The sequence below is a fragment of the Theropithecus gelada genome, chromosome X, assembly GCF_003255815.1.
Source record: "Theropithecus gelada isolate Dixy chromosome X, Tgel_1.0, whole genome shotgun sequence".
Lineage (NCBI taxonomy): Eukaryota > Metazoa > Chordata > Mammalia > Primates > Cercopithecidae > Theropithecus > Theropithecus gelada.
The window spans coordinates 71,487,726-71,559,814 of NC_037689.1; positions in this window are offsets into that span (position 1 = coordinate 71,487,726).

Sequence of the window (72,089 nt, forward strand, 5' to 3'; positions counted from 1 at the left end):
ATATTTATTCCCTTTACCTACATTCACTAAAAGAATGCATTTATCTGTTTCATTTTTAATTAATTTTAAACATTTATTAGCACATCCTTCTCACAGGCAATAGTCGACTAATGATAATTGCTTTATAATCTGATGAGGCCAGCACTGTGGACAATTTTACAGCTATAGTGAAAATGGTAACAGCATCATCATTTTCCCCATTGTGGTCTAATTCCAATTCGTTTTAGATATTTTCTTTTGGGAAAATCAATCTGCCAATTAGTGAGTCTAATAGGGATATTTTAATGAAGAGCTTGAAGTTTTAAAGAAATAGATCAGCCCACATAATATTGGCACTACAAATCTTTCATTTACTGAGTTTAAAAGCTAATACTTTTAACGAAGCTTCAATTATATGCCAAAAACTTCTATGTCTCTGACATGGAAACCAAGCAAACTAATGAATTAAGATTTCACTTTAAATCAAAGTAAGGTATCCCTGCTTCTTTATATTTTGAGTAAAATAATTCATTCTTCTTCCAAATGGATGGCAAGCTCCTAAAATACATGAGTTCCTTTAGGTGCTGTGTGTCTGTGAGAACATTATATACCTGGGGCCCCTGTCTTTGTGTTACATGAATTTAGAATGAGAATGTCTGATAAAACTTTTAGTTCTTGAGAATCAAGTTTTATCATAATAGTGAAATCATCAGTGAGCATTGAAAGACAATAGGACTGAATATATAGGGACCCGGGTTCTAGCCCCAGTTTGGCCTCAAAACAAGAATGTTACTTTAGAAAACATGGTTTAACTTGTCTCTCATATTCTTCATCTACTAAAAATGTGAGGATCAAAAGGAAATTATTTGAAAATCTTGAAACACATGAATAAAAGTTATTTATATGAATAATTAAGATTATCTGTTACTTAAATGCAATTTTAACTTTAAAACTATTTTAATGCATATAATTGTACTGCCATACCATGCCAAAAATTATGATAGTGTCTTTTTATAAACAAGTTTATATTTGGTTATTTATGCACAAAATGCATAGATATAAAATATTATTCTTGCATAATTTGAACAACGAGTTTAGGCTCTAGACCCATCATACATTCTGAGGATGCTGTTTGTAATTTCATAGGTTGTCTTTGTATTCCAATGTTTTCTACAAAAATATTATAACTATAAATAATATGACAGATTGGCAATTTCTTACACAACTAAAGGTACAATTACCATATAATCCAGCAATCACGCTCCTTAATATTTACCCAAATGAGTTGAAAACTTACACCCACGCAAAAACCTGCACATGAATGTTTGTAGAAATTTTATCTGCACATGGAAGTTTATAGATACTATATTTATAATTGTCTGTCAAAACTTACGCACAACCAGGATGTCTTCAGTAGGTGAATGGGTAAAGAAACCGTGGTACATCCAGACAATGGAATGTTATTCAGCACTAAAAAGAACCTGTCAAGCCATGAAAAGACATGGGGGAAGCGGAAATGTATATTAATAAGTGAAAGAAGCCAACCTGAACAACTATATACTATACTATACCAATTATAAAACGTTATAATTATATAATTATAAGACATTTTAATTACTATGCTATTCCAATTATAAGGCATTCTGGAAAAGACAAAAAGACAGTGAAAAGATCAGTGGTTGCCAGGGGTTAGCAGGAAGAAGTAATGGATAGGAGCAGCACAGTGGACTTTTAGAGCAGTGAAACTACTCTGTATGACACTATAATAGTGGATACATTTGTCTAAATTCATAGAATTTACAACAGCGAGAGTGAATCCTAAGGTAAACTATGGACTTAGGGTGATAATAATGTGTCAAAATAGGTTTACCAATTCTAACAAATGTATCCCTCTGGCTTGGGATGTTGCCAGTGGGTGCTATTAGGCATGTGTGGGCACAGAAAATGTGTGGGAACTTCCTGTGCTTTCTATTCAGTTTTGCTGTTAACATAAAACTCCCCTAAAATAAAGTCTATTTAAAGCAAAACAAAATAAAACAGATTGAAAAAAAAAAAATGACTCTGTCAGCAGTATCTTAGAACAAATCAAACATGGGCTATTTATTCTGGCATTAATTTTTCAGTCCATTGGTTACTTCCATGCAGTAGTAAGCAGCATTGTGTTTGGAGAGGATAGCACACGTTTTTGCCAAGAAGCTAAAAAGTCTCCTACATCTACAATACATCTCTCTTTTCTAAGAAATGTAAAGCAAAGGGAGGAATATGCCAGTTAATTGTATTTTTGGTGGTTGTTATGGGTTGGATCATTGCCCCTGTCAAATTTATATTTTGAAGCCATAACTCCCAGTACTTCAAATTGTGACTGAATTTGGAGATAGGACCTTTAATTAGGTGACTAAGTTAAACGGAGGCTCTTAGGGTGACCCCTAATCTAGTATGACTGGAGTCCTTGTAAGAAGAGGAAATCTGAAAAAAAATGGAGACACCAGGGGCATGCACTTACATAAGGACCATGTAAAGCCAATAAAAAGGTGTTCATTTGCAAGCCAAAGAGAAAGGCCTCAGGAGAAACAAATCTTGGGAACACCTTGATCTTGGACGTCTAGGCTCCAGAACTGTTGGAAAATAAATTCTGGCTGTGTAAGCCACCCAGTCTGTGATGTTATGTCATGGGGGTCCTAGTAAGCTAATCCAGTGGTGTAGGAGGTATAAGACACAGATGGGTGCATGAAGAAGAATGCATTATTTCATTATCTAGAAAAGAGACAGTTCTGAGTTCTGGAGGGTTTCACTGCAGTTTAGAAAAAGAAAAGCTCACACAAACATGGCACTATTGCTACCAGAGTATGATTCCAAGTGGTGTTTTATTGAGATTTATTTACTTGGCTACCTTCAATGTTTGAAGAAAGCCCCAATCAACACTGAAGGAATACAATACGACTTAGTTCTCAGAAACTCAGGCAGTTAGCAGAGCTTTCCTGAGAGTAGTAACAGTTTTTTTTTAAAGTTTCTTATTTTTTGTTCCCTGTTGACTTTAATGTTATATAATTCTTAGGTTCTTTGGAAAGATGTTTTAAGCGAGTTGCTATAAGGCAGGTACGTTCCATGAAAATAAAATAACAGTAAGTTATAACAGTAAGTTATTATGATGATAACTAAATATTATCATAATCTCTACTTGCAGTTGGAAACACTGAGGCTTAGAGAGGCTAAGTGATTTTACTAAGGTTATGTAACTAATATGTGTCACAACCAGGGGTTTGAAACAAAGTCTGTCAGACGCTGAAGCCTGTGTTCTTTTTTTTTTTTTTTTTTTTTTTTTTTTTTGAGACGGAGTCTCGCTGTGGCGTGATCTCGGCTCACTGCAAGCTCCGCCTCCCGGGTTCACGCCATTCTCCCGCCTCAGCCTCCCAAGTAGCTGAGACTACAGGCGCCCGCCACCACGCCCGGCTAGTTTTTTTTTTTTTTGTATTTTTAGTAGAGACGGGGTTTCACCATGTTAGCCAGGATAGTCTCGATCTCCTGACCTCGTGATCCACCCGCCTCGGCCTCCCAGAGTGCTGGGATTACAGGCTTGAGCCACCGCGCCCGGCCGCCTGTGTTCTTAAACATCATGTCACACTGCCACACATTTTCTCTTTCTATGGTTGCCAGGTTTGGCAAGTAAAAATACAGAATATCTTGTATTTTGCCTGACAACTTTACCTTTGACAAGTAAGTTTAATGTTATAATATGTTTAGTTTGAATCACAAAAGGACTTAAAAATCAAGTTGCATTTGAGTTTTGGAAGTGGAAATTAACAGAACATTCATTATCCTTGGAGTACAGGGAAGGACTGATTAAGCTCGTGAGAGGTAGTTGAAAAATAGACAATGCTTGAAGATTTTGTTCCATCATGCTCTTTTCCACATCCCCAAGAGAGTCAAGGTTATCTTCATCCAGAAGTGGCACTTCTCTTTCTTTTTTCCCGGATTGACAAGTACGATATGGAGAGTATGACAGAATCACATAATAAACAATTTCTCATTTTGTACTAAGTGACTGTGACTACTGTACCACATAGTAGCTAGGTTACTATTTCTCCTCTTAACTGTGTAGGGAATTATATCAGATGATTATAGGTGTACTCTTCATTTTCATCATATGTAAAAGACGTATAGGGGACATCGACAATATCTTAGGTATTAATTAGACTCAATAAGGTATTAAGAAAACCCCAAGGCCCTGCCAGGCTTAAGGAATATAGCCGAGGATCATAGTGTAACAATGTATTTACTCATCTCTGTAGAACCAAGACATCATGGGACATTAAAGGTCCATAAACTTCTGAGGAGAATAAAAAGGAGATTTGGGAGACTTAAAGATGAGTTTATCGTCTCAGTGAACAGTCATTTTTCTGAGTAGTATATGGGGCCAAAGGTCAAGAAACTACAACAGGGAATAGGAAGATTGCTTTCACTGAACTTGGCTAGAGTTACATGTGCTCCTACTTTAGGGACTAGCAGATAAAGGAGACTATATCAAACAAGAATAATGATCCCTTCCTTCCAGGGTTATAAAGTGCTTGGTGTGTGTCTCTATAAAAATGGGAACTAGGCCTGGTACAGTGGCTCACGCCTGTAATGCCAGTACTGTGGGAGGCCGAGGTGGGAGGATCACGAGGCCAGGAGTTCGAGACCAGACTGACCAACATAGTGAAACCCTGTCTCTACTAAAAATACAAAAATTAGCCTGGTATGGTGGCATGCGCCTGTAGTCCCAGCTACTCGGGAGGCTGAAGAGGGAGAATCGCTTGAACCCAGGAGGCAGAGGTTGCAGTGAGCCCAGACCACTCCATTGCACTACAGCCTGGGTGACAGAATGAGACTCTGTCTCAAATAAATAAATAAATAAATAAATAAATAAATAGATAGATAGATAGATAGATAAAATAAAGGAACTAACATGAGACATAGAATAACTTAGGAACATTAGAGAGTTGTCATACCTAATGGCAGGTTGATCCTCAGCTAGGTGCATTAAAAAAGCCAACAATTAGCTGTTCATATCCTCTTATATCCTAGGTGGAGAACCATTATTTCATCATAAAGAATACTACTTATTAACAACACATATTCAGTAAGCATTTGGAGTACTAGTCATGGGGCATAGAGTGAATAAAAGGAGTAGAGTACTTTCAAAACTGAGGAGTTCAAGAGTTGATCTACAGTCTTAATTACCTAGGCAAAACTACACTTTTGATAAGAGTTTGCTCAATTCCAGTACTTTCTGTATTTTGCTTTCTAGATGCCTAGGACACTCACATATTAAAGACATCCAGGTTGACGCTCTGCTTGTCTCTTCCATCTTCCAGAATTTCCCTTCAGTCCTTCAACTTTGTACTCAGTTTTTAAAACTTTTATTTTTTTAATGCCAGAGCTAATTTTTAGAAGGAAAAAATTTGACATAAAAGAACAAGCAATTGATAACATCTTATTACGTAGCATGAACTTTCTGGAGGTATTTAAATTTTTAGAATATATTTGATTTTAGCATCAAGAAGTGAGTCCTTAATGGGAAAAAAATTAAATAATGTCGCACTACATTTAGGGATCAGATTGTTTTCTGGTGTATTTCATTCATGAGCAAGGCCATTCTTATTAATCATCATTGCATGTGTAAGACCTTTTGAATCCAGTGGCCAATACAGTACTTTTAAGAAAACAGTGGAAATAAATACTATGGGCATAAATTCCATGACCCTTGTTTGTCTGTCCACTGTAAATCCAGATAATGTCTATACCAATCATTCCCAAGTGTCAATTCTCATCTAAGTGCCAAAAGACCTATGTCACAGTAAAATGAGAAAAATGTGAACAATGAAGTGAGTAATAATGTAATAGTAAATAGATGTTTTCATTGAGATTATGTCTATATTACATTTTTTGGTGTTAAATAACCTTTGTTGTATCATGTCACAGTATCAGCATGTAGCACTAAAAATGTAATTGTGTGGCAGAATGAAAAGGTAGCAGCTCTGTGTTGGTCTAATAATCTTGTCTTGAAGTTGGACTCATCCGTGAAATTTCTACATCTGGGAATTGCTTTTCTTCACAAGTCTAAAGCAATTTGACAACTCTTGGAATTCCACAAGTGGTGGTAGTGGGTGGGGATGGGATGCTGAGTGGTAGAGAGTGGGCTGAAGAACCGGAGAAAGAGAGATTAGACAAACTTCTGAAACAGTCAACTGACTGAACTTTTGCCTCAAAAATGACTTTGGCTTCCCAACCACTAAAAGGGCCCTACAGTGTCTGTCTTTGGACTTCAGCCATGAAACACAGGTGCAGTTTTCATCCCTTTCTTGTACCATGCATTCTTTTATATTTTTTTGAGACGGAGTCTCGCTCTATCGCCCAGGCTGGAGTGCAGTGGCCGGATCTCAGCTCACTGCAGGCTCCGCCTCCTGGGTTCACGCCATTCTCCTGCCTCAGCCTCCTGCCTTGAGCCACCGCGCCCGGCCGTACCATGCATTCTAAAGGCTTGAACATGCTTGGACATTTTCTCCTTGAAAAGAAAAATAACCTGCCGGGCACGGTGGCTCACGCCTGTAATCCCAGCACTTTGGGAGCCGAGGTGGGTGGATCACGAGGTCAGGAGATGGAGACCATCCTGGCTAACATGGTGAAACCCTGTCTCTACTAAAAATACAAAAACAATTAGCCAGGCGTGGTGGCGGGCGCCTGTAGTCCCAGCTACTCAAAGCTGAGGTAGGAGAATGGCGTGACCCCGGGAGGCGGGGCTTGCAGCGAGCCGAGATCGCGCCACTGCACTCCAGCTTGGGTGACAAAGCGAGACTCCGTCTCAAAAAAAAAAAAAAAAAAAAAAAATCTGTCAAAACATAGGGTGGAAGACAGTAGGGGAAAAAAAAAACTGTGAGGAGAGGAAAGAGGCAGGGATGTTCTTGAGCTCTGTTCAAAGAGAATTGAGGGAAGAGTTCATTTGGCTTTGACAAAATTGAAATAATCTTCTCTATGTTCTTGAGATTCAGACCCTTAAAGTAACCACTCATTTTAATAAGAACTTTACTAGCCTAGTAAATAGCTATTGTTAGTGACTCACAGCTTCTGCTGAATTAGAAGTTGGAAAGAGTGCTGGTTTACAAACCTGAAGCGGATTACAGCAGGCTCACTGGCCCCTCTTAGAAAATTCACCTTTGGGTAGTTTTCCAGCAGGCACTACATGGGACAGAGTGGGAGGAAACATGTTGAAGCTATAGCCCACAGGGATGGTTCATGCCAGATGTCTGCTGTGAATTTCATGCTAAGCCTATCCACACAACTGTTTGTTTTTGGCAATCAATCTGGGTATTTACCTTCTTATGGTTTGGTGCTAAGCACTTGCCTGCAGTAAATGGGGGCAGGTAGGTACAGAGGCAGAATAGCTAACCTTTTATACAAGTATGTTTTCAGCGGTGGCAGAAAATAACCAATGACAAAAAAATATATACACATACATATGTGTACACATGCACGCACACACATATATTTTTATTCCTTTAATATCACCTTAATTTTTGTTGTTGTTGCCAGAGCCCTTTAACTTCAGAGTGAAATATTAGTCTTTGACTGCAAATCTCTTACAGGAAAGAAATCATATTTACACTAAGATGTAAATGACTAATAGCAGACTCCTTCCTCAAAATAGCTTTCTAGTAGGCTAAAGCGACTGAGACACTAAAAAGAGAAAGGGTTTAGTCTCAGAGGAGGGGAAAAAGTAAAGGAGGGGCTAAAAAAGTTGTAGTACGCAACCTCTAGCTATTTGACAAGGGCCAGCTTAGTGATCAAAATGTGATTTAGTGTTATTCGATAATAAAAAGAATCCGGCCAATAAACATAGAATATCATGACATATAAAAATGAGCTGTCTTCAACTTATTATTAGCAATCCTGTAATCTAAAATGATGTTATTTATTTGTTTATCTACTTACCACCTGGTCCCAGAAATAATTTCTCAGGAATAACAATTCTAAATCCACTTCACATTTGTATTACCCCTTGCAGTTTACAAAGTTTTTTTTACAATTTATTCTCTCATTTAAAATGACTGATAATGTCACATTGCCAAAAAGTAAATGGAATTTTCTTGAAAAGTAATCAAATAAAATGAATATTTTCTCTGAGACTACCTCTTAATCAAGCAGTTTGTACAGTGTCCTTTCCTTTGAAATACTTACATGCTTTCTGAACTCTTGTCTGTGGTTTTAACCTGCAATCATAGACAATAAACCTCTTATTAAACTCGCTTGCAGCTAATATCAATTTATCCTCAAGCATCAGATGCCAGATGTTTATGGTGAGAAGAAAATTAATGGCCTAAATAATGAATCAATTGAGGAGCAGTGGCCATAATCCATCTGTTCTTTAAGCCAAGGCCCTGAGTCAGGCTGGCTTCTGGCTACACTGAATATTAATTAGTTGAAGAGTTAAACGGAAGACTCAAAACCATTGTTGTAAGATGCCTCCGGGCCGCCCCCAAGCCACTCTTTCTATAGGCTGGGCTTTGTACAAGGAATGAATAGGCAAACAAAACGCAGGGGACAAGGAGAGAGCTGTATAGGACTGGTAATTTGGATTGACTAATCCTTATGTGTCAGAGGAGAATGACTAAATACAGACAATCAGAGTCCAAGCCAACCCTACTCTATTTGGATGAAATCATATTCCCTAAACACATAATCCATTTTGATGACAGTTGAATTATTTATTTATTGAGTTTTATACTTTTTGTCATTGTTTTCCTGATTCTTTCAGCATTCCCTCCAAATCGACACTGATATTTTACACTGTGATTTGATGGGTTTTGTGAGGAATCAGTTTGTATCAGATAAATTTCTTTTATATACAAAAATTATCTGGTGACTTGAGGCTTCAGCCTATATGTCTTCTTGCTTTTTACTTCCATTTATTCTGAATTCTTGAAAGGCGAGCTGTAGGGGAAGCAATGAATAACCTAATCAACCACCTTTTTGGATGATGATATGTGAACTGATGCTTTCCTTTTAAAATCCCAGAACTAACTTATTTCATAGGTTTTAAAAGGATGACACAAAGTGGCTTTGATACTTCTATTTATATCTTCAGGCTAGATAGATGATGGAAAGTAGTTAGCTAGCTAGCTAGCTAGACATAAATATAGAGAGAAAGCAGAATCTGTATAAGTTGATCTGAACCTCTGTTTCTTCAGCTTTCTTAAAATTTCTGGGGAATGGTTGGAATGGTGGTGCTGAGCATACTGGATTTTTTTTTTTTTTTTTGTAACTAATGCATTTTTTACTCATTCTTAATTTTGCTCTGCAACTAAGGAGGTAGAAAAGATAGAGGAAATTAGAAAAATTCCAACCAAGAGTGATAGTGTAGGCCAAAATTGCCAAAGAATAAGAGGTGCTAGAAACTATTTTGCTTTGATGGAGCCATTGGTCCCAGAAGCATGGACACAAAGTCAGTGATTGAGGGCACTGCCTGGATACAATGCCCAAAACATAACAAACAGCAAGCCAAAGGTCTTGACTATTAGGAGAGCTATGTAAGTTACTGTGTATATCTCTTGATATATTTCCATGAAAATGATATCCCTAGGCTCATGTCTATAAGTAGGTGGGCATATGAATGCTATTCTGTAAGTGACAGCCAAGTTAAGGAGGCACATACCTTATTTTTTAGGTCAGTGTTCAAGTCATCTCAAGTTAGCAAGAATTTGAGCTCCTCTTTTATCTACAAGCTGTTGGCAATCTGTGCTGGTTCAGAGGGATTGTTTTAAACAGGACCACCAGGCTTGCATATAAATAAGTCAGCAGCCAGTTATGCCTCTGAAATATTATTTGTTTTTGGTGGGGCACAAATAACAACTGTGCAACCCATATCTCATCATTTTAGAACTTAATTTCCTCCACTTTCCTATATCCCCTGGAAAGGTTCCTGCTTAGTAACCAATAACCCCTTATGATTAAGTACTGAAATAATAGGAATTAATTGAGAAGCAGCTAGAAAGAAGAGAGACATGGATGAGAGAAGAGGGAGGAAGACCCTTTCTGTAAGAAATAGACATTTAAATGGGAGGCTAGGCAGGGATCAGTGACTCGCGTCGGTTATCCTAGCATTTTGGGAGGCCGAGGAGGGCAGATCACTTGAGGTCAGGAGTGCAAGACCAGTCTGGCCAACACGGTGAAACTCCTTCTGTACCAGAAAATACACACACACACACACACACATTAGCTGGGCGTGGCAGAATGTGCCTGTAATCCCAGCTACTCAAGAGGCTGAGGCACGAGAATTGCTTGAACCCAGGAGTCGGAGGTTGCAGTGAGCCGAGCTCATGCCCCTGGACTCCAACCTGGGTGACAGAGTAAGACCCTGTCTTGAAAAAATAAATAAATAAATGAGAGACTAATAGCTTTAAAAAACACTGTTTTTTTTTCCTTTATTATTCAGTCTTGCCCTAAAGGAGCACTATATCTCTAATCTGTACCCCCATCCTCTGCCAAACTCAGAGAAGTAAGGTCCTAGAGGGAGTAACTCTCCTTCTGAGCCCGGATCAGCCTGGCTGGAACACTGTTAATAAATCATCAGTGTCTCCTGGACTGTGTAAAGGAAATGAATGTCCTTTGCTCCCCCTTTGTTTCTTGCCATTGCGCAAAAATTGCCTGGATCCCAGCTAAAATGAAACTATTTCCCTTAACACATTCCACTGCACACCTGTGTGCATGTACATGTGCATTTGCTCAGGATTTTGAATGCCAGGGAGTCTTGGGAAACTATCTGGGAGAAACTGGACCACATTCCCTTGGCCCAAGTAGTGTTCCTAAAATAAGTCCACTCTACTCTCTACCTAAGGGTACAGGAATGGGGAGCCACCACTCTCTATACACAAGAGTTCTATCACCAGATAAAATAAACACACTCTTTAGCACCCGATTTCACTTATTTAATTACCATTAGTACTTAAAACATGTTTCTGTTTAAAAGACTTCTAAAATATCAGAAGCCTTGGTCACTATTTAAACTGGCTGCACTATTTTTCAGGTTTGCTAAGTGAGAGGACAGAGAAAGGGAAATAATTTTTAAATGTTGCTAAGTAGAAGAACCAGAGTCCTGGAGTTATTTAGAGAGGTATAAAGCATAGTGAGATTCTAAAAGGTGAGCCTAACTTCCCGAGTAGGCTGAGACTGGCACCGTGGCTGGCACCGTGGCTGCTCAATCAGGGCAGCTCTGCAATTGAAGCTTATCGTGACCACTTCCTTATGAAATAAAAAGCTGCCTATTTTGAAATGCTAGTGTAACATTTTATTAGAGAAATGTAATAAATCATTTTTTGATGGTCAGGTGAGGGAATAGCCAGAGAGTCTGTTTTGATCACAATCACCTTCATCTCAGATGTCATAATTGAGACTTTACTTTGAATCTGTAAATGTTTTTGTTTAGGTTATAAAATGAGTCTCAACAATGGCAACAATGGACAGAGTGACTTTTCTTTCTTAAAATCCACTCAAAAGGGTTAAAGTGAAATGTTCTACAAAAGCTGCTTTCAATCTTCATATTTTGCATGTATTGTATCTGTTATTCTAAGAAAGATAATAAATATGTTGCATTTATTGTATGTATTATCCTAAGAAAGATTATGACAAATTTGCTTATGTTTGAGCCTAAAAAATAAAACAAAATGGCAGTTGGAAAAAAAAAAATGAAACCAAACAAAACCCGCTTCATCTAAAGAGACTTTTTTGTTGTTGTTGAGTGACTTCTGTGTTCATTCTTTACATGCATTTCACACTTTCAAAAACTCAATTAGTATATTTCTCCCTTTTTAATCCTTTGTGCAAATTATCTTTTTAATACTAATTCTAATGCTTTCGGTGAGAGACTTTCTGATCTGTATCCCCATCTTTAAATGAGAGACTACCCCATCTCAGGTAGTCTCTCATTTAAATTTTAATACATTATTCTCAATCATTTTGGTTTTTAAAGTGAACAAGCTTCAGTTTCCTCAGTTTATGCTGTGGATTTATTTTTGAGATTTATATTGGGTTGTTATCTAATAAACTGGTCGTGAAGACGTAGATTGCCATCTTCCACCTTTCTGCTCTGCACCATGAGAAACAAGCAGATGAGAACACAGTGCCCATCAGGATTTCTCAATCACTCTGACTTGACGGCTCTTATTCAGAAATCACATTTTCCTTTAGAATTTCTCTATATTTCAGTAAACTGTAATGATTGAGTGATCTGACTATTAAAAGGCAGGCTGTGAGTTTAATCAGAAACTATTTTAAAAATAAACACCAGTTAAATTGGCATCTTTTGGATCAAATCTGTGAGCACGTTTTCCTCTTGATCAGGTCTATAATTTACCAGCCTGTTTTTGCTTTGCAAAAATCACACTGGAGTATAAATTTATGGTGAAAGAAATGTGAGAAAGAATTGAAGTCCTAGTAGCTCTTTTTGGCTTTTGTACATTGTACATTTTTTTTTCTTTTCCACAGGATTTTGCTTATTTGAAATGCATTGTAAATGTAAATAATGTTGCAGAAATGAAAATATTTTTGGTACCAATAACAAAAATTAAAGTGGAATTATAAATAGAAAACAAAATAAACACAATTGTATTAGGGGAACATATTCAAGCAAACATCACAGAAGTCTATTTTCAAAAATCATATAATTAGATTTTCCACTTTTTATTCCCACCGCTGCTTCAGGTATTCTTGAATATGAGTTAGCCTCCTGTAATAATCTGAGTCTAACCAGCCTAGGGAATAAAAAGAAAAACAAAGGTGCTTATATACATACATTAACTATTTCAGACCTCAAGATCATCAAAAGGGCACTAAGGAGCCCTTTTGATTTTACTCTTTCCTCTCTCCTCTTCAAAAGACCAGAGGTTTTTTGTTTTGTTTTGTTTTTGTTTTTTTGGTTTTTTTCCCCCTCACAAAAGAGTCCTATTCTCTTTCCTCTAGGCACCACTTCTCAGATGTTTCAACCGCTGCCATTGTTTCCCTGGGAGTTGGTTATTATTGAACAGAACATAATGAAGCTAGAATTTCTATGTCTACTTCCTTCTGAGGGGGCCTAATCACTTGCCCCACCTCACAGTGAATATCCCTGTGAGAGAAGTATGGTTACATTCAGTCGGCTGACAGAGAAAGGGAGGCACAGAGAAGTAGTTAGTGATAGGGCTCAGAATATGACCCTAGGCTCCTAATCCCTTAGCCTGGGCCCTTTTGTTAAATTACATTGCCAAGTCACAACATTTCTGGAATTTATTTTTCCTTCCTCTAAATGTAAAGTTTCCTGCTAAAACTGAAACTCATCGCCAGCCTTAAGCGTTTATGGAGGCATTGAATTTTCATATTGCTGATGTCAGTGACAATGTTTCCCCAGTCTTTCAAGGTTAACAACCTCAGAAACTGTTTGGTTCAGTCCTCTCTGTGGCCAGCCAGCACCTCCTCCTTCCCTGCTCTAGTCTCACTCCACAGCACTACTAAACACTGAAATTGGTTGATTTTTCTTTCCCAGTGTTTGCACACTGACCGCCATCGTAATTCTGGTGCCTCCGATTGCAATTGCCTCCTAAATTGCTCTATGCTTCTAGACTCCTTCCTGTTCTAATGCAGTACTACAAACAGGTCAAGAAATTGCATCTTTCTGAAGCACCATTTTGAAAATATCCTTTGTTTAAAAACTTTACATCCTTTTTTACCTACAAGATAAAATTCAAACTTCTCATCAACTATTCATAGCCTACTTTTACAACACTGAAACTACACAACAACCACTCATCGCATATAACTAATTATTGTAGTTTTGTAAAAACATTTAGTAGTGTTTTTGGTTCTTCAGTATCAGAGACTATGCTGTCTTCAACGTTGCCTTTCATACAGCACCTAACGTAGTGACATGTACATTGGAGATGTTCAAGTATTTTAGAAAGAATAAATGGAAGAATAACTAAAAATTTGCATTTCCACTTAAAATCTATCTGCCTCACTATTCGCAAAATTGTGAATTAAAATGGTCAATTTTTAAAGGTTCAATTAGTGCATGATAATGAAAGAAAATTAACATATGATAATACCCAGATCTGCAATTATAAAATAACTTTTGTTCTTCACACTAAAATATTGTAGAACATTCATGAAGTTCAGATAAGTACCAATACAAAGAAGTACATAAATGTACTCAGTGTTAACATTTTGGTGTCTAACATTCTAAATTTTCTTTTCCTTCTAATAGCAGGCAGTAACTTTGAGAGGAAAAGGCTCAGAAATCTCTTTTGTTTTAAGTGGAAGAAACAATCTCCCTTTATGAATTTACTATTTGGTTATACTTTTTAGTAGAGTGAAGGTCTCTGTGTTTGCAACTAGAAATAAAGTGAACACATTTTGTTACCTTTACATATAAATCCATCCACTACTCTGTGTCACTAAAATAAATTAGATCTTTAGAGGAGAAAAGACAGCAAGTTGTATTTTCCCTACTTCTCATGCAAAAGGTATATAAATATAAAACATTTCCTCCACTTTCGTTCCTCTAAGGAAAAGAAAAATAATCTCAAATTTCATTTAAAGATTGGCTTTGGCAGTTTTCTCAGAGTTTCTTCCAATGGACAGTAGCATTTGTATTATGTTGTTATTCCCTTTCTAAAAAGAAAGAAGTTAAATTTTTCCATGTGGGAAGAATTGCAACTCTTACTGAACTAAAATAAGGATAATTTTATGTTTCAAATATTTCTTTAGTATTACTTTGGTTCAACATTCTTCTTCGACTTTGTCTCTTTGAGTTAGAAATCAGCGCAGTACTTTGTTATCTCAAGCAAGTAAGAATGTTTTCACTCCTAAGCAATGCTACAGCACACTTGTCAGAAAACTGCCATACAAGGGAAAGGGCACTGGGCTTGGAAATAAGTCGTTCTTCTGCCTTTAGCCATATGAAAATATTTCTTCATTTTTATTTTTCTCCTGTTTCAGATATAGATATATAACAACTTTATTCTCACCCAAAGTTCCAATATAAAAAGTTAGTATAAATTTACCCTGTTTATTAAGCATCTTCTTATTTGTCTCACATTGAACTTCACATTAGTGTTATGTTCCTTTGAGCCTATAAAAAATAATTTTCTTGGTAAAATAAGCAGTAATGCAGATCAATGACACAGCTATAATTCCAAGGTTATTGCTGCCACAGGTGAAACAAACAAACAAACAAAAAACACCATGGCTTACAATATTTCCATGTCTCCTACTATCAAATTATAGGTTTGTCTTCAGTGAGGAGGTACACATTGTATTTATTGACAACTGCTAAAATATATTTAGATTTGTCAAAGACTTTGAATCTCATATATGACATAAAAGGCAAGCATTTTCTCAGTGCAATGGTATGAAGGCTCATTTGCAAATAGTGTGTGTGTGTTGGGGAGTTCTTCCCTTTGAAATTCAAGACTTTTTTTTTCACTTGAATAATAAGGAAAATAATATTACTATAAAAGGAGACAGAAGATGAATGGAAAGAAAGATTTTGTGTTAAGAGTTCAATTGCAAAAGGAGACTAATTCTTTTCATACACTAGAAAATTGTTGTATTAAATATTATTTTAAAGAAATCTCCCTTTTAACATGAAATTAGGCTTGGATGATATTATATTGAGATATGGGATTCAAGTGTAATGTTTAAACATTCCATACTCATTGAAGCTTTTCTCTAAAATCCCACATTATATCAACAATTAAAAATTGAATTTATGTCCTTTCAACTATCAGCCCTCCCTGAAATTTTTGTTAAAACACTACAAATTAAAATTTACGATTAACTCAGATTTGTATTCAAACAAAACCAAGAGGAACTGAGGCAATGTTCTTACAAGCTTCACACTTTCTGAACCACAATGTGTAAAGGAGTGAGAACAAACACATACATTAAAATGCATGTTACGCAAACATATTCATACTTCATGAACACACATATGGCTAATGGAATAAATTCTTCCTTCTTGTAGTCTAACTCTAAAACCCTTTTAAAAACTGAGTTTTCAGTGCAATAATGAGTCTGGTTCCTTCACGTTGGATGACCTTGTTGGTCTATAACCATAATAAATAATGGTATGTGGCCGATTTTGGAAGGTCTTTGAGATAGAGACCAAATGCTAAGATTCCTTTTCCTGATATTTAATATAAAGGGTATAGGTGTCAAATTCCTATTCTCATGGAAAGTAGCATACATGCTGTGGGAAGGAAGCTTTGAAGTTATCAGAAACTTTTTTAATCTATATGATCTGGAGCAAAGTAGAGCTGTCTGTTTGTATTACTCAGGGTACTTAGCTGCTCTGTTGCCCTTGTGGGTCAAACTTTAGTGTAAATAACTTTATCCTGAAGCAAGTATTTGGATGTGCCCCACGTCTGTCAGTGAAGCATTTGGATCCAATCTAAACACAAGCCTGAAACAGGGTAGCTACAGCACACATGAAACTTACCAAATTCCCCTACTTTGAAAGCCTGTTTTTGTTTTGAAATACATATGTGAGGGGAAAAAGTGGATATTTGACATTTCAGTCTCTGTGTTGTTTTTCTTTTCTTTGATCTGACAAGTGACCAGAAATATTCGGATGTTACTTGTCCCCATAGATGAAAACAAAGGCATTACACAGTAAAATGGACTGCATGGTAGGATTATTTCTTTCTCTCTCTCTCCCTCTCTCTCTCTCTCTCACACACACACACACACACACCCCTGAAATGTGGACCAGTCTTATAGTCTACATGCCTTGCAGTAATATTTGGCAAGGAGAGGACTTGGGGTGGGGGGGATTAAACAAAATGATTTTAAGAACCTGAAAGTCCAAAACACTGCTAATTATTTTTATTTTATTATTTTTGTCAGGTAATTAAGTCATCTATATTCTACTTTCAGAGCCTTCCACTTATCTTCTCTAGTTTGGTGTGCTCATTGATGTTGTGAAGTGTGGTTTTTGGAAATAATACTGCTGCCGTATTTGGGAAACTGATGAACATTTAAAAATCACGGTTCAAAAAATATTTTTAATGGCAAGGAGGCCTCACTTGAGAGATAATCAAAATTGCTTTTTTTAGCGGGCAAGTATGTTGTTTTATGAGAAAGAGACATATAAGTATATAGAAGCTGATATTCAGGATTTATGTTCCCATATACTCACCAAGTAGCTACTAAAATTTTTTAGAGTTAAGAATTTAGTCTCCATCTTAAAACCCAAGACCCACTAAAGTAAGAATCAGTGCTCTAAGTGATGTCCCTGAGTCATTGAATTGGTTCAGAAATAGTTATTTTAAAAGTCAGTCACTACTTATTAATCCTATAGAATATATTTTTGTCAATCTGCTCATCTCCTTATGTGCATTATGCAATTTAGTATACCTATAAGTAAGTATAAATTACCTGATCAAGTAAGCAACACAACAAGCATTTTACTTAGGAATGTCTGGCTTTAAATCTTGACTCTTAAATACTACTCTATAGTGATATAGATATCTAATGCATTCTATGACATATGAAGTATATACACCAGACTAGACATTTTAATATGAAGCTGAGACAACACTTAGAAAACCTTGAGCATGCTACCTGACACATAGTAAGCAATCTTTAAATGTTAATATCTCACTACTAAATCTCTTAAGTATTTAAAAACTGATTTTATTTTAAAAGAAAAAATGGAAACAGTACCTAACAATACACATGAATGACCATTAATAATTAGTTCTCTTTTAAAAAGTGTGTATAATGAGGGCAAAAACCATAAATGAATAAAATATTTCATAATACAGAATTTAAATGAATAGTTCAAGAGAACAATAAAGATGTGATAAAGCAGTACACATAGCACCTTATACAGACAACAATGTCTCTACAAAACAGTATTTTAATGTAGAACAATTCAAAAGCATTTAGGGTATAAGTGAAATTTGAAATTATCTTGAATGTGGGGTAGAATCTGCATAAGGAATAGGAGGGAGAGATTCTTTTTTTTTTTTTTTTTTTGGAGACGGACTCTTGCTTTGTTGCCCAGGCTGGAGTGCAGTGGCCAGATCTCAGCTCACTGCAAGCTCCGCCTGCCGGGTTCACTCCATTCTCCTGCCTCAGCCTCCCCAGTAGCTGGGACTACAGGCGCCCGCCACCTCGCCCGGCTAGTTTTTTGTATTTTTTAGTAGAGACGGGGTTTCACCGTGTTAGCCAGGATGGTCTCGATCTCCTGACCTCGTGATCCACCCGTCTCGGCCTCCCAAAGTGCTGGGATTACAGGCTTGAGCCACCGCGCCCGGCCCGAGGGAGAGATTCTTGATGGACAGAATTGCATGAACAAAGGGAGGGTGGCTGAGTTGTTAAGAACACTAAACTATGATTTTTACATTTCAGCATTTTGCATTATTTGAGAAAAACTGATGACCCATTTATAGCAGATTATAGTAACACTTGACTCAGCACACTCTTTAGCTTATTTAAGAGATCAGGTGCTATAGTACAACAAACATCCATGTCAGGGTCAGAAGATCTTTTCCTAGGTGTTTTACATAAACAGCATAATATTCTATTTAGAATCCAAAATGTTTGACTTCTAATTGTCAATAGGTGGATGCTTTTTACCTTCAAATTCAAAACCCACAGAGAAAAATAATGATGATACCTCTTTAAAAACGTAATCTACTGGGCTATGAGTATGTATGCTTATTGGGTGTATGGCACATATATTGAGCTTAAGAGGGAAAGAGTGTGGAAGAGCAGTGGGAAAAAGAGCAGATGATTTGAAATGATGGGCCACTTTTATTTATAACAAAGATTACTTTATGGAAGCTATTGAACAATCAGGAAGAATCAGAGAACAAGTAGCAGAGAAGCAGCTATTTAACTGTATCCCCAAACACAAGCATAGCATGTGAGTTAATAACTACAGTTATCTGTATGGTCAATGCCCTCAGAAACAAAGCTTTCCTATATATCAATCACTCTTGCAAACCACTGTAGTGCTGTTAGGTCCTTTAGGTAAATTACTGTAAAGATTCCAGGCCTTAGAGAAATTGTAATTAATAGGGTGTCATTAATCTCCTTATTCACACCTGGAACTCAACTACAGCAATACTTCTTCTTTTATCCTCGATTCCGTGGTATGTTGTGCATGTACCACTAAGAATGTCAGCATGATGAAATCTTAGATATTCCAGCACATTTTTGTCATTATCAACAGGTGTGGGACTCACCTGGATGAATACCCCATAAGTGGTGAAGCAGCTTTGAGGTCACAAAGTTGATTACCCAGGTGAATTCCCAGCTTCCTTTATTATAGACCATCTGCTCTTTATCTCCTAAAATAGTGGCTGAACTGCATTTTGTAATCCAATAAGGAGATTGGATTAAGTCAGACTCCCTATCTTAAAAAATTAGATTTAGGTTTTAAAAGGTAGTGGTTATTAAAAAACAAATAAAAACTTAAAAACTTATTTGGTTTTTGGTTCAGTGCTGGAAACCATCATTCTCAGCAAACTATAGCAAGAACAGAAAACCAAACACCGCATGTTCTCACTCATAGGTGGGAATTGAACAATGAGATCACTTGGACAAAGGAAGGGGAACATCACACACCGGGGCCTATTGTAGAGGGGGTGGGAAGGGATAGCATTGGGAGATATACCTAATGTAAATGACGAGTTAATGGGTGCAGCACACCAACATGTCACATGTATACATATGTAACAAACCTGCACGTTGTGCACATGTACCCTAGAACTTAAAGTATAATAATAAAAAAAAACTTATTTGGTTTTTGGTTCAATAGTTCCTATAAATAATCCGTAAATAGATTATTTATAGATAAATAATCGGTAAATAGATTATTTATAGATAAATAATCCATAGATTATAGATAAATAAAATGTTTATCTATAATGCCATTTTAATCATTGCAATTACTACAGTTAAGAGTGTAATTGTAACAGAATTATGGTACTGTGATTAACACTGCATGCTAGGGAAACATTTGACTATGGTCTCAAGATTTCCTCTGAAATATACTAAAGTTATTTCCAAAAGAGGGCTAAATTGTTTGATTGTGAGAGGAACTAAAATATAAACTAGTTGCAACGTAGTTACCCCAAAGGAAGCTACAAAGTCCAAACACAGCGCTTACTTTCTGTGGTGGTTTTCTTCCAATACAGTACAACTTTAGACTGAAAAATCGTACATATAGTTAATACAAATGAATAACAAAAAAAAAATCAAATTAACTGCAAATATCCAGAGATATCAAACCCTATCGGGAGAACCCGCTCCCGACGTTTAACATGGGTTCTTTTCTATTTCCCAAGTGTCTCGGCTGGGTTGAGAAATAAAGGAAAATAGCACAAGAGAGAGAAATTTAAAGCTGGGTGTCCGGGGGAGACATCACATGTCGGCAGGATCCGTGATGTTCCCTGAGCGGTAAAACCAGCAAGTTTTTATTAGCGATTTTCAAAAGGGGAGGGAGTGCACGAATAGGGTGTGGGTCACAGAGATCACATACTTCACAAGGTAATAAAATATCGCAAAAAAAAAAAAAAAAAAAAAAAAAAAATGGAGGCAAGGCGAGATAACAGGACCACCTGATGAGGTAAAATTAAAATTGGTAATGAAGTTTCGGGCACGCATTGTCTTTGATAACATCTTATCAGAAAACAGGGTTTGAGAGCAGGTAACCTGTCTGACCACAATTTATTAGGTGGGAATTTTCCCATCCTAGTAAGCCTGGGAGCACTATAGGAGACCCGGGCTTATTTCATCTCATCGGCTTCCACCATAAAAGACCGGATTCCTTAAAAAGGGGCTGTCTATAGGCCTACCTTCAGGGCGCATTCTCTTTCTCAGGGATGTTCCTTGTTGAGAAAAACAATTCAGCGATATTTCTCCTATTTGCTTATGAAAGAGGAGGAATATAGCTCCCTCCCGCTCACCCGGTGGCCAGTTCAAAGTTACCTCTCTTGTTCCCTGAACATCGCTGTTATCCTGTTCTTTTTTTAAGATGCCCAGATTTCTTTTTTTTTTTTTTTAATTTATTTATTATTATTATACTTTAAGTTGTAGGGTACATGTGCATAACGTGCAGGTTTGTTACATATGTATACTTGTGCCATGTTGGTCTACTGCACCCATCAACTCATCATTTACATCAGGTATAACTCCCAATGCAATCCCTCCCCCCTCCCCCCTCCCCATGATAGGCCCCGGTGTGTGATGTTCCCCTTCCTGAGTCCAAGTGATCTCATTGTTCAGTTCCCACCTATGAGTGAGAACATGCGGTGTTTGGTTTTCTGTTCTTGTGANTTTGCTGCCGTTGCTTTTGGTGTTTTAGACATGAAGTCTTTGCCCATGCCTATGTCCTGAATGGTACTACCTAGGTTTTCCTNTGAAGAAACTCATTGGTAGCTTGATGGGGATGGCATTGAATCTATAAATTACCTTGGGCAGTATGGCCATTTTCACGATATTGATTCTTCCTATCCATGAGCATGGTATGTTCTTCCATTTGTTTGTGTCCTCTTTTATTTCACTGAGCAGTGGTTTGTAGTTCTCCTTGAAGAGGTCCTTTACATCCCTTGTCAGTTGGATTCCTAGGTATTTTATTCTCTTTGAAGCAATTGTGAATGGAAGTTCATTCATGATTTGAGATGCCCAGATTTCATACTATTCAAACACACATGCTCTACAAACAATTTGTGCAGTTGACACAATCGCAGGGTCCTGAGGCGATATTCATCCTCCTCAGCTAACAAAGAAGATGACGGGATTAAGAGATTAAAGTAAAGACAGGCATAGGAAAACACAGGGGTATTCATTGGGGAAGTGATAAGTGTCCATGAAATCTTCACAATTTATGTTCAGAGATTACAGTAAAGACAGGTGTAAGAAATTATAAAAGTATTAATTTGGAGAGCTAATAAATGTCCATGAAATCTTCACAATTTATGTTCTTCGGCCGCGGCTTCAGCCAGTCCCTCTGATCCGGGTCCCTGACTTCCTGCAACAAAACCCTTTTATTTTTAGTAGTAGTGTTTGTAGTTTTTGTTTACTTTATTTGGGAAGTGGTGGTGACTTAAGATTGAATGGAACCATTAAAGCCCCTCTGAGTTGTTATGAAACTAACAATAATACCTTGCCAATACAAAAATAACTCCTTTCACTTGTTTCCATAGGGAGACTAGCTTGACTATTTTTAGCCTCACTTGGTATTACTGACTATAGACCTTATAATTTTGAATATGTTGAATGTTTTTAATATGGATTTCCCCAAAGTCCTCTCATTTGACAATACTTGAATTTTTTAGATTGAAAAGATGCAAACAGTTTATACAATGGCCAAGAGTAGAGGGACTTTAATTATAGACCTCAATCCAAATATCAGTAAAACTTACCATTCCTTACATGAATAACAAAATTTTCAGATGTTTGCAGGCAAATCAATTCATATAAGACTAATAGAGCCTTCTATGAGAGCAAATAATTATTTTCTTTTAAATATGGTCAATGTGGATCAATAGGTTAGAAAAATACGTTATCCTAAATCCTCAATGTTTTTTTTTTTTTTTTGAGACGGAGTCTCGCTCTGTCACCCAGGCTGGAGTACAGTGGCCGGATCTCAGCTCACTGCAAGCTCTGTCTCCCAGGTTTATGCCATTCTCCTGCCTCAGCCTCCCGAGTAGCTGGGACTACAGGCGCCCGCCACCTCACCCGGCTAGTTTTTTTGTATTTTTAGTAGAGACGGGGTTTCACCGTGTTAGCCAGGATGGTCTCGAACTCCTGACCTCGTGATCCGCCCGTCTCGGCCTCCCAAAGTGCTGGGATTACAGGCTTGAGCCACCGCGCCCGGCCCCAATCCTCAATGTTTTATTCAACAGTGTTTGTATCTAGGAATATAATAATTTACTCCTGAGTTCATTTTCTTTAAACTATTTATTGCTTCAAGCAGCAGATTGAAAAGTGAAATAAACATCATTATAGCTTGTGAATGTATAAAACTTAATGACTTTAAGAGCATTAAGTTCACCTCTTGAATGCTTTACTGCTTAGAAATTTCTTCTGCCAGATACACCAAATCATCTCTCTCAAGTTCAAAGTTCCACAGATCTCTAGGGCAGGGGCAAAATGCTGCCAATCTCTATGCTAAAGCATAGCAAGAGTGACCTTTGCTCCAGTTCCCAAGAAGTTACTCATTTCCACCTGAGGCTACATCTGTCTGGCTATGTCTGTCCACATCAGTATCAATATTTTGGTCAAAACCATTCAATAACTCTCCAGAAAATTCCAAACTTTCCCACATCTTCCTATCTTTTTCTGAGCCCTCCAAACTGTTGCAGCCTCTGCCCATTACCCATTTCCAAAGATGCATGTTTTGGGGGTATCTTTATAGCAGTTCTCCATTACCTCAGTACCAGTTTACTGTAATAGTCCACTTTCACATTGCTGCTAGTATAAAGATCTGCCCGGGGCTGGGAAAAAAAGTTTTTCTCTTTTCTTTTCTTTTCTTTTTTTTTTTTTTTTTCTTTTTTTATTTTTTGAGACGGAAGTCTCGCTCTTTCGCCCAGGCTGGACTGCAGTGGTGCTATCTCGGCTCACTGCAAGCTCCATCTCCCAGGTTCACGCCATTCTCCTGCCTCAGCATCCCGAGTAGTTGGGACTACGGGCGCCTGCCACCGTGCCTGGCTAATTTTTTATATTTTTAGTAGAGACGGGGTTTCACCGTGTCAGCCAGGATGGTCTCGATCTCCTGACCTCCTGATCCTCCCTCCTCGGCCTCCCAAAGTGCTGGGGTTACAGGTGTGAGCCACTGCGCCCGGCGAAAAAAGGTTTCTTCTGTTGTTGTTTGTTTGATTTTTGAGACGGAGTCTCGCTTTTGTTTACTTTATTTGGGAAGAGGTGGTGATGCACACATGCACATACATATGTAGTCCACAATGAAGAAAACTCTCTTCTTGTATTTTCATACGTGTTCTTTAATTTAAAACTAGTGAATTGGAGATTGCATATGTAAGCCATTTACAGAGGCAAGAGAACATTCTGTGCCCAATTAGCACAACAAATTCAGTAGTGAAAGGCTTTTCATATTCTACAGTTGGGTTAACATTGTGGGAGGCAGAATTTGGAGAAGGGTAGGGAAAGGCTATGAAAAGGATATTCCTTTTTAATTAAATCATTGAAAATCTGCTTTAAATTCCACACAGAAACCCAAAATGAATATAGATTTCTCATAGTAGTTGTCCAATGATGAGAAATAAAACAACCTGAAGAATCGTGAAATAGCGAAATTACATTTCATTTACTTCAGGCTGATTTCTCTATTTGTACTCCATGCTACTTCAAGCAGGCCCTATTTATAAAAACAACCAGGCCCGGTGCGGTGGCTCAAGCCTGTAATCCCAGCACTTTGGGAGGCCGAGATGGGCGGATCACGAGGTCAGGAGATCGAGACCATGCTGGCTAACACGGTGAAACCCCGTCTCTACTAAAAAATACAAAAAATTAGCCGGGCGAGGTGGTGGGCGCCTGTAGTCCCAGCTACTTGGGAGGCTGAGGCAGGAGAATGGCGTGAACCCAGGAGGCGGAGCTTGCAGTGAGTTGAGATCCGGCCACTGCACTCCAGCCTGGGCGACAGAGCGAGACTCCGTCTCAAAAAAAAAAAAAAAAACAAAACAAAACAAACAAACAAAAAAAAACAACAACCAAACAATTCATATATGAAAACTGAGTTAGATGCTGTCTATTCTTTTTATGAAAAATATTGTTTAATTTTCTAGTCTTTTGCATCTCAATATACATACTTTACACACACACACAAAACACTTGTGTGTACATTTGCTTATCTACAATAGAGACTTTTGACCTGGGAAACTTAGAGATACAAATTTAGGAGCAATTGACTGCTGAAGATCTGTTAGCTAGGATGACAAAGCATCTCTGAATTTATAATATGGGTCAATAGAAAAATGAAAATCGATTTAATAAAATAATACCTTCACTTTGTATCACACTTTTCTCCCTTTATAAAGCACTTGTACAGAATCCTGATAACAGCTTTAAGAGGTTGGTTTTGATTTTAAATTAATAAAATTACAAAACAGAAAGGGTCCTGTGTTTTTATCTTATCTCTTTACATTACAGATAAAAAAAAAATGCTGAGAAGTTGGGTTGCAAACCTTAGACCAAAATAATATAATGGAAGAAGTAAAGATTGTGATTAGAGAATAGTAAATCTGAGGTCCAGCTCGGCTACTCTTAAACTGTGTAAACTTTCATGAGCAAATCATTTTACTTCTGTGAGTCTCAGTCTTATATTTTTAAAAATATGGAGCACGGTACCTAATTTGTTTAGTTATTGTGTAGATTAAGTAAAATTATATTCAGAAAGCACCTACACACTATTTGGTACATAGTTAGATACTCAACTAAAGATAGTTGTATTTCTGCAGGGCATTCTGCAATGCACACACATATATGTCTTCAGGAATATATTTACTACCTAAGGCAAGGTGTAATGTTACACAGAGAAGAAAGTGTTTGGCAAATCCTTTTTAAACGTTGAAAATAAGGCTGGATGTGGTGACTCATGCCTGTAATCCCAGCGCTTTGGGAGGCCGAGGCAGGTGGATCACGGGGTCAGAAGATGGAGATCATCCTTGCTAACACAGTGAAACCCCGTCTCTACTAAAAATACAAAAAAAAAAAAAAAAAAAAAAGAATAGCCAGTCATGGTGGTGGGTGCCTGTAGTCCCAGCTACTTGGGAAGCTGAAGCAGGAGAATGGCATGAACCTGGGAGGCAGAGCTTGCAGTGAGCCGATAGGCACTCCAGCCTGGGCGAAAGAGCGAGACTCTGTCTCAAAAAAGAAAAGAAAAAAAAAAGTTGATAATAAAACTGGAATTATATTCTGCTAGTTTCCATATATTTTAGAATAAGCCACCAAGTGGAGGATCAAAACAAAAACAGAAACAGCATTGAAACAAGATTTGTCTATATGCATTGATATATATTGTCTGTACATGTTGGCCTAGGTGATATGACTCTTGAGGTAGGAGGATGCATCTTTTTTCTACCATGTATTATTTTACCCTACTTATCAGAAATTCCATTGTTTATTTTTGATACTTAGCATATCTTCAAGTTTAATTGTAATTAAAATATAATTACAACTGTTTCTACTTACTCTATAGTTTATTGCAGAACTGTGAAATAACATGAAGAAGAAAATAAAGAAGATTCACTAACCTATCACCCAGAGAAAAACAAGCCTAATATTTTCACTTATTTTCTTAGTAATTCATTTCCCATGAGCATGTCTATGTATTAGAATTGTAATATGTTGAGTGACTTTTACCAGGATCTTTTCAATTTTCATATTGTGATAATTTTTACACCATATATTTATGTATTTGAAAACATAATTTCGGTGGCTACCTACTAGTTCTATGATATGGACATTTCACAATATATTTTAACTACATTTAATTACTACAAAGTCAGTTTAATTACTCTTAGTGCAGCTATCAACAAGATCTTACTTTTCTGAAATAGCAACTCTCTTGTCAATGGGAATAGCCTGTTTTCTTCTAGTGAAGTAAAGGGTCTTGATATCATAACCTAGGCAGGTGGCAAACAGTATATTGGTAGCTAAAGTACATTAAAATAATTGTAAATTTGAAGTCTTCGGACAGGGCTTACTCACATTTTATCACAATCCTCTATTACAACACTATCATTTTACTACTGTTTTAGTAGTAGAGTGTTGTGATAGAGGATTGTGGAATTATACTACTATAAAATTATAAAACACAATTTTATCACAACACTCTATCATTTTACTACTTGTTAGCTTACTTTACTTCCTTGGCACTGAAGGGATTTGTTATGACTTTTCATAGAGATGTAAGACTGATAAAATATGTAATTCTTTATTTAAATACATTTCTACTTTACTAGTCTATGAAATCTTTAAAAACAAGGACCACAGCAAAATCCGTCTCTGTGTGTTGTATAATGTCTCTGATCAAGACTGAATCCCAGGAATGATAGAAACAGGACTGATGTTCGTCATCATCCCAGAGACACAGCTAGTTAAAAGCTAACATTTTGCCTAAGTTGTAGCCACAGACCTTTCTAAACTGATTTGTAATGTTCTTGCTTGCATTCCACTGAGCTAAGTCAGAAAACAACACGGATCCTGCCCTTCTTCTACGTACCCTGTTCTGGGTTTAGTGATGGAAAAAAATGTAAAAACAGGAAAGTTACAATGCTACAAAAGGAACAGACAGGAATCCTTGTCTGTGATAAAACCTAAAGTATTTAGGGATAAAGAGTGCCTTCCTGTTCGCTCTATAACCAGGACACATAGGTAACCATCGGGTAAGTTTTATTATAAATAAGGTTGATCCTTATCAAGAATAAAACGACCCTTCTAAATCTACAAAGCAAAAATTCAACTCTTCTCTGCAGTGTATAAACCTATATCTGTTAATAGCTTTGTTTTAGCCATCGCTTGAGGCCAGGAGTTTGAGACCAGTCTTGGCAACACAGTAATACCCCACCTCTATGAAAATAAAATAAAATAATTAGCCTGTTGTGGTGGTATGTGCCTGCAATCCTAGCTGCTCAGGAGGCTGAGGCAGGAGGATCTCTTGAGTCTAGGAGTTTGAGGCTGCAATGATCTATGACGATGCCACTGCACTCCAGCCTGAGTAACGGAGTGAGACCGTTTTTACAACAAAACTAAACTAAACTAGACAAAAAACAATAATAAACAATTGACACGTTTCTGGAATGGAATTGACGGGGAAGGTAGGGGTGCAGTTATTATATAGCTGTTTTTGAGCAGACTCTTTTCCCTTTTTTTTTTTTTTTTTTTTTTTTTTTGAGATGGAGTCTCGCCCTGCCGCCCAGGCTGGAGTGCAATGGCGCGATCTCGGCTCACTGCAACGTCTGCCTCCTGGGTTCAAACGATTTTCCTGCCTCAGCCTCCTGACTAGCTGTGATTACAGGCGCCTGCCACCATGCCCAGCTAATTTTTGTATTTTTAGTAGAGACGGGATTTCACCATGTTGGCCGGGCAGGTCTCCAACTCCTGACCTCGTGATCCACCCGCTTTGGCCTCCCAATGTGCTGGAATTACAGGTGTGAGCCACCGCGCCCTGTGTCTTTTCCCTTTAGATTGCCAGCAAAGCCAGCTGTACTCAGGCCAAGCGGGGAAGCACACAGATGACCAGGTTGTCTTTTAGGCATTGCCATCACTGACTTTGTCACACTTGCGTTTTGCTGACTTCTCTGCAATAGCAGAAATTATCTGGAGACATCTAGACACCCTATTTTTACTAGTAGATTCCTCCATTTTTTTATTATTTATTTATTTATTTATTTATTTATTTATTTATTTATTTAGAGACAGAGTCTCTCTCTGTTCCCCAGGCTGGAGAGCAGTGGCGCGATCTCGGCTCACTGCAAGCTCCGCCTCCCGGATTCACGCCATTCTCCTGCCTCAGCCTCCCAAGTAGCTGGGACTACAGGCGCCCACCACCATGCCCAGCTAATTTTTTTGTATTTTTAGTAGAGACGGGGTTTCACCGTGTTAGCCAGGATGATCTCGATCTTCTGACCTCGTGATCTGCCCACCTCAGCCTCCCAAAGTGCTGGGTTTCAGGGATGAGCCACCGCCCCCGGCCTAGATTCCTCTATAGCACTCATTCATGGCCTGCATCACTGAATTGGTATGTGTCCCCAAGCTAGGATCTCTTTGAAAGCAAATCAAGCTATTCATAAGAAAAAGCATTGTCAAATGTATAATTCCATGGAAGTAGAAGTGAGGAATTAACTTTCTACATGCATTGTTCTTGTCTCCTTGCTTAGATGTAACCTCCATAAGAGTAACAACTCTATCTGTTATTTCTGGTATTATCTCCATCCCTAAACCCAAGACAAGGTATATGGTAGTAGTACAGTTAATCCATGTTGTTTGACTGACTTTGCTCAGTGAAATGCAAGCAAAACATAACAAATGAGTTTAGAGAGGTCTGTATCTCCAAGTCAAACAAAATACCAATTTATAACTAGCTGTGTTTCCAAGCTAATGAGAAACATTCAAACTATTTCTGCAATTTCTTGGATTCAGTCCTGTTTACAGGCATTAAATAACATTCTGAATCCCAATGCAGTTTCATGTCTTACTTTTGAATTACAATTTTTCCCTATAACTGGTCCTGTTTTGAAAGGCCCAAACATTATCAGAAAGATATATTTCTGAACAGTACAAGGCAATGGTTCTGACCGCCATCCCACCAAAACCAAAATTGAAGTGGACATTTAATTCTTAAATTCCTCTTCTGTCTGATACAACACACCCATGGAGGAAGGCTAATCAGAACTCAGAGAGGTCAGGGGGTAGTGCTTATCAGCATCAGAGGTACATGGCAAACAGGTATTTGTCAGCTCGCCCAAATCAGAGCTCCAAAGAGTGTGGTTCTGAAGAAAGAAAACAGATACAGAGCTGAAGTCAGCACCTTCTGGAAGAACTCTGCAATCCTAGTTGTTCCATAGGAAATACATTTTATTAAACAAATAAAATGTACTTTAACAATGAACTCGGAGGTGAGAAAGAAAAGAGGGTCTTTGGGAAGTCTCTTAGAAAAGTATTTGGACATGATCTAACTAGAATGATTTCCAACATAATTGAGTACCAATTATATGCCAAGTACTATAGAGATATGATAGTAAAGATGGACTCATTTTTCTCCATTAATTTTAATGGATCATAATGACAAATACAGAAATTCCAAATTAGCATTCTGTTTTTTTTCCTTCAGATAAGTCACAAGGGGCGGACAGTTGAGTGATAAGTGTAATCCAAATAATCATTGCAGACACCAGTGGAAGAGATCATTAGGAGTAACACCTTTATCTCAGTGACGTTCAAATTGTACTGTCTACTCTGTATAAAAGTTATCACTCTAAAGATATTTTTATCAGCTAACTACTATGGCATAACAAAACATTTCAAAACTTAGTGTTTTAAAACAAAAATGAGTGATTTTTTACAACTCTACAGATTGGCTAGGTAGCTCTGCTGATAAGGGCCAGGACTGAGTGATTTCAACTGGATTTTGTCATGCGTCTGTAGTCACCTTGCAGGTCACTTTGAACCTTGCCCTGGATTAATAGCACTGTTTTTTAGAGTTTCTCAATCTCTATCAGACTAGCCTGGGGGTGTTTTCATACAGAGTCAGGTTTATGCAAAGCCTATGGAAGCCTAGGATCTGAACTGGTACATTTTTATTTCTCTTTCATTTTGTTGACCAAAGAAAGTCACAAAACCAGTCCAGATTTAATGAGTGTGGTGGAATTCCATCACTTGAAGAAAATGAGACAAAATTACCTGCCAAGAGCATAGACAAAGAGAGGGCTGGAGAAGTAGGCTCTTTTATTTGGCAATCAATCTATCTCAATATTAGATTAAGACACTCTTAAAAGCAAAACCTCAGATTACTTTTTCCCTGATGTCATCCAGGAGGAAAAGGAACACCTCATTTAGAATGTTCTTGAAAGCAGTTAACCCAATTGCAATCTTATTATATTCCTCATCATTCAGAATTTAGAGTCAGAGCTGTTCTATGGTACAGTTCCATACCAATGTTTCCCAAATACAAAGGTGATTTTGATTAGCACATTGCAGATTTATTTGGAGAATAGCGACATCAGCAAGATGGCAGAATAAAAGCTTCCAGGACTTGTTTCTTCACAAAGCCACCAAATGAGCAACCAGTCATGCACTAAAATATCTTCATAAAGCTAAGGAAATCAGATGAGGGATTATAGCACTTGTTTAGAGTATAAAAGTATGAAAATATGCATTGAAGAGCATAGAAAAAGTAGTTTCACATTACCTGTGCCACCCCTCCCTGAAATCCACATAGCACAATGCAGACAGAGATATCTTCTTCATTGGGGAAGAAGAGTGAAATGAGCACACAACTTCATCAAAGACCCCAGCATAGGCCAGCCTCCATTGTCCCATACTTTAGGCCAGTCTTTATGGACCCAGGCTAACCCTCATGGACTCAAACTCTAGGCCCACCCCAATTTCAAACCAATGGATCTAAGTGTAAGACAAGCCCATGAATGAAGACAATGTCAGTTCAGCCTCCACGGACCCAGGCTTTAAGATGTCCCCCATGGATCCATGATCCAGGCCAACATTTGCAGATTCAGGCTCTAGGCCCACATTTGTGCACCAAGACTTCAGGCCTGCTCACACAAACCAAAGCCCCAGGCCTACTACACGGCACTCAAGCACCAGACTGGGTCCTGTGGACCAGGTAATGAATCTGCCCAAGAGTTGACCCAGGCCAGTCTACCTGGGTCAACGGGATATTTTTTTGTATTTTTAGTAGAGATGGGAACTCTACTAATTGACCCTCCCAGAATCTCTGGATGGGCTGACTTGTGAAGGGATTTTTTTCTGCCAAAGTTAGTTTGCTAATATGAGAAGAGGTACCTACTTCTTCAAATGTGCAGACATCAAGACAAAGCTATAAAAATTACCAAAAAAGTCAGAGAAACATGACACAACCAAAGGGATAAAATAAAGCACTGGTAACTTACCCTAAAGTAATGAAGATCAAAAGATTTTCTGACAAATAATTCAATATAAGCATCTTAACAGTGTTCAATGAGATACAAGAGAACATGGATAGACAACTAAACAGTAAAAAAAATAAAATGTGAAGTTTTACAAATAGCTAGAAACCGTAAAAATAGACACACAGAAATTCCGGAGCTGAGGAACACAATGAACTAAAATATTTTATAGAGAACCTCAATAGGAAACTTAGTCAGGTAGAGGAAAGAATCAATGAACTCAAAGATATATTACTTGAACAAACTAAGTCAGATGAACAAAAATAAAAAAAAGAATTAAAAAAGTGAAAAACTTTTTGGGACATATGGAACACCATAATGCAAACCGACATATACATTATAGAAGTCTCAGAAGGGGGAGGAAAAAAGATAGGACATTAGCTTACTTTTAATAAAATTACAGAAAATTTACCAAATCTGGAGAGGGCAAAAAAGAATATACAGATCCATGAAGTGCAAAGAACTCTAAGTAGATTAATCATAAATATATCTTCACCAAAAATCATTATAATAAAATTCTCAAAAGTAAAAGACAAAGAGAAAATTTGAAAGCATCAAGAAAACAGTAACTTATCCCATACAAGAAAATCCTCATAAGACAAAAAACAGAAAATTTCAGCGGATAACTGTGCTAGAGGATAGAGTGAAGGGATATATTCAATTCAAAAGAATGAAAGGAGAAAAAAACCATCAAAGTTAAGAATACTATATCTGGCAAGTCTGTCAGGAATGAAGAGAAAGATAAGGATTGTTCTTGGCAAACCAAAACTCAGACAATTTATTAACTGTAGACCTGCTTGGAAGAAGTGCTAAATTTGAGTTCATCAAGTTGAAACAAAAGACTGCTATGTAACAATAAGAAAATATAGAAAAGTATAAAATCCTCTGTAAAAGTAAAAATATAGTCAAATTCAGAACACTGTAATACTGTAATGGTGTGCAAATAACTTGTAACTCTAGTAGAAAAGACAAAAGTATTAAAAATAACTATAGCTATAATGATTTATTAATGTAAATGCAATATAAAAATAAGTAAATTAGGCCAGGCATGATGGCTCATGTCTGTAATCCCAGAACTTTGGGAGGCCAAGGCGAGCAGATCTCTTGAGGTCAGGAGTTCGAGACCAGCCTGGCCAACATGGTGAAATCCTGTCTCTACCAAAAATACAAAAAAGAAAAAAAAAAAAAAAAAATTAGCCAGTTGTGGTGGCGGGTGCCTGTAATCCCAGCTACTCAGGAGGCTGAAGTGTGAGAATCACTTGAACCCCAGAGGCGGAGGTTGCAGTGAGCCGAGATCATGCCATGGCACTCCAGCCTAGGCAACAGAGGGAGACTGAACATCACACACCGGGGGGGCCTATCATGGGGAGGGGGGAGGGAGGAGGGATTGCATTGGGAGTTATACCTGATGTAAATGACGAGTTGATGGGTGCAGCACACCAACAAGGCACAAGTATACATATGTAACAAACCTGCACGTTATGCACATGTACCCTACAACTTACAGTATAATAATAATAAATAAATAAAAAATAAAATAAAATAAATAAATAAATAAATAAATAAGGAGATTTCAAAAAAAAAAAAGTAAATTTTGACATCAACAACATAACCTGTGGGGAAAGAAGTTTAAATATAGACATTTTGTATGCAAAGTTAAGTTGTTGTCATTGTAAAACAGACTATTATGACCAAAAGATGTTTTATGTAACCATATTGTAACCACAAAGAAAAGAAAACCCATAGTAGATACACAAAAGATAAAGACAAAGGAATCAAATAATACAACTACAAAAAATTATCTAATCACAAAGACAGCAAGAAAGACACCAACTATAAAAGTCAGTAAACAATCAATAAAAAGGCAGTAGTACGTCTTTATCTATCAATAATGACTTTAACGTAAATGAATTATCTAATCAATAAGAAAATACAGAGTGGGTGAATAGATAAAGAAAACGAGACCTAACTATACGCAGTTGTATTAGTCCATTTTGCATTTCTAAAAAGGAATATATGAGGCTTAGTAATTTATAAAGAAAATACTTTCATTTGGCTCACATTCTGCAGGCTGTATAATCATGCCATCAGCATCTACATGGCTTCTGGTGAGGTCTCAGAAAGCTTTTACTCTGGCAGTAGGTGGACGGGGAGGAGACGTGTGAGATGGTGAGAGAGAGAGAAAGGCAAGTGGGTAGAAGTCCCAGATGTTATAACAATCAGATCTCATATGAACTCATTACCACAGAGAGGGCACCATGCCATTCATGAGGGATCTGCCTCCATGACCCAAACACCTCCCACTAGGCTGAAATTTCAGCACTGGAGATCACAGTTCAACATGAGATATTGAGGGGACAAATACCCAAATCATATCAGCAGCCTACAAGAAACTCATTTTAGCTTGAAGGACAGATATAGGCTAGAAGTAAGGGGATAAAAATAATATATCATGCAAATGAAAACCAGAAAGAGAGCAGGGATAGCTACACTTACTTCAGAAAATTAGACATTATAGTAGTCCCGTTTGCATTTCTGTAAAGGAATACCTAAGATTGGATAATTTATAAAGAAAAAAAGGTTTATTTGGCTCACAGTTCTGCGGGCTGTACAAGCCTTCTTGATTTCTGGTGAGGCCCTTGGGAAGCCATTATTCAGGGTGGAAGGTGAAGCGGAAGCAGGCCTGTCAAATGGCAAGAGAGGGAGCAAGAGAGAGAAGAAAGGTACCATGCTCTTTTCAAACAACCAGTTCTTCCATGAACTAATAGAATGAGAACTCACTCATTACTGCGAGGCAGGCAACAATCCGTTTGTGAGCCATCTGCCCCATGACCCAAATCCCTCCCACTAGGTCTCATCTCCAACACTGGGGATTGTCTTTCAACATGAGATTTGGAGTGGACAAATATTCTAACCATATCAGACTTTAAATCAAAAACTGTCATGATAAGGTCATTTTATAATAATAAGGGGGTCTATTAATCAAGAAGATATAACAATTATAAATGTATAGTCACCCATCATTGGAGTATCTAACTATATAAACAATATTGAGAAAACTATATGGAGAAATAGATGGCAATAAAACAATGATGGAGGATTTTAGTATCCCACTTTCAACAATGAATAAATTCTCCACACAAAAAAATCAATAAGGAAACAGTGGACTCGAGGAACATTTTAGATCAAATAAACCTAACAGAAATATAGAGATCATTCTATCCAACAACAACAGAATGCACATTCTTTTCAAGTTCACATGGAACATTCTCCATTATAGACCATATGTTAGGTCACAACATGTCTTTAAAAATTAAAGAAGATTAGGCCGGGCGCGGTGGCTCAAGCCTGTAATCCCAGCACTTTGGGAGGCCGAGATGGGCGGATCACGAGGTCAGGAGATCGAGACCATGCTGGCTAACACGGTGAAACCCCGTCTCTACTAAAAAATACAAAAAATTAGCCGGGCGAGGTGGCGGGCGCCTGTGGTCCCAGCTACTCGGGAGGCTGAGGCGGGAGAATGGCGTGAACCCGGGAGGCGGAGCTTGCAGTGAGCTGAGATCCGGCCACTGCACTCCAGCCTGGGCGACAGAGCGAGACTCCGTCTCAAAAAAAAAAAAAAAAAAAAAAAAAAAAAAAAAAAAATTAAAGAAGATTGAAATCATATAAAGTAACTTTTCCAGCCACAGTGGTATGAAAATTTTAAAAACATGTCAGAAGAGGAAAATCGAAAAATTCACAAATATGTGGAAATTAAATAGCACGATGGTAGAAACTAAACCACCATTGGGTCAAAAATAAATAAAAACAGAAATAAAAATATAATTTGTGTAAAACAAAATGAAAACACAGAATACCAAAACCAAAACTTGTAGAAAGTGGTAAAACCAATTCTAAGAGGGAAGTGATTCGTGATAAGGACCTACTTTAAGTAAAAACAAACATATCACACAAAGAAGCTAACATTGTACCTCAAGGCACTACCAAAAAAGTAAGACCAAATTTAACAGAAAACAGAGGAAATAAAAAGACCAACAAACAAATAAAATAGAAACTAGAATAAAAAAATATAAAAGATTAATAGGAGGAGGTGTCAAGATGGCCAACTAAAACAACTGTGGTTGGAGGCTCCCGCAAAGAACAAAAACAGCCAGTGAATTCTGCACCGGCAACTGAGGTTCTTCTTCAGAGCAATGATATAGCCAGTAAATAATTCTGAATTTAGTCAAAATTGTAGGAAAGTAATAAAAACTCAAAAACAATGGTCAAAGTTGGAATTTATTAGATTGGTGCAAAAGTAATTGCAGGTTTTGCTATTAATTTTAATAGCAAATATTGCAATCACTTTTGCACCAACCTAATAATAACAGGTGTGCTATAGTTTTTTTCTGAAACATAGTGCTTCTCTTTCTAGTTTGCCATTTTTACCAAAGTTGAATCTTAGTGGGGCCAATTTACTTGCAAAGTAAGTTTTAGTATTATACATGGCCTGATTATTTGCATAAAGTGCAAAAAGAATGCTGAATGATCATATAAGTTTTAAGTTGGCTTTGCTGGAACTTTTTCATAAAGAATCTCAGATTAGACTTTTAAAAGCCTCTCAAGGTTAGGAAGTCAAGCCAAGAATTTACCATGAGACTGTGCCTGGAATGCCTGTATAATTTGAATGTGTTTATCTCTGCTCAAGATCCCACAATACCTTGAGTGTCCTGGGATTGTAAGGAAGCAATATTTTTCACTTACTGCAAGATCAGGAAGCTTATAAAGAAAGCACATAGACATGGTAACAGGCCATTATTTTCAAAGGACTTTTTATTGGTTCTATAAAGTCAAGTTGCTAGAGACAGTAGGCAGATCATTTCTAGGCAGAAAAGACCACACTCTCAAGCCTGGAACCACAGCCCAAAGTGAGAAAATGCATTCCTGTTTTCCCATTTGAGCACTGCCTTTTTCGAAACCACCCATTGTCTGCCCTGTCCCCCATACTGTACCCATAAAACCTCCCAGGATCAGCCCAGCAGAGAGAAGAAGTGGCCAAACATTGAGAGGAGAAGCATCTGGACATCAGAGAAAAGCAGGTTGACATCAGAGAGACGACTTGATGGTGGGACTTTGAAAAAGAGTCTGACCAGAGATGACCAGACTCCAGGGGAAGAATATCTTCCCACTCAATCTCCTTTCCAGTTTCCCTTCCCACTGAGAGCCACTTTCATCGACAGTGAAATCCCCTGCATTTACTATCCTTCAGTTTATTCATGTGACCTGATTTTCTCTGGACACCAGACAGGAGCTCAGGATACAGAAGGCTGTCACGCTGAAAAGACAGAGGGTCCACTAAGCTGTTAAACACTTAAGCCATCCACAGATGCCAAAGCTAAAAGCGCTGACTTTAACATTCCTTCTGGGGCTTTGGGGGTTGCAGGTGCTCCCCCCCAAGACATTATCACAGGGCCTGCATGGAGTTTGCTCCTCTCAGTGCCCAGAAGCACTCGCCTCAGCTTGGCTCCTGAAACAACTCAGCTGCACTTCCCCTTGCCTGAGTGGTGGATCCGAGTGAGTGAAGCCAGCCTAAGCAGCCAGCTAGCCCCAGTGACTTCACTCCAGCTCCCCTACATCCTGAGAAGAGGTCAGGGAAAATTTCCTGTTTCAAAGTCAACCTCATTTTCTCAAAGCAGTCTGTTCATTAGCATCTGAAAATAAGCCATTCCAGTTAAAGCATTGGTAAAATAACCAGTGTTTTCAATTGTGTTTTATTACAGAAAAAAAACAAAACAAAACAAAACAGATTTCATTGAACATATTTAAATAACTAGATTGGTATAATATAAGAATACTCATGAGTAGTTTCCAAATCTTGCAAAATTCAGGTAGAGAGGAAGGTAAACGTTTCAACTTTTCTCACAAAATATACTTTACTCAATTGCTGTAAGCTATACATAGCTCAAAAGAAAAAAGTTTGCTTGACTCTGGAAAACAAAATATAAAATGAATCAGCAATATTTTACATAAAATGTTATAAAAAGTATTACAGTCTTCTATAAATTTAGTTTCATGTAAGTTATCAGAAACCCATGTTCATGAATAATTGCTAGGGTCCTTTTCACAAATTTTTTCAAAGAAAAAGAAAATTTTGGACTGAAGGTGATTATAAACTGAATTTTGAGAATAATTCAGAAAAATCATAATTATCTGTGGATGATAAGTGGCTTAAAATAGCCATTATTAAAGACACAATTTAAGACTGAATTTGGTTATTTCTGTGGCATACATCGATATACAATAATAATGATAATTATAACTGATGATATATATCAAGACATACCAGAAATTTAGGAATTTCCTACAATCTTGGAGCACATGTTGATAACACATTTAACACATTTATGTAAGTTAACTCAAAGAAAGTCGAATGCCATTTTCTTTCCTTTTTTTTTTTTTTTTTTTTTTTTTTTGAGGCAGAGTCTCGTTCTGTTGCTCAGGCTCCTGGAGTGCAGTAGCATGATCTCAGCTCACTGCAACCTCCGCCTCTCGAGTTCAAGCGATTCTGCTGCCTCAGGCTCCCCAAGTAGCTGGGACTATAGGCACCCGCCACCATGCCCAGCTAATTTTTGTATTTTTACTAGAAACAGGGCTTCTCCATGTTGGCCAGGATGGTCTCCATCTCCTGACCTCGTGATCCACCTACCTCGGCCTCCCAAAGTGCAGGGATTACAGGTGTGAGCCACCATGCCTGGCCAAACACCATTTCTTAATTGATAAGTCTTTCCATATGATCTTAACATACTGAATAAGTCTACTATGTCTCTCTTGGTCACCCAGGGGTTCTTGTTATATCCAAGTTAGTTTGGATCAATAAGACTAAATTTTAGAATTTGAAATTTAATTTTTGGTACTATGCCAAATATTAAATATTTAAAATAATGTTAAAATAAGAAAGTTCTAAAATACATGATTAAAATAGAACCACAGATCACTGAATATAACTGTCATTTATTTATCGAACATTTTTATGTAAAGATTTCATAAAGTGAAAACTTTTATTCTTTGATAGAGAAGAGACTGCTTGCAATTGAGAATGCTAATAAGGACAGTATGATGCAAACTCTTTCCTGTCTTTTCTGTCATTTACTCAAAAGTTAAACAAATCTTTTACTATGTTTTATTAATACTACATTAAATTCTTATGCAAAGGAGAAAACCAAATTTTACATTTATATTAGTGTATATTAATACGGAAACTAATTTTAATAATACCTTATAAAGAAATCCATCAAATTTAAGTGAGCTTTGATCACACAAGTTAAAATTTCATAAGCCTTTAACAACCTCTTAAAATTAGTAAATTAAAAATCAGATCAATGATCTTAAAAACCCTGTTATTCTGATACAGGGGCCAAGACTATGGCTTTGCATTAGTGTATTTTGACATTTTTGCTCAATTTTCATAGAAACTTATAAATAATTCCCTTCTAATTTTAGTGAATTTCATCACACATAATTTCCTTCATGAGATTAAGTTTCTGTAAACCTTTTACAACTTGCTTAAACTTTTAGTTTTGTCATATATATATTTTAACATATATTGACAATTTAGGAAAAAAATAATTTTTCTCTTTGTTATTTTAACCACACAAATTTTTCTCTAATGTAAGAGAAAAATATTCCCTTTTTAGCTTTTTAAATCAAAAATGCATCTTACTTTTTTATTTACTCTGTGTATATAATTGTTTCTATTATATCTAATAGTTTAAATTATATATATTAACTGCAACATAAACCCCTAATAATCCAAATTTCTAGTTAAGAACCTAAGAAGCAAGTAATTTTGAACTGTTTCATACCAGTATTGGTAGATGTAAACCACTGCATAAGTTTTAGAAAGATATTGTTTTCAATTTGTTTATGAACAGACTTAAATATAGTTAGCTTTTCTATACAATATAAATGACTCAGAAATTTTATTACTGTTACTTAATTTAACATAGCATGACTTTGAGTTATTAAAAAACTGAAACTATGAAAAGATCATTTATAACTTTTATTCAATTTTCATTCAAATAATTTATTGATTTCTGACAATTATGTTTTAATCGTTAAATGAAGTCACTGTAAACCAAAAATAAAATTTTAAGCCCCCTTGACCATCTGAAAGGGCTTGTCCTCTCTGCCAAGGGCATTGTAAAGTTAACCTGAAAAACTTATTTAGTCCATGATGGGAATGAGAGAGTCATATATGCTTCATTATGCCCCCCTCCCTTTTGGAATTAAGAAAAACCTGACCAGCATTAACATCAGCACAGACCTTAAGACTGATAGAACAGAGTGTTTAATTCTGATATCAGACATTTGCAATCTATTGTCTCTGAAGCCTGCTACCTGGAGGTTTCATGTGCATAATAAAACCGTGGTCTCCACAACCCCTTATGTTAACCCAGATATTTCTTTCTATTGATCCTAAGTCTTTAGACAATAACTTAATTCTTTCAATCAATTGCCATTCAGAAAATCTTCGAATCTACCTGTGACCTGGAAGACCCCACCTCCAGTTGTCCTGAGTTTCTGGACCACAGCAAAGTACATCCTACATGTACTGATGGATGTCTTATGTCTCTCTAAAATGTATAAACCAAGAAGTATGCTGACCACCTTGGGCGCATATTCTCAGGATTTCCTGAGGGCTGTACCATTGGTCAGTCATATTTGGCTCAGAAATAAATGTCTTCAAATATTTTACAGTTTCACTATTTTTGTCAATTATAATTTAATGACTGAATATGTGGGGCCTCAGAAAAGACTCAGGACCCCAGAGGAGTTGCTCAGACTTTGAACTAAAGTCCAGCAGCAGCCCATTGAAAGCCTGCCTTACTTTGAGCTTCTCCTCAAGTGGAACTGGTAAATTCTTCTGAGACCTGGATCTTTCTTTGGTTCATGATTCTTGGCATATTCTGAGCTGTTTCTTATCCTCCTAGGAAGCTGTTGTTTAGGATCTTAATTCTGGCTTGGAGATATATTCTAAAGCATCTTCTCCACCGCCTTTTTCTAAAAACCAGGCAAACAACTCCTCTTCAGCCATCCTGTTTGGTTTCAATTTTGCGTTTTAAAGGGCCTTCTCCATTGATTTTTCTTCCCAAATTAAGGTCAATTGGTTTATTTGCGCATTTGTATGAGGAACTGTACTGCCATTTTTATAGATAAATAAGAGAATAAGCTTCTTTAGCTCTGAAACGAAAGGATATTTTTCTCTTCCCAGACAAAAGGCATTCCTGGGTGACTGCGGGCCACACTTGGTGAATGTCTGGGTGAATTCACACACTTGGTGAATTCACACACTTGGTGAATGTCTGGGGGCTTAATTCCCATGATATGCAGTGGCTCTACAGGGAACTGCAAACAAAATTAGTTTAAAAAGGCTCTTTCAGGAAACATATAAGAGCAGATCACTCTGTATTGTGATCCCTCTTGGAGGTGATAGACCTCCCAAGAGAGAAACTGAAACATGTAAGAGGGTAGTAACAAATTAGTGGTGATACAATGTGGAGTCCCACACACAATAAGCACACATTGATCCACCACACTAAACATTAGGCAAAAACTCAGTCCCTCCTTTTAATTAAAAAAAAAAAAAAAAATCGTGGGAAACAAATAGTCTGAGTATGAGAAAAAAAATAAAAAACACAGAATGACTTATTTTTGGGCACCCCACTGGTTTTATAATGCCTATACTTGCAAGTGTTTATGTAAAATGAAAAAGTTCAGGGCATGCCAGGTTTTCTAGTACTTCCTCTAGTTACATATTTTGGTCTGTTGTGCACATTTTAAACTGATGGGCAACTTACATTAAGAAAAAATTTAGAGTCCAAAATTCGACCTGCAACTACAGAGTTCCTAAGTTCTCTATTTTTATATTTTTCTTTCTGCCTGCTTAAATCTGCTGTTACATTTCTACTGAGTTAAAAAACATTTTTTGGGTTTAACATTTTTCTGTTTGTTTTTGTAAATTGGTAAGCTTGTATTAATATCTCATGGCTAGAGTTTTGAAGTAAAAGCTATAGGACCTTTGTATATGTGTGTATGGGTGTGTTTTTGTGTACATACACGTATTTTGTTATGTGTTTTGGCCACAAGGTACCAAATTGGCTTAAAGTTAAGGAGTACTCGTAAGTTAACAGTAGCCCAAATGCTTTTCAGGTTCGTGTGACTTAAGTCAAATGTTTATAAACTGGCTTTAAAACTATTGCAAAAGTAATAATAGAGATGTCTTAAGGATTGTCAGCATTTTTGTTTGCATTTATTGGTCAAGAGGTTTCATACTTATTCCTGAAGAATACTGTGTTAAAAAAATATCTTAGGTTCCCAAGACAACTAAGATAAAGGGAAAATTTAAGTTAGGAACTTCTTAGGGTGAACCTGCCTCCCATTCTATTCAAAGTTATCCCTCTGCTCACTGAGATAAATGCATATCTGATTGCCTCCTTTGGAAAGGCTAATCAAAAGTGCAGAATAATACAACCATTTGTTTCTCACCTATCTGTGACCTGGAAGCTCCCTCCCCACTTCGAGTCTTTCTGCCTTTGCTTTGAGTTGTCCCACCTTTCCAGACTGAACCAATGGTCTTCTTACATATATTGATTGATGTCTCATATCTCCCTCAAATGTATAAAACCAAACTGTGACTGTGCCCTAACCTTTGACAAATCTATTGGTGTTTGGTACCAGCATGAGCTAACTTTATGGCTCAAACCAATAGGACAATTTGTTGAGGTCTGACAGCACCCTACCCAGATAATTAATATCTCCCCAAATTTGATCGAGATCTACAGTTTATTTTGCTGTGCAACTCCTTTTATCTTTTTTGAAGTTTTACTTGCTTCCAACACAAGGAAGGCAAATTTTTTCTTCTTCCATAATGGTGGAAGGCAGGTAACTCCTTTATGGAGTTTGAGCTCACTTCCAACAGGGAAAATGAGATTTTATTTTATTTTATTATTTTATTTTTTTATTTTATTTTATTTTATTTTATTTTATTTTATTTTATTTTATTTTTCCTGCTTCTAGAATGGTAGAGAGCAGTCTAAAGCTTAAGACCTATTCCAAGGTCAGTTACTGAATTGGGTTTTGTCTTGATTAAAGTTAAGATTAACTGGCTGGGTGCGGTGGCTCACGCCTGTAATCCCAGTACTTTGGGAGGCTGAGGCGGCTGGATCACGAGGTCAGGAGATCCAGACCATCCTGGCTAACAAGGTGAAGCCCCGTCTCTACTAAAAATACACAAAATTAGCCGGGCGTGGTGGCGGGCGCCTGTAGTCCCAGCTCCTCGGGAGGCTGAGGCAGGAGAATGGCGTGAACCCAAGAGGCAGAGCTTGCAGTGAGCCGAGATCCGCTCCACTGTAGTCCATCCTGGGCGACAGAGGGAGACTCTGTCTAAAAAAAAAAAAGATTAACAACCAGCTAGTCTTAGTTTCTCCTTACCATTAGAGTACTCAGTAATCATGTAAGTTATGCGATCATTTGTTTTACTTAACTGTTTTTTTTAGTTGTTTGTTTCTGTTTTTGTTGTTGTTTCAATCCTTTTCCCATGGGTTTTACCAACGGTATCCAACTTGCTCAAATCCAAAAGAACGTTCCGAATTATAGGGAACAAGGCCTCTAAAACGGCTACATTCTCCTCCTCTCACACACACACACAAATGTAGTAAAGTGGGAGGAGAAAAACGGCCACAGAAGAAACAAAAAGGAAAGATTTTTTATTTTGACTACATAAGGGACTTTATTTACATAACAAGGACACCTTTTTGCTACCCAGGCCAACCCGAAAGCAATGACTGTCCCTCACATGCTACGTATGGTTCGATAGTTAAAGTTCTACTTTCTTTTTTTTGCACTGTGACAGGGTAGATTTGGTTCCTAATTCAAGGCCTTTCTGGTTTGATACTTGGTACTCCTGAAATAACAGCAATTTGTCCTAGCTGAAATATATTAATGAAATTTAATTTTTTTAAAGGAGCTCAATGGTTTAGAAGTCAACCTAATTAAAAGCTAACATCCAAGATGTGTGTTTGTGCGTATGTGTGCATGCGTATTTGTATGTAAAAGGTCTTCATGTACTTGTTTTTGTTTTTCTCTCCTAGGATCTTGTATTTGTTTGAGAAAAGTTAATTTTTTCTTCTCACTTGACTGAATTCTGTTTTCTTCATGAATAGCTGTTCCAACAGAGGCTACTCTGGGGTTTTAAGGAAGAGTGCAGTTTAGACACTTAGAAAAGACTTTGTTTAAAAAAAAAAAAAAAAAGTGCAGTGTAAAAGCATCATGTGATCTAACTTCAAAATAATTCTCCACTTTTGGAGACCCGGGATTCAGTGTGGGCTCTGCCCAGAGCTCAGAGATCCAGTTAAAAGATAGGTAGTCCATCTGTAAATAAAATTGGTCTCCTTATACAATCCTATGATAGATTTCTATAATTTTATGTGTGATTTGGCTCAAAGAAAAATAAAAGCGTCTTGTTCTAGCACCACCAGACTTTTTCTCTCTGTATTTTATGATGTAAATTTTGCTATATGATTTTCAACTGAATTGTTTCATTTACTATACAAATTTAAGGCTATTTAGCTGAAAACTGCCTAGAGTGTTGAAACAGGTTTTCAAGAATTTGAAAGTCTAAAATAGGAAAAAAAGGGGGGTTAATTACAAATTTATAATATGTACTTCTACTGGCATGCCTAATACATCTATGTATTTATGTGTTGTGTACACAATGTTTCACTACGGAAAATATGTAAAAGAGCTCTAATTAATTGGCTTAAAGAGAAATAAAAGTGCTTAAATCAAATACTTTATCAGAAAAAGAAAAGACTAGTCAAATGCTTTTTCAAGTTTACATTAAGTAAAATCTTCAATAAATAAGATACCTTTAAAATTATTGGTAAAGTAATATTACAAATATATTAAGAATTGTCAGCATACATTTTTTATTTGCATTTATTAATAAAGCAATTTCATACTTAAGCCTGCCAAATACTATGGGTGTCAAGACACTATGATCTTTGCTTGTGTAATTTTTAATAGATAAGACAATGATACTGCTTTAATGAAGATAGCTATATCTTGAATTATTTAGTAAAATTACCATAACTTCTAATCTTGAGGCTTTAGATGGTCTAGTCCACAGGGAGTAAGGAGGTTTGTTTTAGGAAAGGACTGTTATCATCTTTGTTTAAAGCTAAACTATAAACTAAGTTCCTCCCAAAATCCAGGAATGAACAAGGACAGGTTGGAGGTTAGAAGCAAAATTGAGTCAGTTAGGTCATATCTTTTTCACTGTCTCAGTTACAATTTTGAAATTGCAGTTTCCTAACACTAAATAATGACTTCCAGTTTTCATAAACAATCTAGGTAAACAATTAAAATTAAAAAATTAGGTAAATGTAATGTAATAATTATAGACAAGCTTGTCATAATTTAGAAGACAAATTTATATTAAATAGAATAATAAATATTTTATTATTTGGAAATTTTCCAATAAAAATATATTTCAAGAAAATACTCTTGCTTAAGAAGGTGTGTTCTTTTTAGAAAAGGTAAACAAGTTTTGTCTAATTTAAAGTATGTTTAAAGATCATATGCTAAATATGGTAAAGGAACCAGGAAATAAGAAAGATGTAGAGAAAATTATGAAAATAAAGAGGTATGCTTTTGTGGCAAGAAAACTTCAAGGGAAACAATTTTATATGAGAAAGAATTTTGTGTGGTAAATTTAGTCCTAAAATAAAATGACTGGATATTTAAGAAAGAGGGATGTTCAGGACAAATCAGAAAGTCCAAGGATGTCAGGAATGGTCTGTGTAAGTCAAAATAGGAAGATTAATTTAAAAAAACTTTTATATGATCAAATTGTTTATAATTAAAATAAATTATAATGCTCTTTCTAGAGATTGAACTTCATGTAAAAACACTTATACACTACATTATTAGTTAGAACAATGAAATTTTAATTGCTTGATTCACTCTTAATACATCATAAGAGATTTTATAATCAGTCAACTTTTATTGACTCTTGCAATTTTTGGCTTTATCTCCCCTTTTAAAAGGCACTTTTCCTTAAAGGTCTAAAGAAAATGTTTTCTTTCATCATAATATCCTTTATACTACAGAAGGTTTTTTTTTTCTTTTCTTTTTTTTTTATTATACTTTAAGTTCTAGGGTACATGTGCACAACATGCACATTTGTTACATATGTATACATGTGTCATGTTGGTGTGCTACACCCATTAACTTGTCATTTACATTAGGTATATCTCCTAATGCTATCCCTCCCCCCTCCCCCTGCCCCATGACAAGCCCCAGTGTGTGATGTTTTCTTTTGCTTTTTGGTAACTGGCCTAACACATTATAAGTTTTATCAAAATAATTTCTGTGCCATTATTATTAAGTTTGATTTGCTTAGGAAAGATTGAGATTTAATTTTTTTTTAATTTAAGGTTATTATATCCATGTATCTTTCTGTATGTGCTTTTAAACTACTTGTGACTTTAAGTTACAGGACTTTGACTCCTGGATCTAGAAAAGACACAAAGTCCTGCTAAATCTTAAACACTTACAGCAATTAAAACCTTATTTTCAGGTCCCATAGAATAAGCCAATCAAAATAAACTGCATTTCTGAGACACAGGGCCAGAAATTAAAACCATTCCACTCCTTAAGGCCCAGGGACTATCATGGAAGAGGTGGTCATGTGAGATTGTAAGAACCAATTTAAGAGATAAAATAAGTTCAGTTTCTTTATAAATTAATAATTAATGTCAAAGGCACACTGATGCAAGACCAGCATATGAACCCCAGCATCAGAATAACAAGGTTTTCTTGAAGCATTAACCAACTATTTAATAAAGGTTATGAAGGATATAAAAGGCTTACAAAAGTTATATACTATGACTAAGATTAAAATTTTACAGATTGTTTACAAAATTTTGAAAAATGTATTTAATTGGCTTCATGCTGTTTTTATTAGGGGTTCTTGTTTGGAAAATTAAGTCTTCTCTCTCAAAGAATGAAGGTTTTTGCTTTCTTTTTTAAAAATCCTTGAGTTATCACTTTGGTTAAATAAATGACTGTGTAATGACTTGTAAATTTATTTTGTAATATCAAGTGTTTTAAACTTTGATATTCTACAAACTTTCCAAAATCAAATTATAAATTATGTCTTTTTCTGATCTAATTAATCCTTTAAGATATTAGGTTCCCTGATATTCAAAAATAATGTAATTTGGCTTATTTCATATAAAAATTATACAGGAAACATGGTCAAATACGAAATAGTGTTTGGTTTTCTTTGGGCTTTATTTGTATAAATATGATATTGGGATGTGTTCTAAAATTATAGGAAACTCCTATCATTGTAATATGACTTAGTGTACATTATCAGTAATAATCATAATTGTTATGTTTAAATTATTTTGTGCCACAGAGGTAAAAAAAATAATTCCTTGTAAATTGTGTCTTTGACTATGGCTGCCTTAAAATATTTTGTCATTCATGGACAATTCTTGTCTTCTTTTGTTCCTCTTTAGAAGGTGGTTTTATAATCAGCTACAAAACTCTAACAGGTTCCCTTGAATCAAGTTTCTGATGACTTTGGAGATTGTGACATCAGAATAGAGGAAAAACTTTTAGGACTCATGAAGAGCTAAAATATTCATGAATATCAAGCAAAAGAGAAATTAACTACATTGATTGAAGTAATCTTTTTGATTTTTTGCTTAAACCATTGCTGATCCTTTGTTTTGTTTTTCCAATTCCTGAAACTTTTCTTTTAAGCCATTGACAGCTTTTAAAAATTTATTATACTCCTGTGAATAAAAATTTGGATCATATTTGTTTCTTTCTACTTAATTTCTCAAGAATTTGGAAACCATATGTGAGTATTCTTAACTTATGGCAATACAGTTATTTGCATAAGTGCAGTAAGAATCTGTTTCATTTGTCAGAGGACACAATTGGAGAAAATGGTTATTTTACCAAGGCTTTGACTCAAATGGTTTGCTTTCCTTTAAGGAATCAAACTTTACTTATGGAGTCAATAAAGCCCTTGGAAAAACTGGCCTCATAGTTTGTCTATACAGTCCGTGTGCAGGGTTTCTTACCTGTGGTAAGTAAAGAATGTCACTTTCTAATAGGTCCAGAAGCCCCAGGTTTATCTTGGACTCTCAAGAGAGGAGGAAATTCAATCAAATTGTAGCTATCTGATGGTACAGATCCATGGCTGGGCTTGACTTTAAGAAAGTCTTGCCTGAGATTCCTTCTATGGAACCAAGTTCCATCAAAGTCAATTTTTTTTTAAAGCCTATGTGAAAAATAATTACTCTTGGTGCACTTTATACAAATAATCTGGCCAATGATAATAAAGTGAACTGGTCCTACCATGATTTGTCTTTAGTAAAAATGGGAAACTTGAGAGAAAAAAATTATGTTTCAAAAACTATACTATACCTGTTTTCAGCGTCTAGTTTTGCCTGCTTTTCAATTTTTATTATTTTCTATAATTTAGGCTGAATTCTAATTTTTCTTGGCTACAAGTCTCTAAAATGATATTTTCATTTTTTTCTTCCTTCTATTTCTTTTTCCTCCATTTTCCCTAGTTTGTAATCACCGAAGATTAAACTGTGCTTTTGTAAATCCCTGCAAACTGAAGCTAGACAACTTACACTTCAGAAGAAAATAGCAGCAACTTATTTACATACATAAGCTATTTTTATCCCTGCTTACTGAGGTATGGACTTCAGAGTAATGTAGCCTATATCAATTTTTCAGGATTTTTTTTTTTCTCCCTTATTTCCCCCTATCTTCTCTATACAGGACACAAGACTTGCAACCTGCTAAAAATGAGCTTTCCTAATAACTCGGGACCTACTCATCTAGGAATAAACCATCCTAGCCATTAGAGATCAGATAATACCTGGGACAAGAGACACATTTTCTTCCAAAATGCTTTCTCCTAAAAGTTCTAAGGAAGAAAAGGGGGGAAATATGAAAGGAAAACAAAACTTGGGGCCTCCAAATCACTAAGCTAAAGGGAGAAGTCAAGATGGGAACTGCTTAAGGGCAACCTGGCTCCCATACTATTCTGTTATCCCTCTGCTCATGGAGATTAATGCATATATGATTGCCTCCTTTGTAGAGGATAATAAGAAGCTCAAAAGAATGCAACAATTTGTCTCTTATCTACTTATTACTTGGAAGCCACCTCCCCACTTTGTGTCTTGCCTTTGCTTCAAGTTGTCCCACCTTTCCAGACCGAACCAATGTTCATCTTGCATATGTTGATTGATGTCTCATATCTCCCTAGAATGTATAAAACCAAACTGGTCTGACCACCTTGGGTACATGTTGTCAGGACTTCCTGAGGCTGTGTCACAGGTGTGTATACTCAACCTTGGCAAATAAACTTTCTAAATTAACTGACGCCTGTCTCAGATTATCAGGGTTCACAAAGCCAAGTTGTAGACTGATCATCTTGGGCATATGTTTTCAGGACTTTTGAGGGCTATGTCATGGGGCATTGGTTACTCATATTTGTCTCAAAATAATTCACTTCATCTTTTTTACTGAGTGTGACTCTTTTCATTGACAGCATCATCTCAAGTTACCTGTTTGCCAATCATTTTTATAGCCTGTGAATGATAGAGTCACCCTTAAGCAAGAACTCTGAAGTAAAATACATAGGTATTGTGTTGATCAGAAGACACAGTTGTTTTTATTAAACCAGAAACATTAAAGTAGTCTTATCTACTAAAGATTTATGCAAGTCATGTGAACTAAAGTGCATTTAATTTAGTTTCTATTTTTCTGTTAACATATTTAAAAGCTTATTTTTTTAAGCCAATTAACTGGAGTTTTTTCTTCCTGAATGACCAAAAATTTCATGAGCCTCATAGAGTCTTTTAATATTTTGGTCACTCAAGAAGAAAGTTTTAGACTTGTGAATTGAACCAAACTTCAGGATTTGATTTTTTTCCCTTTTTGACCAAATTTCAAGTGAAGAAAGTTTAAAAAAAACTCTAACAGACAATTCAAAACAAAACTTTAACCTCAGAGACAAGTGAAAATCACAAATCTGTGATCAGTATAATCTCAGAAATTACAAATGAAACTTGTACTATACAATAGAGCTTCAAATTATAAACCTGTCAAGTTAGGAATGTATATGGCTCAAAGTCTGAAGTTTCAACTAAGCTAGAAGGAGGCAAATCAAAAGAGGGTCTTTAAAGTCAGTCAGAGATCCCTGCTGACTTTGATGAGTTCGATGATTGAAAGTCTATTGTGCTGATACCAAAGCTCTGATTGTCTGTGAAGTAGTGGAACTCACTGGAGGACCACTTTGGGTCCCTTTATGGTAGCCAAAAGATTAACATTAAATTATTAGATTCAGAAAATATTATTGAGTATAGAGTTTATTTAAGTTCAAATCTTAAGGATGGCTACCTGGGATTATTAACTCAAGTTGCCCTGAATATATACTTCAATTTGCAGCAATTACAAGTGGATTTTTAAAGAAAAAAAAAAAAGGCAGGAACAAAAATGCCTTTAAACAATTTTCTCCAGGCATGGGTTTATGGTTCATGACTGAAGTCCCACATTCATGTCTCTTTGCCTGATAAATCTTGCATATTTCATATAGCTCAGACTGTTCTGAGCTACTTTTCTTTTACTATCAGATTTAGACTGAACCATGCTACTGGCACCCAATTGTTTTCAGCTTGCAAATGGCCTGACATGGGACTTCTCAACCTCCGTAATTGCATGAGCTAACTCTCCTAATAAAAATCCTAGTGTGTGTGTGTGTGTGTGTGTGTGTGTATTCACTATTGGTTCTGTCTCTCTAGAGTACCTTGGTTAATACAGATTTTGGTCCAAAGAGTGGTTCTAGAGAGGATAATTTTTAGGAAAATTTTTAAAGAATTTTTCTTTTGTGTTTCTGCAATTGGCTTTCTAATTGGATTAGACCTATATGTTAGCAATTCTTCTTTTAAGAATAGACTCAGAAGACACTTATAGTCTATGTTATAAATTGTTTATAAGATATGCAAGCTATTTGCAGTTGATAATTCTAAGAAACCACTTACAAAAGACAAAGAACTTGATAACTCGGTATATGACACTTTTGAACATTAGTGAAAAACCACAAAATATAATGATGCTGGTGGGTTGCTTCTGATTTCACTGAACAAGGTGATGAAAGAAAAGGATAAACTTGGCGATTCAAATCTCAGACTCCAGCTTTGTATAAATACCCTAAGGTGTCAAAGTGTGCCCTGAGAGAGAATCTTCTCTCCTGTAACCACCAAAATGAATTTGCTGAAAAAATCACACTCAAGCCTTTACCATGCAATTAGCTCAATTACAATAAAAGTTGAATTATCCGTCTACCAGTGTGTCTAATTTAAAATGCAGTTATATATCGTGGGAAAAAATGAGATCCTGTAAGTTGGGTTGGGGGCATGCAAAAAATCCTGATGAGGCTGGGAACATTGAGTTCCTAAATTCTTATTAGTCTTATTTGTCAGAAGTGACCTACCCACTCTCACCCTCATTCACTGTGGCAGCATCATCATCACCCATAGTAGTATAGGCCTTTACATTTCTGTCTCAGGGATTAACTCTACATTGCTTGAGAAAATGGTAATAGTATCTCCTGAGGCAGTTGACAAGCAAGACAATGCTGACTTTCCTCAGGACCCACCCCCACCATCCCTCTTTGCTTGTAGACCTATAGTTAGACTCAAGTCCCAGCAGGCCTTCAAAGATGAGGTTAAAAAGTGTAACTCATGAGGGGATTTGCTACTCTGTGAAAGAAATACGTGAGTTTTCTAAGACTAAGTAAGGGGAACACATGTGGGAACAAATATCATGGGTGTGGGATAATGGTGAAAGACACATAAAGTTGAACAAGGGTGAAAATATTGATATGGCCACATCACAGAGTGATTCTTCATTTGGTATTGCACCTCACAGAGTTAAAAAATGTGATAAAAAATTGGTTGGTTAGCTGAAACATGAATCAAAAGCTGACCCCCTGTGGTTAAGTTGTAGATGCCTGATATCCCTTGATTTAACGTAAATTAGGAAGGCATTCAAAAGCTTAGGAAGATTGGAATGTTGGAGTGGATTTGTCACTTAAAATGTACTGACCCACACTGACAGCATCCAGAAGACATATCCTTCACCAAAACTTTGAAAAATAGATTTGTGGCCGGGCGCGGTGGCTCAAGCCTGTAATCCCAGCACTTTGGGAGGCCGAGACGGGTGGATCACGAGGTCAGGAGATCAAGACCATCCTGGCTAACACGGTGAAACCCCGTCTCCACTAAAAAAAAATACAAAAAACTAGCCGGGCGAAGTGGCGGGTGCCTGTAGTCCCAGCTACTCGGGAGGCTGAGGCGGGAGAATGGCGTGAACCTGGGAGGCGGAGCTTGCAGTGAGCTGAGATCCGGCCACGGCACTCCAGCCTGGGCGACAGAGCGAGACTCCGTCTCAAAAAAAAAAAAAAAAAAAAAAAAAAAAAAAAAAAAAAAAAAAAAAAAGAAAAATAGATTTGTGAGAGGAGCCCTAGGATTTCTGAAAATCTCCATAATGGCTTTTCTTTGTAGGTCAGACTTTATTGCTGTCATTCAATTGAAAAACATAAAGACTGTGGGAATAACTTGATCCTGGGGTGGCAGGAACCATGTGGCCCCACTCAACCATCAAAAATAAGTCCGGCATAGTTATCATAATAGATAGACATAAAGGAAGAATCAGAATAGTCTGACTTGTGTAGATCTATGGTACTGGCTAGTTAATCATGATTTTCTTAGAAGTAAAATAGCTGAAAGGCCTATTAAATGTTTATTCGATCTGTATACATAGAAAAATATTCAAGTAATGTGAAAATTTATTCAGTACTGTTAATATTTCTCATATCTTTTCAAAAAGGGACCTACATCCTTTTCCCAGAGTAACTGTATATTGAGAAAAAGGAAATAATTAGACATTTCAGAAACCACTGAACAGTGGCTTAGAACTGACATTGATTCCTTGAGACCAAAATGTCACTGTCGTGCTCCACTTAGAGTAAGGGTTTATGGAAGTCAGGTAATCAATGGAGTTTTGTCTCAGGTCTGACTTACAGTGGGTCCAGGGGATCCCTGAACCCATACTGACATTATTTCCCCAGTTCCAATTGCATAATTGGAATAGGAATACTTAGCAACTAGAAGAATACCCACACTGGTTCCCTGACCTATGTTATAAGGGCTATTATGATATAAAAGGCCAAATGAAAACAATTTGGGAATGCAGAGTTGGTGATTCCCAACACATCCCTATTTAACTTTCCTATTTGGCCCATGCAGAAGACAGATGAATTCTGGAGAATAACAGTGAATTATGTAAGCTTCAACAATTGGTAACTACAATTACAGCTGCTGTACCAAATGAGGCTTCATTGCTTGACTGAATTAACACACTTTCTGGTACTTGGCGTATAGCTATTGATCTGACACATGCCTTTTTCTCCATACCTGTCTACAAGACCCACTAAATAAAGTTTGTTTTCAGCTGGCAAGGCTGAAGATACACCCGCACTATCCTACATTAGGGTTATAAAAACAATCCAGCCCTATGTCATGATTTAGTTATCAGGGATCTTGAACAACTATCACTTCTACAAGATATCACACTAGTCCATTACATCAATAACATTAAGCTGATTGTATCTAGTGAGCTTAAAGTAGCAAGTGCTCTGTATCTAATGATAAGAGACTTGTGTGTCAAAGGTGGTAAATCCAAGTAAAATTCAGGGGCCTTCTATCTCAGTGAAGTCTTTTAGTGTCCAGTGGTGTTAGGCATGCCACTATATCTCTTCTAAGGTAAACAATAAATTGTTGCATCTGGACCTTCCCACAGCCAAGGAACAGGCACATTTTTAGAAAGTCTATTTGTATTTTGGAGGCAATACATTCCTCATTTGAGTCTGTTACTCTGGTCCATCCACCAAGTAATCCAAAAAGCTGCTGGTTTTGAGTGGATCCCAGGATAGAAGGCTCTGCAACAGGTCCAGACTGCTGTGCAAGCTACTTTGACACTCGAGCTATATGCTTGAGCAGATTCAGTGGTACTTGAGATGCCACTGGCAGATAAGGATGCTGATTGAAGCCTTCGTTAGGCTTCTATAGGTAAATAGCTGTGGGAGACCTAAGAATTTTAGTACAACACTCTGCTATTATTCACAGATGAGTATTCTTTTGTTTGAGAGATGATTTTAGGCCCACTAATGGGCCTTCATAGAAATTGATTGCTTGACAATGGGCCACCACGTTACCAGGCAACCTGAGCTCCCTTTCATGAATTGGGTGTTATCTGACCTACTAAGCCATAAAACTGGGTGTGGACAACAGCACTCTATCATATTGTGGAAATTGAATATATGTGATCATGCTGGAGCAGGTCCTGAAAGCACAACTAAGCTACATAACATAAAGAAGTGGCCCAAATATTTATGGTGTACACTCCTGCTACACTGCCTTCTTTGTCTCAGCCTTCACTTATGGCCTCATAGAGAGTGTCTTATTATCAGTTGATAAAGAAAGAGAATATTAGGGCCTGGTTTACTGATGGTTCTGCATGATATAAAAGCATCATTCAAAAGTGGACAACTGCCGCACTATGGCTCATTTTTGGGACATCTATTACGCACAATTTTGAGAGAAGCATTCTCAATGGGCAGAGTTTCCGGCAGTGCACCAGGTGGTGCATGTTGTTTGAAAACAGAAATGACAAGAAGTGTGATTATATACAGCTGTAGCCAATTGTTCGGCTGTGTGGTTACAAGCTTGGGAAGGAACATAATTGGAAAATTGGTGACAAAGAATTTTGGGGAAGAGAAATGAGAATATGCTCTTCTGAGTGGGCAAAATATGTAAAGATATTTGCTTACCATGTGTATGCCCACAAATAGATGACATCAGCAGAGGAGGACTTCAATAATCAGATGGATAAGATGAACCATTCTGTGAATACTAGTAAGTCTCTTTCCTCAGTTACCCTTGTCCTTGCCCAATGGGCTCCTGAAAAAAGTGGCCGTGGTGGCAGGAATTGAAGTTATTTATGGGTTCAGAAACATGAACTTTTACTCACCAAGGTCAACCTGAATACAGTCATCACTGTGTATCCAATCATCCAGCAGCAGAGACCAATATAGAACCCCCGTATGGCACCATTCCCTGGAGTGATCAACAAGATGCCTGATGGAAGGTTGATGACTTTAGACCATCTCCATTATGGAAGGGGCAGTGTTTTGGCTCTACTGGAATAAACACTTACTCTGAATATAGATTTGCATATTCTGCAAGCAATTCTTCTGCCAAAATTGTGATCCACGGATGTACAGAATGCCTCATCCACTGACATGGTAGTCCACACAACATTGCTTCTGACAGAGGAACTCACTTCACAACCAAAGAAGTGTGGCAGTGGGCTCAGATTTATAGAATTGACTGATCTTACTATGTTCCATATTATCCTTAAGCTGTTGGCTCGATAGAAAGATGAAATGACCTTTTGATGTGCGGTTACAGCACCAGCTAGTTTACAATACTTTGCAGGATGAGATGAAGAAGCCTGTATACGCTCAGAATCAACATCCAATAGATGGACATTGTTTCTCTCACAGACAGTATTTATCAGTTCAGAAATCAAGGGGTGAAATGGGAATGGCATAAGTTACCATTAATTGAAGTGACCCACTAACAATTTTTTTCTTCCTGTTCTTACGAATTTATGCTCTGCTGTCTCATAGGTCTTATTTCTAGAGGGAGAAATGGTTTCACCAGCAGACACAACAATAATTCTATTGAACTGGAAGTTGAGACTGCCACCCTGCCACTTTGGGATTTTCATGCTTCTGAGCCAACAAGCTAACAAGAAAGGTACATTGTTGGCTGGTGTTACTGTTCCAGACCGCTGAGGGGAAATTGAATAAATACTTTATAATAGAGGTAAAGGAGAGTATGTTTGGAATACAGAAGATACCTTAGGCTGTCTCTCAATAGTACCATGCCCTGTGAGTAAGGTCAATGGAAAATTACAACAAACCATCACTGGCAGGACTATAGTAAAAATGACACAGACCCTTCATGGATGAAGGTTTGGGTTATCCCACCAGGTAAAGAAACATGACAAGCTGAGTTTCTTGCTGAAGGCAAAAGGAATACAGAATGGGTAGTAGAATAAGGTAGTAATGAATACCAGGTACAATTAGATGATAAATTATAGAAATAAGGACTGTAACTGTCATTAATATTTCTTCTCTATTTTGTTAAGAACATGTTTGTGAATATATACACACACACACATTAAACAATTATATTTGTTTTTGTTTCTTTTTTTTTTAATCATGTAACATACAATATATTGACTTTATGTCAGTATTTAAGTTATGGAATAGCAGGAGAAAGTAAACACCACCCAAGGACTTTTTCTCCTTTTCTGTGGGAGAAATTAATGCACTTTCAATTGTATAAAGCATAGTTGTATTATGTTCAGCAGAAGTCTTACCCTGTTATTGTCTTTATTTGGAAATTAAGTGTGATTTAATGGGATGCTTGTGAATGCCAAGTTGACAGTAGATGGATTTGTAATTGTTAGTTCTATGTGTCAACCAGACTGGACTAAGGAAAACCTACAGAAGTAGGAAAGCATTATTTCTGGGTTTGTCTGTGGGGATGTTCCAGGGGAGATTGGCTTGTGAATTGGTGGACTGAGTCAGAAAGATTAGCTCTCAATGTGGGCAGGCACCATCCAATTGGTGGGGTGTCTGGACAGAATATAAAGACAGAGAAAATGTGTCTTTTTCTTACTCTCATGAGCTAGGACATTTTCTTATTCTGCCCTTGAATATAACTCCCCAGATCTCTGGTCTTTGGATGTCAGGACTTACCCAAGTGCCCCCATTCCCACTCCCCTCTTGTAATTCTCAGGCCTTCCGCCTCAAATTCAGAATTGCGCTATTGGATTTCCTGTTACTGAGGGTCTTGAATTTAGACTGAGCTATGTTACCATCAACATCCTGGAATCTCCAGCTTGCAAGTGGCCTGTTTTGGGACCTTCCAGACTTTATAATCACATGAGCCAATTTTTAAAATAAATACCCTCTTATATATATAGTCATCCTCTGAATAGCTGCATTTTAGCTAATTATGGACCACATAAATGATGGTGGTCCCATAAGATTATGATACCACAATTTACTGTACCTTTTCTATGTTTAGATATTTTTAGATACACCAATACCTACCACTGTGTTACCATTGCCTACAGTATTTAGTACAGTAACATGCTGTAGAGGTTTGCAGCCTAGAAGTAATAGGCCATATAATATAGCCTAGGCATATAGTAAGCTATACCATCTAGGTTTGTTTAAATGCTGTCTCTGATGTTTGCACAATGGTAACATTGCGAAAGGACACATTTCTAAAAATGAATCCCCTTCATTCAATGATACATGATTAAGTGTATGTGTGTGTATATACACATATATCCACACACACACATACATACATACTCATTATTTATTTAAATGCCTTTTGTTTTCTGTCAATCTTCATGCCCGAATTGGCCCAACTTAGAGTGATGACGAATTCTGGTCCTGGCTAGATATACCCAACACTTACTTACTTGGAATTAACATTCAAAGTTTACTTTTTTTTCTTGCCAACCTCATATTTTCTTTAATTGAAATCCTCAATTTTAGAGTCTATGGTGCATGTACGGATGCATTCTTTTGTATGAGATGGGCATTATTTTTTTTCCATATTATTACTGTGAAGAAATTGAGATTAAGAGAATAAAGATATTTGCTCAGAGTCACAAGACTAACAAATGACAGGACTGTGATTTAAACCAAGGAAAGGAGAGGAAGAATCATAAAACTCATGGGTCACAAAATGTATACCTTCATTAATTTATTCCAACACAGCCATAGAAAATTTTATGCAAACATCAATTCAGGGAGTACCTGTGTAGAGTGCTTTAGTACATACCGGGACATCTCTCTACTTCCAAGTATTTTCCTTTTTGATCTATTGTGGAAATTGAAAACCTTACTGCTAGAGATTAATTGAATTTTGGAACCACATAAATTAAAAGGTAGTAGTTTTGTTAGTATTCACTGGTGAATCACAATGAGTTGTGAGGAGTATGACAAACATTTCGTTACTGATAATCAATATTTATTGTTTATTGCTACCATTAATGAATTGAATAAATAGTTAGTATACCCAATGGAATAATTGCTTTCATACATCAGAACAGACTGAAGACTCCCCTGTAGAAATGTCACTCCTATTTGTATTTCTGCATTTTTTCTTGTGTCACAAATCAGCATTTAAGTGACACACAACTGTATGAATACTAGTAAACATCAGCGACCATAAATTTGATGTAAAAACTGCCTTCAGGATTGTCTAGTCTAATGACTCTAAACTGAAAATGTATGTGTATAGAGAGAAGTGCATCCCACAGGTTGTGTCTTTCAAATTACCTGTATAATTTTTGCAAACCATACTCCCAACATTGTTATATATGACTTCCATTATTGAGGTATGATAGTCTTCACTGATAATAACCAATGTGGCTCAATTTACACATGGGGCTGGAACCATATCCAAAATAATAAACTAATTTAGTGTCAAAGAAAAAAACCCAATGCAGATGACTTCCATAATGATTTTTGCAATACCAATTGTTTAGCAAAAGACAAATCACCCTGAGAATAACATATTTTGTACATCAGAGTAAGAATAAACTTAAAATAATGACTTTAGATTCACAATAAAAAGCATGAAAGAGCTGTCCTATATAAAGATATACTGAAAAAGGTAGAAATAAGGGGTGGACATTAAAAAAAGGGCAAAGAAAGCTAGAAAGACAAGGTTTACATTCTTTGCCATTTTGTCAAGATTCTTCTCTAAATTTAGGTGTTAAATTTAGTCTACCACTTTATCCTTGTTTGGAAGCAACTCCACCTTTACTTTCAGATACTCTTCAAAAAGCAAACAAATGAAAAATTAGAACATCCATGTATATAGTAAAATTTTAAATATATTTTTTGATCTTGTAACACAAGAGCCTTGGAACTTTAAAGCAAAAGTGATTCACTTAGTGCTTAAATATATTTCTTTTCAAAAAAGCCAAAGATGTCAGAGTTAATCTCTGTCTTAGTCCATGGTGATTGTGCTAGTTGTTATACTAAGCACTTTTGTTCTTAATGAATAAGAGTAAATAGTCTCATAAAAATGTATGTAAATCTTGTGCTTATTTTACCACTGCCCTGAGCTACAGAACTTTTGCACCTTGCTTTGCAAATGTCTTTATGGTTATGACTTCATTATAATAAAATACATGGTTACTATTCCCTGTCTATGGATTGGACTTCACAAGCCCCCTTTGCACTTCATATGCCTGAAATGCACTAAAGTGAGATGTCTGCCTCGGAGGGAACACCATCAAAACCCACAGATAATTAAAATAAAATACTTCTGTACACTGCTTCAGAGTATCAAGTCTGTCAAATTACCCAAACAGTGCCTTTTCCTGTAGTCAGTATGTAATGAGTATAGTACTTTATAGAAAAGTAAATATAAAATTACTTTCAAAAATAGTAAACTAAACATGATATTTATTTTGCTCCAATTAACTTTTAAAATGACTTCTTAGATTTGAAGATAGTACCATTTTCCTGTAGTGACAACTTGATGTTCTAATTTAGAAAGTGAGTAATCATTTCAAAGGTATATGTGTGTACATATATACACATATATATACACATATCTGTATATGTATGTACACACTTGTACACATTTATATACATACACACACACAAACACATATGATCACCTTTACTTTGTAGTTTTTCATTCTTTTCCCTCAATTCATTGTGTGCCTTTTTTGCACTCTCTGCCCACTTCCCAAATTGTATTTAACACACTTTCGGGTGGTTAGTACATGTTCCGTAAATGTTTACTAACTAAAGAAAAGAGGAAAGAAAGAAAGAAAAAAAACACAAAAACAGAGGGAAAGAGGGGCAAAAATTCCATTTCCAATATAAATTTATAAGATTATTATTAGCAGTGTATAATAACTATGTATTGAGTTATCATGTATTACAAAACTGATATAATTATGGAAAATCGTTACTATCCTTACTATTACATACAACTTAGGGAAAGTTTTACTATACTGCATTAATATTTTTAAAGAAAGACCAAAAAGTTGAAGTTACAATAGAATTACTACCTGTTCTTTTTGTTGTACCATATGTTAATGAATAATATATTTCTCTTAAAATGTTATGTGAATTCATGTGTAATTACAAAATTTAAGATAAATATTAACAATAAATCATTGTTCATTATTGCATTTAATTTTTAAAATTAAAATAATTTTAGAATTTTAGGATGTTGCAAAATACTCCCAAAATGTACCACATGCACTTTATCTAGATTATTCAAATGTTTACATTTTACTTGGTTTGCTTTATCTGTCTCATTCTGTATGTATATATGTCTTTGCACCTGCAAACACCCATTTATTTTGAATCATTTGCAAGTAAATTGCAGGAAAGAGTTTGCCAAGATGGCCAACTAGAAGCAGCTAGTGTGCATGGCTTTTACAAAAAGAAGGGGAATAGGTAAATAAATACAGCACCTTCAACTGAAACATCCAGGTACTCACATTAAAACTAATCAAGGAAATGACTTGACCAATGGAGAACAAAGTAAAGCAAGGCAGGACAATGGCCCACCTAGGAAAGACACAGAGTCAAGGAAACTTCCCATGCCCAGGAAAGCAGTGAGTAAATGTGTGATGCCAGGAACCCATGCTTCTCCCGCAGATCTTTGCTACTGTCAGGTCAGGGGATCTCCTCATGGACCCACTCCACAAGGGCATTCAGTCTGACACATAAAGATATGTGGAGTTTCAGCAGAGCAGCCACTCAGGCATGTGCAGATGATACAGGAGGTAGAAAGAATTTATTTAGGTGGATAGTGAGGGCAAAAGAGTCCTTGGCAGAATTTCTTTTCTAACAAAAAGCAGTCCTCAAAATAATTTCTTTTCTAACAAAGTGCAGCCTGAAAAATCAAGCTGCAAACATAAGTAAGGAAGCTATAAACTTGCATGTAGGAATGTAGGCAGCTACACCAATAGACAAGTGTTACTTGGGGTCAGACAAGTCCAACATGGAGGCTCCATCTTCCCTTTTTTTGTTACCACATGTACAGTAATAATAAAAAAAAAAGGGGGGGGCAACGTGGCACAGCTCAGGCAGAGAACCCACCTGCATAAGAACAGTTTACGGTGGGGGCTACCAGAGATTCACACCCTATGCAAAAGACACACCTATTCCAACCAGTTTTTCATGCCCTATGGAGATCAGATACCATCTCCCCACCAGCTCATCAATAAAACACCTTGCATTTCACTGCGAATTTGACAACCCATTTTTCTGGTACTCTTTTTTATAGCAGAGAGCTATTCTCTTTCTTTTATCTATTAAACTTCCACTCTCAACCTCACTCTTCGTGTGTCTGCGTCCTTGTTGTCTGTGGCTGTGAGACAATGAATCTCAGGTGTTACTCCAGACATTGAGGCTGTTTCATTGTAAGGTCTCTCAGGATGCAAGACAGATTCAACAGAAGGGTGAGTATGGGAGTGGACCCCAACTCTTTACTTTTATTTTGAGGCCTTCTACCCTAAATTTTAAAATAAAATCCCAACCAGTTGTCTCATGTCCATTTAAGAGATCTTTAGTGTGGCCACTATTCTCAAGACTCAGATGACAGGCTTGCTGGAGAGGATATAGCAAATTCCACAGTGCCCTCAGGGTGCCGGGAATGTTGGTTCTGTTTCTAACTGGTTTTCTTTCACAGAGATCCTAGTCTTTGTGGGGGTTGGAAGAGGTCCAGCAGTAACTGAAAATTCCTGACTGGGGCTACACCCTTCTGTGGTACCTGAAGGCTTCTGGGTTAACCCCAGCCTCTGACTTACCATTGGATGTCAGCAATGGGATCTCCAAGCTTTTTCTATCACACCTTCCTCCTTTTCTTCCACAGTCATTATGTTTACTGTCTCCTCTCTGTATGCAATGCTGCAGACATTTTTACAGCTCAGGGAAATAATCCTGCTAGGCAAAATAAGCAAATGTCATAGTAACCAGGAATGTAACTCAAGGAAATGCCATTTTTTGTGTGTGATTTTCTAGGAATTAAGGGTCTCCCCACCACAGTGAACATCTCCCTCTCTACCCTTTGTCAGGAAAGCACATGGTATTTCAAGACCTTCAGTGCCACCTAGTAGAATAGAAATCCTCTCCATGAAGCATCTTGTCAGTCCTTTACTGAAAAACTTCTAGTTTCCCAATTCTTCTCCTTTTTTGTGCCTCTCTACTAGAGATCAGGCTTTATGTCCCTTACATGAATTGGAAAACTCTGCCTTCAAAAATGAGGAGGAAAATGTCCTCCAAAATCAAATTTAATCTCAATACTGTTGTATCAGCAGAAAAAAGCCACTTGGTCTCTACATTCTTTCAACGCACATATTCTGCCTCCAATTACAATGATACTTAAATAGTAAGGGGATTTCATGTCTGGAAGTTTACCAGAACCACTGCCTAAAAATAAATAATCTAGTCCAGGCTATAATAGCAGATTATATATCTCAACCCAGATATCACTCCCATGATTAAGGGTCCTTGCCAAATACAACTGTTACATAGTCTTTTCTGAGCTGTATCTGATGGGGAACCACACAGATCACACAAGTCTAGGGATTCAAAAGGAACCACCAGTGGAGGACTAGTAGAGTTTCATGGCCAAGTGTGACTAATGCCACCATTTAGCACCTCTGGATCCATGACTGAGGGTCATGCCTGAATCCATGGGCAGAACCTTTAATGAATGTTGGGTCCCAGGGAACCAAGGAGGAAAAACAGTTTGGCAGATGCTCCCACTGTCTTCGTCTCCATCTTGGCCCATTCCAAATAAAGAAGGGGGATGAGGGCTGCCTTGTCTCCCCTATATTTCTAGCCATCTCAGCCTACACCCATCCCAAGTGTATTGTGAAACACTGAGACTCATTCGACCCTGAAACTCTGCTTTTGCACAAGGGCATGGCCTTCTTACTAGACTTTTGCAAGTGTTGCACAATCAACCCAGCTCTTCTAGCAGTCATATCCGGCAGGCCCATAGGGAATAATTGCCCAGAACTAAGGAAGCAAATTATGGGGGAGACATCTGAGGCAGCTATTGATTGTCCCCTCCAAACAAGCCATCAGTTCCTCCAGTTCCACCATCACCAAAACTCCCCACTTCCCCAGCTTTACTCTTACCCCTATAAGAAATGCACAATTGAGACGATGCCACTAGGGTTCTAGTTCCCTTCTCATTGCAGGACCTCAGGCAAATAAAAGGAGACTTAGACCAATTTTCTGACAAACCCAATAGGTATATAGAATCTTTCCAAAATTTATCTCAGGTGTTTGACCTCCCATAGAAGGATGTTATGCTGCTCCTAAGCCAAACCCTAACCGTTGCTAAAAAACAGGGAGCTCTGCAGTCAGCAGACAAATTTGAAAATGAACAATATGTCCCCTATAATCGGCAAAAAAGGAAAAGAAAAAATAGGGAAGGTGAAATAATAGGGGGATTACCATTCCCAATAGGAAGAGAGGCTGTACTCCTTGACAACCCGGATTGGAACGCCAGTGATTCCACAGATTAATAGAAAAGGAAACACCTTTTAATGTGCATATTGGCGGGCCTAAAAAGAACTAGGGCCAAACTTCTTAATTACTCTAGTTGTCCATGATAGATCAAAAGGCAGATGAGAATCCTGCTGCATTTAGGGAAAGGCTGAGAGGCACTAATGAAACACACTTCCTTATCCCCTGATTCAGTTGAGGGACAGCTAAATCTAAAGGACAAGTGTATTATGCAGGCAGCTCCCAATATTAGAAGGAAACTGCAGAAGCAGGCTATAGGACCAGACTATACCTTGGAAAACATCCTGAAGAACAAGGAGGAGGCCCAGGAGAAAGAGTGAAAACACATTAGAAAGAAAGAGGCTCTAGTGGCTGCATCATAGGCTTGCAAGTTCCAGGATCCCTGAGGTGCATCTGCTAGTTGCTATCAATGTGGCAAGTCGGGGCACTTTAAGAAAGATTTCCCAGGCAGCAAGAGGAAGCCACCTTAACCTTCTCCAGCCTGTTGCAGAGACCACTGGAGATTGGACTGCCCTGGGAGACAGAGGTCACCAGGTCCAGAACTGGTCTCACAGATGGTCCAACAGGATTGACAGGTCCTGGGGCTCAGACTCCCGGCTCTAGTGGCTAAAGCTGCCGTTACTGCTCAGAATCCTTGGGTGATTCTTGAAAATAGATGGGAGGGTGGATCGTTCTTTCTGGACACTGGAGCCAGTCTCTCTTTTCTCCTTTCTAATCCAGGCTTCCCCTCTTTCTGAGCACGACTGTGATGGGCATCTCAGGAAAAAAAAAAAAAAAATATATATATATATATATATATATATATATGTCAATATTTTTCTCAACCCTTTAGTTGTAGTTGTGAGGACCTATTATTTACACATGACTTCTTAATTATGCCTGAAAGTCCCATTCCTTTACTAGATAGAAACACTTTAGCTGGCATGGGAGCTGGTATCCTTATAAGCCCAGGACAAACTTTGTCTCCACCTGGTGGAAATTAATATTAATCCAGAAGTGTGGACAACCCAAGGAAGAATAGGTTGAACCATAACTACTAGGCCGGTCTGAACTCACCTTAAGGATCCCAGTTCTTTTGCTAACCAGAGACAATATCCCCTAAAGTCAGAGATTAGGAAAGAGCTAGAAGCAATTATTAATTACTTAAAATTGCAGGGCCTTCTCAAATCATGTAATAGCCCCTGCAACACCCCAATATTAGGGGTACAAGAATCCAATGAGGAATGGAGACTAGTTCAGGACCTCCTCCTCATTAATGAGGCCATAGTCACAATTCATCTGATAGTCTCTAATCCCTATACCTTGCTGACTCAAATACCAGAGGGAATTAAATGGTTCACAGTCCTAGATGTAAAGAATGCCTTTTTCTATATACCATTACATCCTGACTCTCAACACCTGGCTGCCTTCAAAGACCCCTCTGGCCAAATTGCCCAGTTAACATGGACAGTGCTGCCTCAGTGATTTTGAGACAGTTCTCACTTGTTTGGACAGGCAATGTCAAAGGACTTCTTCAAGTTTTCCCATCCTCTGGCTAGGGTCTTGCAATATTTAGATAAAAATTGTCTCAGGCAAGAATCAGGAATGGATGCTAAAACTATTGCATGAAGGTATGGTAAGTTACGTATGGGCAAAAAACAAATCAAAGCAGTTTTTACCTTATGAAAGGAAAATACATCTCAAGACCCAAAAAATCACTAAACCAAAAGGAAGACAAGCTGGAAACTGCAATAGGCAAATCTGCCTCCCATTTTACTCCTAATTAAGAGAGCTACAAAGATTAGAAAGCTACATACCTCCCTCATAATTTCCCCACAAGAAAATTCTTTGTGAACAGAGAACTTAAAGTCATTCTTTTGCTCACATGAGAAAAATACATATATGATTGCTTTCTCTGCCTTATTGTTTTAATAAGCCAGACTAAAGCATAAGTGACCATTCCTTTATTTTCCTCTTACATGAAATGTGTGTATTTAGTGAAAAGCTAATCAGAAACTTAAAAGTATGCAACCATTTTTCTCTTATCTACTTTTGACCTGGAAGCCCCCTCCCTGCTTCAAGTTGTCCTGCCTGTCCTGCCTTTCTACACTGAACCAATGTGCACATATTGATTGATGTCTCATGTCTCCCTAAAGTGTATAAAGCCAAATTGTGCCCTGGCCACCTTGGGCACATGTCATCAGGACCTCCTGAGGCTGTTTCAATGGGCATGTCTTTAACTATGGCAAAATAAACTTTATAAATTGACTGAGACCTGTCTTAGATAATTTGGGTTCAACACCTACTATATCCTCCACATATAACACTACACTTTTGAAATCACATGTGTGTTTTTTAACCTACCAACAATTTTCTGATATGAGATGGGTGTCCTACAATTAAATTCAATTATGACTTTAACCGGAGTTAGAACAAACCACACAGGTTTCACAAGACTGCCCCAAATTCAGTTGTTAATAGAAATTCCAGGTTTATACATGTGCTTCTGACCCACCAGCTATATATTGGAGGTTCTCATGATGTCCTAATCAGGTTTGGTCATTTGTTTGAGTAGCTCACAGAACTCAAGAAAGTGCTTCACTTACAATTACTCATCTATTATAAACAGATACAAATCAGGAACAGACAAAAGTAAAAGATGCATGGGAAAACCTATACAAGAAGGGGGACGGGGTTTCCATGCTATCTCAAGTCACACCACCTTCCATATGTCCTGCAATCCAGAAACTTTTCAAACCTTGTCCTTTTAGCTTTTTATGAAACATTTATTACATAGGCATAATTAATTAAATCATTGACCATTGGTAATCAACTTCTCTTCCCTCCCTGCAGGTTAGGGGTGGGGCTAACGTTCTAACACGTAATTCTATGGTTGGTTTCTCAACAAATTCTCATTCTGAGGCTGTCTCTGAGCCCCAAGCCCTCAGTCATCTCATCAACATACAAAAAGACACTTTCACTTTAGAGATTCCCAACAGTTTTAGGAGCTTCATGTCAGAATATGGAGCTCCTAAAACCAAAATAGAAAGAAAGAAATTAAAAATATATTTTTTCTTATATCACAATTAGAAATAGGATATTCACATGGTATCAAAGTATCTTTCCATAAGGTAATAATGAAAGCAAAAACAATAACTACAGTGGAGAACCCTGGCAGAAATCACTTTGACTAAGTGATATAATATTTTCTTATGAGTAGTAGAACATGTGAATATCATATGTCCCCTATATGATCCACTGAGAAGGGTTTAGAATGGCCCAATTCATTCAACTTGCCCATTGCTAAGACAGCCAATTTATGAAGACATAGGAATTGCAAGAGAGAAAGAGTAATTCATGCAAAGCCAGCTGTGTGGGAGACAGAAGTTTTATTATTACTCAAATCAGTCTCCCCCCAAACTCTGGGATTGCAGTTTGTAAGGATAATTTGCTGGATAGAGGGCGAGTGAGTCAGGTGTACTAATTGATGGGTCACAAATGAAGTAATAGGAAGTAAAAGCGGTCATCTTGTGCTAAATCAGTTATTGGGTGGGGATCACAAGATCAGATGGACCAGTTTATTGATCTAAGATGATGCCAGGAGATCCATCAAGTGCAGGGTCTGGAAAATACCTCAAGCACTGATCTTAGGTTTTACAATAGTGATGTTATTCCCAGGAGCAATTTGGGAAGGTTTAGGATCTTGCAGCCTCCATTTTCATGACTCGTAAACCATAATTTCAAATCTTCTGGCTAATCTGTTAGTCCTGCAAAGGCAGTCTAGTCTCCAGGCAGGAAGGAGGTTTGTTTTGGAAAAGGTCTGTTATCATCTTTGTTTCAAAGCTCAACAGTAAACTAAGTTTCTCCCACATTTAGTTCAGCCTATGCCCCAAAATGAACAAGGACAGCTTGGAGTTTAGAGACAAGATGGAGTTGGTTAGATCAGCTCTCTTTCATTGTCTCAGTTTTAATTTTGCAATGGTGGTTTAAGGGGCACATGATAATTTCTGTAGTATTTCTGCAAAAAACATAATCTGAATCTCATCATAAAGAATGCTCAGACTCAATTTAAAGGACTTTCTACAAAACTGGCCTGAATTATTTCAAAAATTTACTGTCATGAAAGACCAAAAAAAAAAAAAAAAAAAAAATGTTTCTAGATAAAGTAGGTTAAAGAAAAATGACAACTAAGAGCAACACATTATCTTAAATTTTCTTTAGCAAGGAAGGTTATCGTTGAGTTAATAATAGCCTAACTCATAAATTTGAGTTCACTTTATTATTATATTACTTTAGGACCTGTAAATTGAAACATCACCCCCAGCAATCATTTTTTCTCTTCTTCATCTTCATGTCAAAGTATTTCAAGTAGTAACTTCAGCTCACATATCTAAATAATATGAAAACTTTATCTTGGTTTTATTAAATTGAGAGAATTAAATTGTTTGAGTGACCCTGGAATAGGACGCCTACTTTTCAGGTTACTTGAGACCTGAAGATTTCAAAGGAAAATTTCTATATTAGAAATTTCTCTCATTTCAGTGAAGAAGTAAAGAGTGACATAATGGGTATGATTTTAAGGGCAACAATGATTTAACCAATGCCCAACTTTTAACTGCTTAAATTCACTGAAATGATGTCTGAAATGATATGAGAAACATTTTATCTCTTAGTTTGAGAGGTTTCCTATTCAAATGTTAGTTATTCATTTCTCAATACTTCCTAATCTTAATATGAATAAAGGTGCTGAGCACAAATACGGCTAGGAGAGAAGAGAAAAAAAAATAACTAATGGCTCTGAGCACTGAATTGACATGTGTTTACAGGTAATACAGGTAGTTGTAGCAAGGTGGCCAAATACAAGCTTTTACTGATCATCTTCCTTGCAGGAACAACAAAATGAAAAACTATCTACACAAAAAGACACCTTCATAAAAACTGAAAATCAGCTTAGGGACCAGCTTGACCACAGTGGAAAACAACATCAAGTGGGATGTTGGTGTCCCAAATTCAAAACCTTGGCTCCTGGATAGCATTTCTAGAACCATCCTGGGCCAAAGAGGAACCTGCTGTCCTGAAGGATGAGTTCCAGGCTGGTACGATTTGGCAGTGAACCCCCCAAAATCTTGTCTTGAATTCTCACATGTTGTGGGAGGGACCCAGTGGGAGGTAATTGAATCATTGGGGCAGGACTTTCCTGTGCTGTTCTTGTAATAGTGAATAAGTTTCACAAGATCTGATGTCTACATAAAAATGGAAATTTCTCTGCACAAGTTCTCTTCTCTTGTTTGCAATCATGTAAGACGTGCCTTTCACCTTTCACCACGATTGACTGTGAAGCTTCCCCAGCGACGTCACATGGAACTCTAAGTCCAATAAATCTCTCTCTCTCTCTCTCTCTCTTTTTTTTTTTTTGTGAATTGCTTAGTCTTGAGCATATCTTTATCAGCAGCACAAAAATGGGCTAATACAGTAAACTGGTACCAGTGGAGTGGGGCACTGCTGAAAAGATTCCAGAAAATATGGAAGCGACTTTGAAACTGGGTAACAGGCAGAGGTTGGAACAGTTTGGAGGGTTCAGAAGAAGACAGTACAAAAGTTTGGAACTTCCTAGAGACTCGTTGAATGGCTTTGCCCAAAATGCTGATAATGATATTGACAACAAGGTCCAGGCTGAGGTGGCCTCAGATGGAGATGAGGAACTTGTTGGGAACTAGAGCAAAGGTGACTCTTGTTATGTTTCAGCAAACAGACTGGTGGCATTTTGCTCCTGCCACAGAGATTTGTGGAACTTTGAACTTGAGAGAGATGATTTAGGGTATCTGGTGGAAGAAATTTCTAAGCAGTAAAACATTCAAGATGTGACTTGGGTGCTGTTAAAGGCATTCAGTTTTAAAAAAGAAACAGAGCATAGAAGGTGAGAAAATTTGCAGCCTGACAAAGGGATAGAAAAGAAAATCCCACTTTCTGAGGAGAAATTCAAGCCAAGTGCAGAAATTTGCATAAGTAACAAATAACCAAATGTTAATCTCTAAGGCAAGGGATAAAATGTCTCCAGGACATTGCAGAGGTCTTTAGAGCAGCCCCTCCCATCACAGGCCTGGAGGCCTAGCAGGAAAAGGTTTCTTGGGCCAGGCCCATGGATCCCTTGCTCTGTGTGGCCTAGGGACTTGGTACCCTATGTTTCAGCTGCTCCAGCCATGGCTAAAAGGGGCCAAGGTACAGCTCGAGCCATTATTTCAGAGAGTGAAAACCCCAAGTCTTGGCAGTTTCCACGTGGTGTTGAGCCTGCGGGTGCATGGAAGTCAAGAATTGAGTTTTGGGAACCTCTGCGTAGATTTCAGAGGATGTATGGAAATGCCTGAATGCCCAGGCAGAAGTTCACTGCAGGGGCAGGGCCCTCATGGAGAACTTCTGCTAGGGAAATGCAGAAAGGAAATGTGGGGTTTGAGCCCTGATACAGAATCCCTATTGGGGCACTGTCTTACGGAGCTGTGAAAAGGGGGCCACCACTCTCCAGACCCCAGAATGGTAGATCCACTGACAGTTTGGACTGTGCACCTAGAAAAGCTGTAGACACTCAATGCAAGCCTGTGAAAGCAGCTGGTGGAGGTGGGGGAGGACTATATCCTGCAAAGCCACAGGGGCAGAGCTGCCCAAGACCATGGGAGTTCACCACTTGCATCAGCGTGACCTTGATGTGAGACATGGAGTCAAAGGAGATCATTTTGGAGTTTTAAGATTTGACTGCCTTGCTTGATTTCAGACTTGGATGGGGTCTGTGGCCCCTTTCTTTTGGCCAATTTCTCCCTTATGAAACAACAGCTGTATTTACCCAATGTTTATAACCCCATTGTATCAAGGAAATAGCTAACTTGCTTTTGATTATATAGGCTCACAGGCAGAAGGCACTTGCCTTGTCTTGAATGAGACTTTGGACTGTGGACTTTTGAGTTAATGCTGAAATTAGTTAAAACTTTGAAGGACGCTTGGGAAGGCACGATTGGTTTTGAAATAAGAGCACATGAGATTTGGGAGGGGACAGGAGTGGAATGATATGGTTTGGCTGTGTCCCTCCCAAATTCTCACATATTGTGAGAGGGACCCAGTGGGAAGCAATTGAATCACTGAAGCAGGTCTTTTTTGTGTTGTTCTCATAAGAGTCAATAAGGCTCTGGAGATCTGATGGGTGTACAAAAATGGGAGTTTCCCTGCACTAGCTCTCTTCTCTTGTCTCCCGCCATGTAAGACATGTCTTTCATCTTTCACCATAATTGTGAGGCCTGTACAGCCACGTGGAACTGTAAGTGTAAGTCCAATAAACTTTTTTTTTTTTCTTCTTTGGTAAATTACTCTGTCTCGGGTATGTCTTTATCAGCAGTGTAAAAATGGACGAAAACACAGGCCAAGCCACACTCAACACAAACTGACTAAAGAGCCCTTGACACTTAAGTGAACATTGGTGGTACTCTGGGAGTACACCCAGTGGGACTGTGGTGATTGTGGACATGGGGAAAAACTCTTCCTGGGAAAGAGGGAGGGAAGAGTAGGAAGGACTTTGCCTTGTGGTTTCAGTTCTAGCTGAGACACAGTAGAATAGCACACCAGATAGATTTCCAAGTTTTCTGACTTCATGCCCTGGGTCACAGGCAGCATCACTGGATCTGCCCAGGGCCTATGGGAACTCACTGCTCTGAAGGAAAGAATGCAAGATAGACTGATTTTACTACCTGCTCATTGTAGAGCGCTAGGGCCTTGAGCACACTTTAGGTATTAGCCCGGTAGTGGTGGCAGCAACCCTTGGGAAAGACTCAGTGCTTTGCTGGCTTCAAGTCTGACCCAGCAGAGTCCCAGTGGTGGTGACAAAATGGGTGCCTGTGTCACACCTCCTCTAGCTCCAGGCAGCTCATCACAGAAAGGGACACTCCTTTTGCTTGGGCGAAAGTAAGGAAAAAGGTTAAGAATCTCTGTTAATTCGGAGAGATCTTCTGGATCATATCAAAGACCATCAAAGTGGAACATATACAATTGTGCAATACTCACAATGTTACAGGGCTTGGGGTGCACCCCTATGCAGATATAACTATCATGACCAAAGATTTAGATCACAACCCTAAATTTATTTTGAATACCTAGGAAACCTTTTTAACAAGGATGGGCATAAACAGGCTCAGATTGCAATGATTACCGTAAACGCTTAATTCTTCAATGCCCAGACATCAATGAGCATCCACAAACATCAAAACCATCTAGAAAAACATGGCTGCATCAAATGAACTACATAAGGCACGAGGGAAAAATCCCAGAGAGACAGATATGTAACTTTTCACAAACAGAATTCAAATGAGCTGTTTTAATGAAACTCAGAGAAATTCCAGGTAACACAGGAAAGGAATCTAGAATCCTATCAAGTAAATTTAAGAAATAAATTTAAATAATATTTAAAAATCAAGCAAAAAATTTCTGGAGTTGAAAAATGCAACTGTGACACTGGAGAATCCATCAGAATCTCTCAACAGCAGAATTAAACAAGTAGAAAAAAATTAGTGAGCTTTAAGACAGTATATTTGAAGACACACAGTCAGAGGAGATAAAAGAATAAGTGACAAATATACGAAGAAAAGTTT